Source organism: Onychostruthus taczanowskii, unplaced genomic scaffold (genome assembly GCF_017590055.1).
Source record: "Onychostruthus taczanowskii isolate IOZ18803 unplaced genomic scaffold, ASM1759005v1 scaffold2, whole genome shotgun sequence".
Lineage (NCBI taxonomy): Eukaryota > Metazoa > Chordata > Aves > Passeriformes > Passeridae > Onychostruthus > Onychostruthus taczanowskii.
This window is the reverse complement of record NW_024499239.1, coordinates 13218198-13290286: the sequence shown is the minus strand read 5'-3', so window position 1 is coordinate 13290286 and position 72089 is coordinate 13218198. Positions and strand designations below refer to the sequence as shown.

The window sequence follows — 72089 nt, the reverse complement described above, 5'->3', positions numbered from 1 at the left end:
TCAGCAATTAATTGTGGCTACTGAGGCTGGTCTGGTGCTCTCTGATTCCTCTGGACACAGCAGGTTCTGTTAATCCCTTTGTAAATCAGGCTGTTAGTTTGCTGTGATAAAATAGATGGAATAAGATTTCAATTTCTACATTTCCTGGTTATGAGGCAATTCTTAAAGGCTACTGAATGACATATGCTAAAGAAGACTTCTTCACATATACCAAGAATTTATTGTGTAGGAGTCTTGTGAAAGTAATGAAAAGAACAAGCACTCATTCCAGCTCTTTTTCTGTATTTTTGATATTATAGTTTCTACTTTTTTTTCTGAAAATAACATCTGGAGACTGAAGATTTAGCTGTTGCTCAGTGTTTCATCATCATGACAAGCGTCTGAATTAAACAAAATTGACTTAAGGAGAAGCATTGAAGCGAATTGCATGACAGAATTTGGCTTAGAAGCCTGACTGTCTAATGCTTAAATTGTGAGAAAGAGATTTTGGTATTGAAAAATCTTTTGTGTCTGGAAGTGTATCCTGAAAGTTTAAACTTGGAGAACTCTGCACACTGAAATGAGTTCTAGGAAAAGACAGAGGAAAAATGCACTGAATATAAGAACAGAATATTTTACTTTACTGTATCTGTGAGAACGAAGTTAAAGCATTGTGGAGAACAATTTGATGCCAACATCCTCTGAGACAAACCAGGAAAATGCTTGTGACCTGGTTTAGAGGCTCAGTGGAAGAGCTAGAGCAGTCACTTGGTGCTGTGACTGCTCTCTGCAGCTCTGCAGTTTCACGTCTGACAGCCCAGTGGCACATCTGCATCAGAGGGCCTCAGCCCAGCTGCTTTTACTGAACTGACAATTTGTGACTCCTTTCTCTCTCTTCATTTCTTGCCAATAGCTTAGCTGTGATCATCTTTTCTTCCTTGTGATTTCATCTTCATTTAAATTAGACAAAGGTGGGTAGTTCAAATCCCACTGGACCATGCAGAAACATTTTCTGGCACAGTTGGTAAGCTGGGGATTTTTAAGGGTATTTGTGGGATGCAATGTTTTCAGGTTTTGTTTAACTTTGTGTGGAACAGATTTTTTTTCTCTCAGGTGATGTGACTTGATGTGTCTGCAATGTCTTCAACACTACAGCCCCCCAATCAATCTTGGAGGCTCAAAGGATGTTTGTCAGCTCATAAAAAGACAATTGTAGGATACTACAGAGTTTTTGCTATAATCTTGAAAAACAAATGGTTCTCTCAACAGCAAAGCTTAAACATGCTTCAGAGGCTTTGTGTCTCATTGGACAGTATTGGTCCAGGAACAATATGGAAGGTCTGAACAGTCTTTCAGGCTGCTGGGGTATTTCTAGTTTTACCTAGAAGGATAGGCCATTCTCATTATCTGCATTAAGTTGTTTGATTTCATCTGTTCTCACAAAATGCAAAAATCTCCTGAGAGGTTCATCCCTTTTTAAGTAGAGTAGGTCAGAATGTTCCATACGAACTGATACAGGTTAAGGTAGATACTTACCCGAAAGTAATGTGTCCCAAATGGATCTTTTTACCTTCTGCTTTTCTAAAAAAGAAGGGAGGTTTATGATATAGAAGATTGTAAGGCAGAGAGTAGGAAGACTGAATTTCTTTATCTTTCTCATGTGAAAAATTGCTTTGGATGCTAGCATGCAAGTTCCCTGATATAAAAGCCTACAGAATATCCACAGGTCATCTCCTTCAAATATCTTCCACACCTCCAGAAAGGGAGAGTGCTTTCCCTGATGCTACCTGCTAATTGCAAGCAACATGCTTAATTAGAGGCATTATGGCCCTTCTCCAGGCTTGTCAGGCACCTTTAGCAGGAAAGGTACAAAGACAGAGACATTTTACCATATCCACAATTGAAATTCTGCGGTTCCACTGGTTGCAAACACTTTTTGTGCCTGCTGGGACCCGGCAACCTCTCTGAACCTGCTACTGCTGATCCTTTGTCACCCATTTTGAAGTGCTGAATTAATTTGGGATAGCTCAGTAAATCATCCAGAAATTTTTAATTTAGTTTCAAAACTTATTAACTCACTCTTTAGTAAGAGTCAGCCTTGAAAGGTGCCTGCCAAAGTGGAAGGGTGTAGCATTGAATGGGGCATTGCTGCAGGGTAGAGCACTGGCAATCCTGGTAAAACAGCACTGAGCTGGCACTGCTTGGGCTTGCAGAGGGTCAGGACTTGCCAGCTCAAGCCCAGCATCATGCTGATGTAGTCCTGCTGTGTTGTTGTCCCAGACAGCATCTCTGAACAGTTCTGCCCAGCATATATTATGTGTGTAGCTAAAACTTGTAGCTAAAACTCCCTCAGAAGTCTGACCACTATGTCCCATATACCCCATTTTGTGATGTGGATGTGCCCCATTAGAGGAACTCCCCGTGCCATTCTACAAAATGCTATCCTTAAAGCAGCTGTCTTCTGAGTCAAATTCTAGTGGACAGAACCCATTTGATCTATTTTTCTTCTTCATAGGTTATTATTTACAGTTTGCCCCTTTCATAAAAGTATCTTTTAATTTTTTGACTTTGAAAAAAAAGTCTATGAAAGAATTTGGTAGCACCATTTTTATTACCCTGTCCGATTTTATGAGAACAGTGCTATTTTATGTTTCCATTTGTTTTCCAGACTTCTTCATGTTCCAGTAATTAAAAGAAAAGGTTATATATCCAGCTGGCTTTATAAAGCAAACCCAATTTTTTTAATAGCAAAGTCATTAAAATCATGTGTAAGTATGAGATAGACTCAAAAATATTCTAAGTATTAGTAAGTGTTCATTCTGTGCATTTAGTATCATGATTTATTGTTACCTTTACAGTGTTTTAAAAGGGTCATGAAGATGACTTTCAGCAATACAAACCACATATCAAACTCTATCTTCATATTTTAATTAATATGCAATTCACATTCTTTCTAAGAAAACTTTTGGCTAACATTCCAGAGACTGGATTTGAAATTAATCTGACTTTTATGAGTTTTGAAACAAGGAAAAAATGAAATTGCCTGCTATGCAACTATTTTCTTAAATAGCCCTCAGAAACAGACGTATTAATAACCCAGGTTGCAATGTAAAGCAAAGGGACAGAATGTTTTCAAGGATCAGTGAAGCAAATATTAAGTTCTCTGTTCTTGTGCTGCCTCCAGGGTGCTATAGGGTCATTATAGCTAGTACAGAGTACCAAGTGCTGTGCTACAGAGGCCATCAGGAAGAAGATCTTGAGTTACCTTGGGTCAGATGTGAACTGCCAGGAAGAGGCAGCCCTGTAAGGTGCCCATTGCAGTGACAAGAGGAGAAATCACTGAAGGCATGTCTGGTTCTGTGTCCGTCGGTCGAGCCTTCTCAGGCAGCCAATAATCCATTGCCATGTCCCCTACAGAAAACAGAGAGGGTTTAGAGTTGTAACTTGTTGGTCAGCTTGTCTGTGGTGAGTTCTAAGAACAACTTTTTCAAACAAAATGAAAATTGTGTTAATTTTTTTGGAGAATAGCCTCATCATTCACCTAGATGCAAAATGACTTCTTCTTCTTCTTCTTCTTCTTCTTCTTCTTCTAATTATTATCATTATTATTATTATTGCATGTGAGGTACAAATTCATATATGCATCTATAATGCAAATCATATCTACCCTGACTTCTGCAATACAAAATAAACCTGTAGCAGTTCTTCTGAATGAATTCACCACACAGTTCCTTTCAAAATAATTTTTGTAATGATAATAAATCCTAGAATAGACATTGTTGTTCTTAGGAAAATTAATGTGAGAACCTGACCCGTTAAGAAACCAACAAATTTAAGGGAAAGTTTTAACTGTTGCTGTTTTACTTTAATTCATGTATTCTCTGACCTATTTTTTTGGTCCAGCTAGCTGAGTGCCAGCTCTTTTCTTGGGGCAATTCAATTTGAGACAATAGAGCATGATCATATTTTTGTCTTTTGGGCATGGGCCGGAGGTAGAGAAAGTTAAGTTTTGCCAAAATACATTGTTCCTCTCCTCATTGCTGCTTTTTCTTAGCCAAGTAATAGGATTTAGATTTTGGTAATTGCTCATGGGTAAGAGGCATAAAAATATTTTAATTAAACAATTAATCAAATTTTGGATGGCAGCTTTTCTCTCACCAAGGTTAATATCAGACTTTACAGTTTTCAAGGATTGGTGCTGACTTGGGAGAGAGAGCACTTCTTTGTGCCAGGCTACAGAGAGAGGAAGACAAGCTCAGGCAGTGATTCTGGGGGGAGCAGAGATGCCCTTGCCACAGGTTACCCACACACTGTGCACAGATTCACTGACTGTGGTGTTTGCAGTAAGGCTACTGGGACAAAATAAAGAACTGTGAGCTAGGAAATATTTGCATATTGGCTGCATATTCCTCTAGCTCAGCTCCCTGCAATATACCACAAGTGAAAGCATTGCATGCTGCAATATAGAAAAAGTACACCCTGCAATATAGCCTTCAGAGCCATCTCCTGGGAAAAAAATGAACATCTGCCAATGTATTAAATATTATTTTATAAACAAAAGAAAAAAAAAAAAAAAAGCAGCAGCAGCAAATAAAACTGATGAATTCTTAAAAAAAATAAAAATACAAGAACACAAGTTGGGATTTTGCAGTGTGGATTTTGATTCAGAAGCAAAGATCTCCATGATAATTGTGGAAGTAATTTATTAGCTCATAAATCATCTGGGATCTTCTGAAAATATCCATAGGAAATTTTACATTCTTTAATTAACTACCAGGGGATATTTGAAAGAGGGTGAAGCTGATACATTTTGTACACACACCCACACACATACTTGCATGCACACAACCCCTCTTTTAACTTGCAACAAATCCTAAAAATTAGCAAAAACTATAGAATGAGTAGAATTATCCAGAGAATTTGCATTCAGTTCTGAAATCAACAAACATGGGCTTTTTTTTTAGTCCAGACCCAAATTTCTGGTTTTTTATTTTTTTATTCTTTGCCCAAATAAAGCTTCTGTTTGGCTAACAACAAAACCAGCAACATTTCCTTGATATAGGTGACTGGTTTATTTTTTGTTCTTATCTCTGTGCTTCACTGCTTATTTTTCATCTTAAGTTTCAGTGATTTTTAAGGACACCTGAATATGTTTTCACCACTACTGCCAAACCTATCACATGTACAACTTTGTCATGACTTACCTGAGAAGGGTATGCCAAACATGTATGCAATTTTGTCATTAATGAGAAATTGCTGCAAAACTGTTGTTAGATATTATTCATGCAAAAAATACATGAAATGTCTGGTTTCATGCTATAGGTGACTTAACATCAGGTGACATATGTTTCTTGTATCTTGAAAGAAGTTTATGTGGTAAAATTTGCAGTAATTTTCTGACTGCATAGGCTTCAAGACTGAAGGCAATTCAATGCGTTACTTGGCTCAGCTGGTGCCTTCACCAGCAAATAATCCCATGACAGTGGCAGGACAACTCAAGACATAGGACACTCCTAAACAGAACTTAGAATTTACTCTTAGAATTAGCTCCTGCAGGATTGTAGCACGCAGTTTGTGGGAACTGGGAGTGGGGCTGTGGCCCAGCCCAATCCCCAAGGCACAGCTGTGAGCAGCAGGTGAGCAGCAGTGACAGCAGTGAGCCATGGAGTGCCCAGGGGCACTGAGCACCACCAAAGGGAGCAGAGGGCACACAGGGGCAGGGCATGAACATGAGGGGATAAAAGGTTGGGCTAAAGAACAAGAGGGGCAGACACCTGCAGCCTTCTGAAGTGATCTGATGTTTGTCTGTATGGGCAGACCCCTGAAGCCCTCTGAAGAGGAGTATGGTATCACTCTCTATGGGTTGAAGCCCTTTGATATTGTATGGTGACACTCTGTGTCGTGGCCTTCTTGACTGTGGCATGTGCTGTAATACAAGATGTGTGTATATAGGTTAAAATCCATTGTTTCCTGGGATTGTCTAAGAGAAGTTTTGATTTCCTGGTGTTTCTTGATACCTTCATAACCATTTCACCATTTTAGACAGTTTTAAAGAATGCTATACTTGTGTAAAAATGACCAGGAAGAGCCCAGAAGAACAAATTTGTTATGGCCTGGTTTTTATGGCAAGGGTTTAGTTATGGTTGCATCTCTTCTGAGATTGAAAGGTGAATATTTCAGTACTGTACTCCTTCAGAGGTGCTGGGTTTCACTGAGATGGACATATTCCTCTCCTTAGCTTTGAAATTATTTCAGAATCAGTGTCATTATGTTACAGTTAATAACATAAAAGAATGTCTTTCATCTCCAGAAGCAATTTACAGCTTACAATAAACTGGCACATAAACTCTTCAGAAAGATCACTTTGGGCATTACCTTCTGCCGCACCTTAGAAATCTATTTAATCATGAGTCAAAATGTTTTTCTGAGCAGACATTAGAGCCTGTGGTTCTTTGATTAAACTTATCATATCATAGAGTGAATGTTAGAATAGCTCCTTAATACAGGTGCAGCATACCAAAAATACAGGTTATGCACACTGTAATTTTGCGGGAAAGCTTTGATTTTTGTTAATCTGATAATACAAGAATAGCATATGAGGGGTTATTTTGCTTTTTGCTGGTATTAACATTGGAACCAAAGTTAAGCCTTAATACCAAGGCCAGCTGTTATCTTTTTCCTTACAGCTTTAAATGCAGTGTTTTTCTCATACATTTTAGGGAATGCTAATTTTTTTATTGATTATGGATTGCGTTAATTTATTTAATTCTCTGGCTCAATTCTTAAAAGAAGATGCACATGCGAGATACAGATGTCAATTACCATAAATCAAGTTCCTTAATGCAATTGCTATCTTGGGCAGGGCTGGGCAAGCAAGGCTGTTTTCTATGTCTGGTATTCATAACTAGACCTTTTAAGTATTTGGGGTTTATTGTTCACTTGCTTCATAGCAGATCAGTGAAAGCATCAAAGTAATTGAATACATTACGTAAAACATAATACAATTATTGATTTGGGAATATGTGTATGTTGTTGTTCTAAGAGGATTTCTGTAAGAACCCAAAAGCTAAGACTGAGAGTTTGGGTGGAGGTCACTGGGGTTTTTTCTTTTTCTTCTATTGCATCAAGTTCAGAATAAGTTTCAGGGGTTGGTAGTGCAGGATTTTGCAGAGCTAGTAATGATATACTTGAAAACAATTACTTCGAAATCACACTATTAAAAGTAAAAATAATAATAGGATTTATGAATGCAGTATTACTTGTTTTCTCTGTTTTGTCTTTCTAATCACACTCCACTAACTCTTTTTCTCTGCCAGCTCTATTATTGAAGTAGGCTTTCATTTCTGCAGATGATATTGAGTGTGCTCACATTTGGGACCTTTTTCGATTTTAATGTGACTGCAGGCAACTTTGAAGGACTGCTCCCTGTTGAAATCTCTGGCAATGCTCTCTCCATGACTGAAACTGTCAGACAGGCTTGCATTGCCTCCTTACCATTCTGTTATTACTCACACTGTTACTTCATATCATTTATTTATTATTGTTATTATGTCCTCCATACGTTTGTGGTGAGTTTCCAGTAATTTATTTTGCCCATGACTGACACAAGTGGCATGTCACTAGCAACACAACAATTTATTTAGAACTTTTTCTAAACACATTTTCTTCTCTATTCTTTCTTCTCAAATATTCCTGGGATCTTTCAGGCCCTTGAAGTTATTTCTGCAGCCATGGCCCTTAGGAGATGTGGGAGGACTGGGAGAACAGTGGGCAGTGGAGTCTTATTAACTGCAGAGCCCTGTCATAAATGTAAAATCTTTCTATAAACCATATTTCTTTTTCATGTTCTTCTTCCATTCCCACTTCATCTATCCTTTTATGTTTCTTTGCTTCCCGCTCTTTTTTTGCATTAATAAGTGGAGCACAGTTCTAGGAAATTTTTCTCTCCCCCCATCAAATAGATTTGGTTGTAATGCTGCTGAAAAGCACAAGCATTATTTAAGCCTGAAGAAAAGAAATGTCACACAACTTTTAACTTGAAGCCTATCAAATTTAATTTTGTCCTTGAAATGAAGAAGGGAATCTTTGCATTATTAAAGACTGGATTTTTTTTTTTTTAATAGAAACTTTCCTTTAAATAAAGGCTGTACCTAGAGAACTAACCATTTCCCAGTACTCTTGCTTCAATTCTTTACTCTTTGAAAGTACGAAGCCTCTGGAACTTATACTTCTGGAGGAACACAGGAGAGCTGAGACAGATGGAATACTGCACTCTGCATCCCTTGCTCATTGTATAGAAAGGAGATGTATTTTCTTCCTGCTGAATTTTTAGCATGCTGTTCTGGGTGAGCAATACCTTACAGTCAGCAGGCAGCTCTGACTGCCAAGGCTGGATTTGATCATGGCTAGTGAGACATTGGATCACTGAGATTCTACATCTGTGAAACAAGTTGGGGCCTCATTATCACAAGGCACATGGTACCCCTTCAAAATGCCTGCCTGACAGCACCCTGACTTCAACTTCATCTGTACAGAACATGCAATGGGAATGGCAGAGCACGGGAGGCAAGATGTGAGCATTAAAAAGAATTCTTTGTAGCTCTGGACATCTGTTCTCTAATAAATTGAAAAATTTGCCCTTATGCAAAAATGCACTGTAACAGTAACTTGAATCTTTTCAGCAGGCACAGTTTGAAAAGAACCAATTTCCTTATGGATGATTGCATTTTTTTTTTCTTTTTAATAGAGCTATATAAACAGCCTATTATGAATTATGTTGGCAAGTAGGCACATATTTAGAATTTCTGTCATGTGCTTTCAGAAATAAAAGGGCTGAGCTTTTTATTTTCTCTAGGTGTTCTTCTGTGCATTAAGAATGATGATATACTATTTGCTCAAGAAGACAAGGCTAAGATGATACTTGTTAAAAAGCAGAAACACTTAAGAAAAGTAACAGGAATAATATAGCAGGTCTTAGAAACACTTTCAGACAATCTCTCACATTTCTAGACCAGACCCATAATGATGCCATGCTACCACAGAGCCCATCATCCTTACACAGGTGAACAGTTGTCTCACAGAAGAAATACTGTGGCCTTGCAGAAATTCACCATCTATGCTTCAACTGCAATAGCATTGAATAAAGCTTTAGAAAATGCTTCCCAGTTACATAAGGCCACCTTGCACCAGAAGCCAGTTTTCCAGGGGGAAGGGCAAGGGTGTGCAAGGGACTTGGTGTAGGCTTAGGTTTTGCTCACGTTAGAATACACATCTTTAGGAAAAAAGATGTATATTGGGAACTCTATGTGTTTGACAAGCTGAGTTAACTTGCTGAGTTAGCAGCTGTTACCTGTTAACTTCATGGGGGTGGGGAAGGGAAAAGACCTCCAAATGGGCAAATTTAAAATGAGCATAAGCTGTTCAGCAGCAGGGAAGAAGTAATTTTACCCTGGTCCTAGGATGGTGGTAATTACACTGTTCTAAAACACGGTGTTTTGGGAACACAGATCACCCCTTGGATGGCTTTGGCCATTTAGTGCTGTGGTATTTCTGGCACTTAACCTTATTCTGAGTAATTTTTTCATGACACTCCTGGGTCTGCCTGCATGTTTGCAGAGAAAAGCTTCAAAAAGAGATTGGTAGGGGCTGAATTAGAACAGTCAGATGTCAGCAATTAAACTCCAGCATTATCACCATGTCTAGACACCAGGGACTCCTAGGGCACCTCAGAGCAGCTTCATCTCTTGATCTTTTCCACACTGAAGATATTTTTACCTATTAAACAGTATTAAGATTCTGATCTGGTTACCCAAGCTTTCCTTTGTACATGAGGATACTTAGGACTTCTTTACAAAACTAATGAAGAAGACTTAAACTGGCTTTTGTTCCTGTTCTTGAATCCAGGAACACTGACAATAATGGGGTAAATGTAACAGACAAGAGGAACCACACCAGTTGAGCTGGTATCTTTAATGAATTAAACTTGCCAATCAGAGAAAAATCTCTAAGTATAGATCAGTTTTATCAAAAAGGTGGCTGTTGAAGGTGACAGGAAAGCTGAGCCATGAACTGGAGGGAGCAGCTGACAGTACTCTACATGTACTGTATCATTGTGCAGCTGCCTGCATTTTACATGGAAAGATGCACTTCTTGGAAACCAGTAATATACAACTGTTCTAACTCTGAATGAGGCTTTTTTCCAAAGCTGATTGTGTTGTCCATGAGGTTCAGATAAAACTGCAGCTATGGGATAACCAGGACGACATGACGTTAGAGGATAAGACAATGTCCATTGACTGATGGCAGTTCCCACATCCAGGTCATCCTTCAGCTGAGAGGTACTGGCCAATTGTGTATGTCACTCCAAAATGGCAGCATTTTAGGGCAATCTTTTGGATTGTTCATTACACATATGTGGAAGGAGCAAACTACTGGTGATCGCACTCATTTTTGTTTATCAAATATGAGACTGTACTGGTCTGAGAAGATATTTTTACATCTCCAACTGTATTTAATAAAGGTGTCCTTTTAACTATCCTCTTCTACTTATCAATATCTTCCCTGTGAACACTATGTGCCTTGTAGTTACCAAGCCATAACTAAACTCAAGTATAGTTTTACTTGAAATTTGTAATAGTAGTACAGCTCCAGCCCATGAGAGCTGAAAATTAAACTGTGGCATGATCCAGCTAAGTGCTATGTGTCAACAGAATTGACAAGTTCATGTATCACAGCTCCTCAAAGAGCCTGTCAAAGTTGTGTGTCTGGCACCTTTAGAGATGAGCCTCTTAATCATTAGATGCACACTACACCCAAGTATTTATTTTAAATGTCTTGCTTAGCAGCTCCAAAAGTTAGCAAGGATGCCTCCTTCCCTAGGAAGCAAACTGTCGCTTCTGCATGTTTCTGTTTCACCAGTTGAATCCAATACAAACACCATCAGCTAATAGATGAAAGAGTCCCTGCATACTGCAGATTTTTGCTGTTCAGATTTGGATTCTGCCTTATAGGAACAACTTACTCATTTGTGAACTAAAGGGAAATTGCTGCAAAAAATTCAGAAAGCTGCTCCACAATGTCACAATGTAGAAGGTTGTTTGGGAGGGCAGAAGACAATCTGTGTTAATTTGTAGCTGGCAACAGATTGGGAAAAAGGCTGCAGGAGGAATATTCGACGCTGAAACAGAATGATCATAGACAGCAAATAGAACTTGTAAGTGGATGAAGTGAAAATGTCAGGTGTGTATTGTAAGAAAGGGTTCATCCTATCAAGAATTACATAGTGATTCATACTTTAGGCCCCTTAGGCTTTCCAAGTGAGCTGAAGTCCTCCTCCTCTAGGTGAAAGCTGAAATTTACACTTAGAAGATAAAACATTTATATGAAAGGTAAAAAAAATATTGTCTTTAGTAATTTTATGAACAGTATGTCTCTGAAACAATCTCTAAAATCTAAAAATTAATCTATACTTACATTTAGCATTCTCTTTGATTTACACAATTATTGGATTTGAGGTTATTCAGTGATGTCCCACTTGAAGAGGTATACCAACTCTTACTACATGAAGCAATTAAGTATCAAATGCAAAAGATTTCAAGAATCTTCATCTAACAGAAACTAAAAATTTCTCCTTGGTTTTATCTCACTAATATCTAGTCTTTCCTCATTACAAAGCTTAAAGAATATAAGAATTATATGCACTATTCTACTGAGTAAATGCTGACTTCAGAGAAAATGCCATGTTCAACTAAGCACTTAATTTGTATACTCATATTGTACTCTTTGGGATTACAGGTGTTTAAAGGTTGTTTGGCTTTTTCACGATAAAGTCACATCAGACATGACTCAGAGCCAGCTGATTACAAGCTTTAAGAATGTCAGCAAGCCCATTTCTGCACTGACCTTTTAGTTTCTGGTTTTCAGCTCTCTAGAGCCATCCTCCACAATTCCATATTTTGTCTACAATGCATGGGGGAGCCACAATCTCAGCCAGCAGAGAAGCTGCTGTGAGCTCTGTGAGGGCTCTTCAGAAGTGGCCAGGTGAGTGGAGCAGGCAGATGGCTGCTCTCCTCACCTCTAGCCAGGACTGCCATTTTCTACCTGCTTACACGGAGACAAGTTTCAGCTGGGATGTTAATGGGCTTATCACACTAACAATCTTACTAATTTAACAGTTTTCAAAACTTGACTCTTCTCTGTAAAATAAATTGTACATCTGCATTCATTCACCAAGTAATTTCCTCCTCCATCTCCCCATATGTCCTTATTCAACCGATCTGTGGAAGAAAAGGTATATAAGCCTCACTTAAACTAAAACCAAACTCCTATAACACAACAGGTTCCCCTTTTTTGAAAGCAGGGATTAAAAAATCAGTGTGTTCATTTATATTAGATGCTTTTTTTCATGTTTTATGATAATCTTGAACTCCAAGGAGAATAATACAGATGTCTATGCTACTAGTCTAAGACCTGGATACTACGACCCAATAAAACCAATGCAAACTGATCCTTCACTTTGCTCAGGGATGTGAAAAGGCAGCAATACATCAACAGCTTCAGCAAATGCTAACACAGAAGTGATCAAAATGTAACTAAGTAAAAATGAAAGAACTTAATAAAATGTCATTGTTTCTTCCAACATCTGAAATATTTCCCAACCTACACAAACATTAAATTATTAGCATTGAAGGTGTTCTGATAATGGGTGAGCCCCAATTAACAAGAGATGCCTCTGCCCAAATTAAGGTGCAAATGAGACCGTATTCGAAAGTCAAAAATGCAGTTAACAATCAACATGAGGCAGCAAGATGGAAGATTCTATGTAGACTTTATAGCACCTTCCAGATCTGAAGGGGCTTACAGGGAAGTCAGAGAGGACTTCTTTATCAGGAATTGTAGTGACAAGACAAGGAGTAAGGGGCACAAATTGGAAGAGGGGAAATTCAGGTTACCTATTAGGAAGAAATTGTTTAAGGGTGGTGCGATACTGAAACAGGATGCCCAGGAAGTTGTGGATGCTCCATCCCTGGCAGTGTTCAAGGCCAGGTTGGGCAGGGCCTAAAGTAACCTGGTCTAGTGGGAGGTGTCCCTGCCCATGGCAGGGGCAGTTGAACCTAGATTACTTTTAAGGTCCTTTCCAACCCTTAACATTCTATGATAAGACCATCAAAACATTTTTAGCCACAAACAGGGTGTGCTGCTTATACCCTTTTCCACTATACCCATGATGCTTTTCAAAGTCTGCTTCTACCAGTAGTATGACTGCACAAGTACATTCACTTTTATCATGGAGGCAACCAGCCCTAACTACCATTTCTAGTCTCTCCATTTTTTGGTAGATAACACAAACTGCCCCCACTTTGTATTATCTGCTTTCCTTTATATATCTGATTAATGATTGTAGCTATTCTCTCATTGATTCACTTCCCATTGAGAAAGCCAAAATAAGCTTTTTGTGGTTTTGTTTTGGGTTTTTTCTTTTGCATTGGAGCAATTTAGGTGGTTTTTCATGTGAAGATTAATTACAATTCTGAAAATAAGCTTGCTTTACATTATTAGGAAAGCATGAAAAAGCCTGAAGATTTTCTGTTTCTAATTTTCCTAATAAGATACTATATTGAATACTCCCTCTTTTACAGAGTCTAATAACCTGCTTTCCACATTTCATTTACAGAAATTCTTTCAATTTAAGATTCTTCATGAAAAATGCAGCAGATGAGAGTATCATTGCGTTTGTCAAGACTGCATCAGAGAACGTCTTAATTTATCATCTGAGCCAAAGCACTTGTTAGACAAAAAGCAAATGTAGCTATGTATATAGCAGTGAGTGAACTAAGCATGTTAGTTTATCAGAGTGATGATTTAAGAAATATTTTACATTAATGACCCTGTCTGTACCAAGGCTAGTCAGTTTATTAGCTACTACGAGAAAAGCTTTCTTCTCTCATCAAAACAGGGCCAACTATCAAGCTATGCAGAAGTATTACACATAGAATGAATTTTAAAGGTGGGTTTTAAGAAATACTAAACTGATCTTTGGATCCAAGCAAACCTATGAAAAGGGGGCAAGGGCTAAAAGCAATGGGAAAGCAGTTTCTAAGGGATAACTGATCCTACCCTAAGTCCCTATCATACCTTGTTCAGATAATAAATAATCTATGGACTGTTTGAATATCTTTCATGTATAATAATACATGAATTACATTTTCCCAGCACTATAATTTTAAAGATAAAAAGTAGGCTTAAATTATTTGCATGAGTACACGCATTTGTTACTATAAAAATACAGTATTGACACCTGATTAAACATACTGTAAGAGTATCTCAGTTTGAGCTACAGACTGTGAATTGCTCCTAGCACATGCCCTTACTGTCTGTAGTTCAGTTTTCTTGACTTCTTTTCTTGTACAAACCTCTGCAGTAGGACAGTGTTGTTAAGAGTTTGGGCTCTATTTTTACTTCTTGTGGGTAGTTCCATTCCAGCATTTGGAATGGAATAGGATCAAGTTGCTCTTTTTGACTTCTAGGTCCAAAACTCCATTTCTGCCACCAAAAGGTACCCTCCTGTATCAAATAACAACCCATAAAACAACAATTACAATGCTGTCAGTTGTCTAAGATGTATAGATACCTTATAAAATAGATTTAAAACAGATATTATGTACTTTTATATTTAGTTAAAATTATTTTCTTTGGTAATAAGCTCCATTTTTTCTGAGAGTCTATCCTTATGGTAGCTGTAAAGTTGGATACAAGCTACAAGCCACCTCTCCTGAAACCAGGAAAATCAAATAGCAATGAAAACTGAGTCATACACCTGTCAAAATGTTCCTGAAAGAATTCTTAAATGGTAACTACCCACAAGAAGTAAAAATAGAACCCAAACTCTAACAACACTGTCCTACTGCAAAGGTTTGCACAAGAAATTTGTAGAAACTAATCGAAGATTAGTTCAAACTGTCAGACCACTAGAGGCTGCAGTAAATCTGGCAAGCAGTAATTACACATATCTGAATGAGTTTATGAATTACTTAACACAGTATTTGAGTAAGGACAATGTTAAATCTGTATCATAATTCAGATACACTTAACTAAAACACCCGAAAGTGGCAAGTCTGAAGAAGGTAACCAATTAACCAAGCATATACAATCCAATTCCATTTTCTCCTTAAAGACTGATTTGTTGTATCAGTACTCAGTTATACAGAAGCATTTTTTGCCATTTAATACACATAGCTAAGTGGGTATAAGTGCTGGAAACAGGTACAACCCACAAGCACCACTCCGCAACTACAACTTCAAATTGGTCACAGCAGCAGAATGATACAAAATATTATCTTTTTTACACTGAGGTGTCAACAATCTAAGTGTAGAAAACCATAACTTCAGTATTTTCTTGGTAATGGAAGCTCATAAGTTTCAGATAATGAAACAGTAAAATCAATACAACATTCAGTGCAGTAGTATTTTAAAAACCCAACAAAAAAGTGCAACTTTGGGCTGCTGGGGAAAATACTATTTATTATACATTTAAATACAAATTTGAAATGTGTTGTGGACACATCTGCAGGGTTACAGGTAAAAAAAATGTACAAAGTTGTGTTCTGCATCTCTCAAGACTTACACTTCAAAAAAATTTCACAAAATACCAAGCAAAAGTTCATCTTTGTAACAACAGCAAAGGTAATAATGCATAATTTTTTTTTGCTTGGCATATTATCTTTGTTCCCTCCCTGCATTAAGTACCTACAGTTTGTAAACAGTCTTTAAAAGTGTTAATAGCTTTAAGGAATGTGTAATCACAGTTTATATGGATTCATCCCACAAAGAATTACAATGCTACACAGTAGTTTCGTGTTTCCATAACCCAGTTCTAATATTACCAGTACTGTCTGCAGTGAGCAAAGGTCCATCCTGTCCACTGCTTTTAAGTGGCCCATTCTGGATGGCTAAATTTAAGCCATAAGATTTTTGTTGGTTTTCAAGTTCGGCTGCTATTGGTTTCCTTAGAATATCTTTTTTGTTGTTGGTAGCTATTGTTTTCTCTGTATTCCTGCTACTTTTTGGAAGTGTACTGCAAGCATCACTGCTTTCTTGCTGGGACTGGTTATACTGACGTTCCCTGTATGCCAGATAGGCCCTTCGGCTCCTGGAGTGCCCTTCGCTGTTGCTCTGGCGACTTTTGGGTAAGCCATTTTGCACACTTCCTTCCACACTCGTGGGAACGTCGTAGGCATATTCCCTCAGCACTGCAAGCCTGCTGGCACGATGGCCCTTGCTCCTGTTCTTATGGTGCCGGCTTGGGTGTCCATTCGTCCGAAACTGTACCTCTAATGGCGCTACGTGCATTTTGATGTCATTATCTACTGAATGTTCAGTCAGACTGTTATCAAGTTGAGGACCTGTGTTCAATGGCAGAGAAGTAGAGTGACACTGAGCTGCTGCAGCTTGTAGGTTAGTTAGTTTACAACCTTGAGATGAATTTTTTAGGCTTGAGGCACTTTTATTTGTGCATGAGGATTCTGCGCTACTGTTGGTGCATTTTGGGGCCTCTCCGTTGGTTCCACTGGAACTGGAGGGTGGCACATTTACTTGCACTGAATATGTACTCCTTCCTGGGCAGCAAGTTGTTATCCAAGCACGCCTGACATCATCCCTGTTAATGCAATGGTGTACCATAAGAAAGGCACTGAGACATAAACATGTTGCCCCAAAAAAACAGCTGAAGATCAGGTCCATAGGATAATACAGGGAGATGGACAGAGCTCCAAAGATCCACAGCGTAACATACAAAACCAATGTAAGGCCCACTCCCAGAAGCTGTGCTGGAAAACTGTGCTCATTCTCCAAAGCAGATGTGGACACCAGAGACACTGACAAGGAATCCTGATGGGCCAGTTCCCCGTGCTCGTTGGTGGCCAGACGCTGCTGCTCCTCAACGGGTTCCTTCAGCTCGTATTTGCGTTCAGGGTGACGCTTTAGTTGTATGAATATGCTGAGGAAATACATACAGTTTATGAAAATTATAAAACTAGCAGGTCCATAAAATGCTCCTAAGCTAGGTTCCCAAGCCATCCAGCAACTGCAAAAGAAACAAATGAAAGAATAAATTAACATCTTGCACAAGTCAATTATGCTTTTTCAGTTCATTGACATGATCTTGCCTGTGCTATGTTTCCAGGAAGAATCAGAATTAATTGCAACAAGTACTCAGAGAAAAGCAAGCCAAAGAAGTCTTAGGACAAAGCCCTCACTTATAGGGTACTTACTAAGGTGCATTAGGTCTACTGCCATAATTTCGGATGTTTGCTGCAGCTGTTATTCCACAAACTATGACAGGGATCCCTCCACCAATAAGGTAGAACCTAAAAAATAAAACCAATTTATTAGCAGCTGCTTAAGTGCAAGGGATTTTTTAAAGTCACCATGAGGGAAATTAGAGCTTTCCAGGATTTGGGAAGCATGCAAGCTCTTTATGAAACTAAATAGGGTGAATCAGGCTTCAGCTTTGGCAGTATCAATTGTTTTCTATGTCTTCCTCACTGCAGTTTTTCTCCTCTTGTTGTATGCTGCCTCTCTCGCAAAGCTGCTCACTCCCACCTCCCACTCACAGACACTGAACAGAAGTATACAGTGTTAGAAGGAAGAAGCAAAAGCACTCAGTCAGAAGTTGTAAACTGCTGGAAAAGAATAAGGAAACTTAGAATGAAAATACTAAGTGGTATGTCCTGTGTTCCAGAGATGAACTTGCCTAATATTATATACATTGCTAGTTGAAATCTTTTGGGGGGGCAGGGGTTCAGTAGATAGCAGGTTGTTTTTGGTTTTTTTAAATTTTTAATGGATTCTCTAATTTTATAGTATATACTTCCTGCTTCCCTGTGGTGGTATTGATGAAAACTGTACGCTTTCAAGAAGAAAAATGGCCTATGTTGTTGGAATATCTCACTTTTCATTCTGATTTCTACAAATTCACATTGCATTCATTAGTGGCAGATCAATAAATAATGATCAGCAGTCAAATTAACAAGCACTCAGTCCTACAGCTTATATTAATCCAGTCCAAATTCAGATCAGAACACAAAAGTAAAAACTCCTACTGTGACATGCGGGTGAGTGTTTGTTTTTTATCAACATGAGACACCTATTATGGTGGTCCTGGACTTTTCCACTGCATTTCTGATAATTCACCAGAAATTACTCTTGTCTCGCTTGAGACACAAAACAACAGTCTAAAACAAATTATGACTTTCTTGGAAATCAAGATACATTGAATTTATTATTTACTTGATTGAATCCTACAAGACCAGATTCTGACACTGGTTTATTCTGTATCTTGATGCAGCAATCAGGAGCTGACCAGACAAAAAAAATCTCTGTACAAGTACTACATTATGGGTAGTTTTATTTTGAACCCAAGTTTAAAAGAAAACTGAAAAAAAAAATCCTTCTGTGGCCTTTCAATAAAAAAACATCACACACCTATCTGACTGAGGAAATTCCTGATCTGCAGGAAGTTGGACACTGAGAAAGTCTGAAAAATATAAAATCTGTTTGCTCCGTTCTTCTCTTGGATACTTGCCTCCAGAACTACTGCCACTGTCAGAGATGAGGTGTTCAGATCTGAAATGGCATGTTCATGTCTGTGCAGAGTTGAGCCTGTGAGGCTGGTAATTTTGCTGCAATGTTTTACAAAGCAGGAGCTCCATAATAAATAATAAGGGATTAAAAATACTTGTATGTAGTACTAAAAATGTTACTTGAAAATAATCAGAAGAGCACTTCTGTTTTTCTGTAGTGTCTGTACTTTCAAAATCAAGTTCTTTAAATATTTGCCTGTAACTAATCAAAGTTAATCAACTTCTGCCACCTTGTGGAGAATTTCACAGTAGCAGTTTTTAATTAATATCCAGAAGCCGAGGAGGCAACATGAACAAGGTGCATCAGTATTTTCCAGTAAGAATATTGCACATATGTGAATTTAAGAGAGAATTAGTTTGTCTCATTTCTGGGATTTCAGAAATGAAAATTCTAGGAGGAACATCACACAAAGAACACTATTTTCATTTGATAATAAGTGACACTCCTATTTTTCAAATAATTTGTAAATAATCTTTGGAGAATATATTTAACTGTATTTACTTAAATTGTAGTGTTAAATTCTGTTAACAGTTCTACACATTCTTTCTTCTGACAATTTAATAGGTTGTGTTGGTACCTAAAGTCCTAACTAAACCTTCAGTGGTGATGCTGGAACACTACTGATTTTTAATTTACCAATCAGCAACCCAGCGCTGCAGCTGTAATACACTAAGACCAACAGTCTTCCAGCTCATCCTTCTTAACATAACACTGAGGAACAACAAAATCTAAAGGAACTTTACAGACCAGGAGAGAACACAAGGGGAGTGACTTTTTACATCTTCAGGTCAGAATATAAATGTCTATAACTTGGAAAATATGAGCCACAGAAACAAACAACTCACCGCAGCATTGGCCTGGGTGGAGGAGGTGGCTCATCAGGATCTTGACACCTTTTTGCTTTTTTGGTTACCTGCTTGTAAATATTACGAGATGTCACTCCCAGCCACAGAACTGTTGCAAGAGTGGAATAATGGAGAATTATCCCAACCTTAAAACAAACAAAGACAACAACAACAAAAAAAAGAATTAACCCCCAAATATTTCCTTTCTACTAAGTTAATAGAGTAATCATTAAACTTGCAACTCACCATAAAACTGAAATTTTCAAAAGGTCAATTCAAGAGAAAAAATGCTCTTATTTTATATGACCACTCTAAGCATCAAGTCATTATAGTTTAAAACAAAAAAATATGTAATGCAGACCCATGCATGGAAACCATAATAGCAGGGGAAAAACAATTTCAGCATACATATCAATCATACACTTTAAGAAACTGTATTTTACAAAATACTTAATTTAAAATGTCCTGTGTTACAGACATTATTCAGATTGAAACAAGTAAGGGAACAGCAAACTTGTGATACTGTGATAAGTGTGGAGCAGATGGCAAAATACAGACAGCCAACACTCAACAGCAATTTTAACATAATGCAAAGATAAAGAAAGTGCATTAGATGTTTAACCTGTCCAAACATTAATGCAGTCTGCTTCACAATGGAATCTCCTTATCCTCTACTGCCTTATTCACAAGCCAACACTGCTGTGACAGCATGTGCACAAAGAAGAGGCAACACTTTAGATCCAATTAAACTGACTACAAGTGGGTTTTTTTCCTTTTTCAGTCACCAGTAAAAACACACAACTCTCAAACAGCCTAACTGTATCACAAGGTTTCTTCTCCAGGATTTCTGTCTCCAGGAAGATAAGAAAAAAGGTGTGTGTATGTGTGCACACACACAGGAGAAAGATCAGGGATATATTTTACTGCAACACTTTGAACCATCAATCTAATAACTCCAGTAAATTAAAACAAAAAGCATTATGGAATACTATAGTGAGGGACATGAACATTTTTGTAATCACTGAATGTAAAAAAAAAAAAATTAAAAATTTCACTAACATCACTAGCATTTTTTAAAAGCAGCAACTGTTGTTATACTGAAACACTGCAACTGAATTGAGATGGCCAAATTTTAGAAGGGCGAATCATTAAAAAGAAGGAGTCTCCTGAATTGAGATGGCCAAATTTTAGAAGGAGTCTCAATAAAGCGTGGACGCTTGAAACACTTTTCTTCCCTCCCCTTCATCATGAAATGATAAAATAATTTCATAGTAAGTCAGTCTCAAAACCAGAAATAACCAATAAAACTTACTTTCTGTGGTAGCATCTTGGGAAAAAAAAAACTGTTGCACATTTTACAAGGGCATGTAGTGATAGGAGGAATGACTTTAAAATGAAAGACTGTTGATTTAAATCAGATGTAAGAAAGTTAGTTTTTTACAATGAGGCTAGCAAAACACAGGCACAGGTTGCCCAGAGAGATATTAGATGCCCCATCTCTGGAAATATTGCAGGTCAGGTTGTTTGGGGCTCTGAGCAATCTTCTAGTTGAAGATGTCTGTCTTTACTGCAGGGGTGTTGGACTAGATGATTTAAAAGCAAAACACCAATTTTTTGTCTAGATTTTATATTTTGATGAATGCCTATACATCATTAGAGTTCTGTAAGTGGCAAGGGGAGTGTATTCATATACAGGAGCACAAAACCAGTAATCAAGTTTTACTTACCGCTTGGCAAATACTGGCATTCCTGGTCTGAGTTATGCCTCCAATAAACACCACACATGTCAGGAAAATATGAAAGCTCAAGTTAACTAACATATGCCAGCTTTTAACACTGATCCTGATCACACTGTTAAAAGAAACAAATTAGATAATATAAAACACAGCTATGTTACTGTTTTCAGAAACTAGCAAGATATTCTTGTGATCAACAACATATAATTTCTGTTAATGATTGCTTGACTACCACATACTTTACAATCAAAAATGATCTTAAATTAAAACATCCACCTATTACCAGCTTTATACATCTATTTCGGGTCTGAGTTAAAAATGTTAGGATTCAAGCTTTCACATCAACAGAAATGCAAAGGGCTGAACAGTTTGTTAAATTCTACCATTATTATTGAATGGCCTCTTTTTCATCATGAAGCAAAATGAAGAATTAAAGGAGAGACATGGTTATGACAGCTAAATGATCATGCTCAAGAAAGATGAAATAGCTACTTGCAAAACTGTTAGTTTTCATCAACAAATTTTATAGGCACAAAACACTTTCCTATATCATACTCTCTTAGTCCTAAGCGTGATCAAACTAATTTTCTTAGTCTAGATCATGCTCAAGAAAGATGAAATAGCTACTTGCAAAACTGTTAGTTTTCATCAACAAATTTTATAGGCACAAAACACTTTCCTATATCATACTCTTAGTCCTAAGCATGATCAAACTAATTTTCTTAGTCTGGAAATTTTGATTCCTACCTGTGATGGTATATGTAACTGACCATGATAATCAACAGGCACATCAGCAAAACCATGGCAGTGGCATAAATTACTGGATGCAGAAGGTCAGCTGGCTGTGTATATAATTCAGCTCCAGTCAAGTCCTGACAACAAAACCAAAAGTAACATTAGTCCACTGTATCTATTTTTTGAGGGTGAGGCAATCACAAAGGGAACACAAGAAGTAACAGACACCTTACAGATGAAATGTCTTCCTTCCTTTCCCACTGGTCCCAAAACAACTCTCCAATTACTTATTTGTTATTTCTGGGTTTCTTCTGCAATTATCCGCTAATCTGGCTGAACTTTATAAATGCAGTCACAATTCTTATAGAACAGCTCGACTTCATATATTCTTGAAGATACAGATAGGTCAGCCGCTTATAGAATCATACCATTTTCTTAATCTTAAAATACTTCTATGTACAGATGTGGAGTAACTGTGTGTTTCAGTTGTGATTATCTTTAACAGTCCAAAGAACATCAAAGACAGGATAATGTTAAAGGATCTGCATCTAGAATGGAATAATCCCATGCACATAAAAACAGAGGCTGGGCACTGGACTGATTAGAAAACAACCTGAGTTAGTGATAGACAAAAGCTGACCACAAATCAGCAATGTCACCTGTAGCCCAAGGCCATGCTTTGCTGTGTGAGTAATGACACAACAAGTGAGAGAGCTGATCCTTCCCTTCTGCTAGCACTGAGAGACCGCCCTGCAGAACTTGCAGTTTGAGGCTCCCCAGCACAAGAAAGACAGACATACAGGATGGAGCAAGTCTAACAGATCACCAGGATGATTAGCAGGCTGAAGCATACAGTGTCTGAGGCTGAAGAAAACGTCTTTTATCTTTAAGAAGAAAATGAAGAGGGGAGAAATCTAATTATTATATTAAACTACCTACTGGGATGGTAGAAAGAAGACTAAGTCAAACACTCTCAAACTCTTCCTGGAGCTGAGCCATCCACTAATGAAAGGAAACTGACAGTATCAGAAACACTAAAAATTCTGATTAGATACAGGAGAAAAATTCTGAAGTGGTCACATACTGCCCAGAGAGCCTGTGTCCCTGGAGATACTCAAAGCTTGACTGAATAAGATCTGGAGCAGTAAGATTTGACTTTAAAGGCAGTCAAACTTTGAGCAGGTTAACTGGACCAAATGGCATCAGATGTTCCTACCAGACTGTTATTCTATGATTACTGTTTGACCAGAATAGATAGTTGATAACTCTAAGAGAATTCAACAGCTATATAGCATCAACTAAATTTTCTGAATCCACCCAGATTTTCATTTACTCAGAAGAAGAAATAATTCTGTTTGGAAGCAGTTAAAATTAACTAGACTTCCAGGCACGGGGAGAGGACACAGACATGACATGACAACTCAAAAGAAACTGTAGTCCCCAGCACAAAATATAGTAAATTTACTTAACTATGATTAGTGAAAAAAAAATCTATGAAAAGTAATTTTTCAGAAAGGACAGGATACAGAAAAATCTCTCCCTTATAATTCTGAGTGAGTTACTCTTAAACTTCTGGAGTTGGCAAAGTTCAAAAGTGTCCTGAGGAAAAGGAGAAAAAACTTAGCATTAAGAAAGAACAGTAAAAGATTAGGAAGAAATTTCAGTCTGTTTTGAGAAAAAGCAGTGATATTTTTCAGCTTAAGATCAGTAATCTGATTTCATGGACAGGAAAAAAGTTTTTGATTTGAGGCTTACCATTAAGTTAGAGTCAACAGTCTCTTCACCATACCTTCAATTGTTCTTTCATCAGAATATAAATTTGTTATTCCTAACATAACTCAACAACCTCATTTCACATTAATTTAATCAGGTTGTCAGTTTGATTCTTATCTATTTGGTTTTCTTTGTCACCTGGCAAAGGATCATAAGAATTTATGCCTCAGGCAGCCAGTGTCATCCAATTTCAACACTACCCATGGCCTGGTTGTTATGCAGCTGGGGATCCCTGAGAACTCACTGCTGTTACAAGCACGAGCAAATGTTTTGTCATACCTGGCCCACGAGTACCAGGCAACAGAAACTATAGGATAATTCTGCTTGCTGCTTCCAGACTGGTATCAGGTAACAAGATCTCATGTATGTATTGGTGTGAATTTCAAGAATGAGAGCTACAAAATCGCAAGATTTACAATAATCTCCTAAAACGTGAGGAAACTCAGTATATGCCTTGCCTTGATAGCTGAGGTCTTGACCCAATAACCAATGGAATAAATCAATGGAATTATTTATCCCTTGCACTGACGTTTTTCATCAGACCTAGTAAAAAGAGTAAGGGAAGCTAATAATGTTATTTCTGAGCTAAACTGATCCTAAATTATTATTAAGTAAAAAAGAATGACAGCACAGTAACAGCAGAGATGGAATTAAGAATACTGGGGAGTTTATAGTTAATTAGAAGAACTCTTTGTTTCTTTTCAACCACTATAGATGGGTTTTTTTCCTCTGTTCAGTCTGTAATAATGAGTTTTCAGCCGAGCTTTCTGCTTATCTCTTTTATTATTAAACAGTGGTGAAGATAATCTCCAAATAAATACAAAGTTTTACAACTACATCTTCCTAAATCACTAGATCAGAAAACCAGGCAATCAGTGATGTGTTTCCTTATCAGAGGACTTCATGTTATGTTCTGAAATGTATGAAGAGGGTCAGTACACTACAAATTCCTTTCTTCTACACATATATGGACTAAAGTAAAGTAGATTAAAATAGAGTGAAATAGCTCTGGTTAAGTCATTCACCATCCAGCCAGGATGATGAACCACCATGTTCAGGTCCCTCCTGCCTCTGCTGTTTTACATATTTTATGTTAATGACAACTGCTGGATTAAACTTCTAAAACTGAATCCAAAAGAACTTCCTCTGAGCCTGAGACCAGAACCCAGACTTGCATAACATGATGGGAATTTAGAAATGACATGGGCTATTATGGCTTTTTTGGTTAATATATGAAAGGCATTATGAAAAGCTTTTTTAGCAGCATGTAGACATCCAGAGTTTCTGCAGTGTATTATCCGTGTGCAAATCTGTCAGCTGAGTGTTATTCTGGGCCCCTCCACCTACCCCCTCCTCTCCAGTCTCTACAGCCTAACATTTTGGTAAGTGGCTTAATATTTAAAGAATACCAGTTTTCAGTGAGTATACAACAAGAGCTAGCTACTGACAGAAAAGGAAGAAAGCTGCCCTTTCTCTAACTTGATTTCTGATTGTCAGCAGTTCCCTCTATAATTCACAAGACGATATTCATACAATCTTATCATGTGTTAATTCAGAACTAGTCTTTATAGAAGCAGATTGAGCATGCTTTTCATTTTTCTTCCTCCAGGTGACAGAAATGTGACCAATTTAAAGCATAATCTCTCTTTACATGCATATTATACATACAAATGAATTTTATTTCTGTTTTAACAAATGCTGCTAAATTTTAGGAAAGGATTATATATTTTTAAAATATCAAAGGAACATTACTTGTAAAAGTTTACTTGATTGCACAAGTTTAAAGTAATTTAAAGCAGTACCTTCAAAGGTAAATTGAAAAGTTGCTTTCTTTGAGCTCTTTTAAAAAGATTGGCATGTAAATCAATTTTATATAAGTTTAGTCTGATAATTTCCATTTAATTCTCTTCAGAGAAAGATTTTTTAAAATCTGAGTTGCTAAAGAAAAATATCAACTTCTAATCCACTAATCACCATAAAAGAGTGCTCTTTCTTCCATGCATGATTACATGAAAATATATATTTAATTCCACATGGAACATATTAACTGCCACAAACCCCATACCAAATTTACATTTAACAGTATTTCCTAAATCTTGTAATATTTTGCTCAGATTACTACCAGTCCATTTTATTTATGTATCACATTTTATAATTGAGCATCTGTAGATATTACTGATGAGCAAGGTAGCAGTCACTGTCTATAAAAAGGGAAGTTTCCCTGGCCAGACTCTAAAATTAAGAATTCTGAGAACAGACAAAGAAGAAATTCAGCTTCCCAAGTGAGGAGCACTAAAAGGAAGTATCTCTTCTATCACCATGCTTCAGAACTGGTTAACCATTTTACTGATACCAATATGCTTAGACTAGATTTTGGATACTGTTTTTCAGCAGTATTTCAAAAATATTTGTCATAGTTACTAAGTGTTTTGATATTTTTTCCACTTCCACTGATGTCTTCTGGTAACATACCTACATACTAGTAAATTAACAGTCAATCTGGAGGGAAATAACTGTCTTTGGTTATGGATCACAGAAAAAAAAGCTGGGAAACACTTCTGGTCAACTGAGAAAGTCAACAAATCTAATCTAACACAGAGAAGATAGTTTAAAATAAAGAGCAGTAACAGTTGAAGATAACCTGTCATTTGCAGACTGAAGTTCATGAATTTGATTAAGTAACTCATTTAAAGTCTTCCTATAATAGAGGACTTTGCATATGAAAATTATTTTTTTCCTAGTATATCCAGTTGTTCATTAATTATTCATTACCCTATTAATTACACTTGGATAGATTTCCAGTTAAACCTCATCTAACCTCAACGTTTACATTAATGAAAGCAAAAACTAAAGATGTATTTATTTTGCCTAGTTTTATGTGAAACGGGAATGCTCGTTTTCCTTAACACAAGGAAAAAACCAAACAGAATTGTATCTTGAAACATTTTTAAGTCCCAGAAAGAAACTAAATTCCTAAGTGTCATACCATTAAAACAGCATAGTTGCTGAGGGAGTAGCACTGCATGGTTGTAATATTTTCATCAGACAGAAGGATGCGACAGCCATCAGATTTCCATCCCCCTTGTCCGTTCAGGAGATCGAAGTCCCACTGAGCTGCAACAGCATCTGCTCCGTGCGCAATGCGCCGCAGTGTCACGTTGATAGGAACGTGGTGACTGGCTACAGTTAATCCATCTGTTACAAAGAAAATGTATTTGCACATAAATTTCTCAGCATGTAACTAACACATTAGATGCTAAAACTCTCTACTGGATACATACTAATCAAAATAAGGGAGTCAAAACTGTTTACTAAAGATAATAAAAAAATAATAAAAACAAACCTATCTTGGTAAGAATAACTGGAGTTACAACTGTACGACGTTTCCCATCGTCAGCCAAATTTGTTGAATTTCCTGTTGCTGGGAAAAGCTTTCCATTGCGAAATGCAATAAGCTGAAGCTTGTAGACAGATTCATCTGCTGGTCTGATTTCTCTTTTTTGTTTTTGGCTGAAAAGGGAAGCTGGCAACTGGATAGAGGCCTCTACAATTGTGTTCTAGAAACAAACAGATTTTTAAAGTTCAAAAGAGAAAATTATGTTCTTTACAGAGATTAAATTAGCAACTCCTCTATATGTACAGAGTCAGAGATGAATGCATTTAGCAGACTATGTATTGTGACCAACCTGTTTGACAGTGTTTCCAAGTAATCCAGGATAAAATAGCCTAATCAAGTTATTGAAGTCTTAAAACATTTTTTTAAAGAAAAAAAAAAAAAGTTAAAATTCTGCAGTTACCTTACTTGTTACAGAGAGTAAAGGTAAAGCTGGTACCAGTAAAGTATTATGACAGTTTTTCCAGACTAGGCTATCAGCAACTAGAGGCAGCAACCAACACAAGTAGAGAGAAATGCTGCAACTGTGCACTAGTACCATTCAAAACAAAAGCTGTCTACAAACAGGGTGGTTTTACTTGTATATAAATGATACTTGAGTGAGAAGCTTGCATATAATTTCACAGAATTACACAAGCATAAATTGTGATATACATCCTACAGTGACATTCAAGCAAAAATTAAGTGCTAAAAAACTGGTAAGTTGGGGAATAATAACTGAAAAAACCACTTTTATCCTTTTTCCCTTTAATTCTTCTCACAGTTATTATGGATTACACAGAAATGCTAATTTAACATTAGAAATTAGTAACAATAAACTTGCTTGCCAAATTATTAATTTATATTATTACAAAGTCAGTAGGGAAACAAAGAGCATCCCACCTTCAAAGCCAGGCTTGACAGTGTATTTGAAACATTGCACTTAAAGCTTAATTGTTTATCTAGATTTCCATCTGGGTCTCTTCTCCCATAATCACTGAGTCCTGTACGGTCTGATGTAGCCACTTTCTGAAATACGGTGCAAGTCATCCCAGTGAAACCAGCAGCCTTTATTACATAGGCCTCAAGAGCAATATTTGGAGAATACTGTGACAACAAAAATCAAACATGAAATGATTTTACACACCACAGATAGGATAATAAATAATCTGAAAGGGATTCTCTGTCTTCACAGAAAAACACATCCAGAAAACCATCTTGGTTTATCTGGCAGGTACAAATCTTTTCAGAGTATTGCTCTAATCCCTTCAGAAATAGCAGGCATTTCAGATAATGCCAGCATTTATTAGGAAAAATAAAAAGCTATTCAAATTGAAGAACAAGTAAAACCTCTTCTAAATAAATAAATAAATTAATGCTTACAGTAGAATAAACTTGAGCTCCATTTGCAAGCCGATACATCGCAATTTTCTGTAGACATTGTACAATTCTGGTGCAAGCCTTGGCTTCCCTTTGTGCCATCCACAGAACACGTTCATCAGCCAACATAATGTTACTTGCTATGTCCACCATGACATCGCCAAGCTAACATGGAAGAGAAGCAAGACTCTTTTATAGGTATGAAAACATTCAGCAGATAGGGTCATTACCAGATAATACAAAGTGCATCAGCAGCACAAAAAGCACAAAGAAAATCGTTGCTCCTATTTCAATCACCTCATCACGGTGAGATTGAAACACTTTGACTCAGACACTTACTCCGACTGAAGAAAAATGTAGTGCCAATAGAATGCGTCTGTTTATACAGTACTTAGGAAAAAACCCATTATAAATATTTTATTAAAAGGAAAGGGTGCAATACTCCATCTTCAACTGTACTAATTGCTTTAGAGGACCATTTACAGTCAACTTGGAAACCAAAACTATAAATCAACTATAATACAGTTTGCATGTATGATAGAAGATAAGAGTAAAAAAGGCAAAAATTAGCATACAACCCTTCTGTTTTTCCTTTTAGCAAGTCAAATTTTTTTTACTGCTTTCTTGTTTGCCTTCAAATTTGCATGACAGTTTTAGGTCACAGGTTTACATGAGAGGGACAGCAAATATCCATAGGTACCAGTGCAGCTTTCAAACCATCAATTACATTGTTTTAAGTTCACAGTCCTCACCCTGCCTTCTGTATGAAAAACAAATACAAACTATAAAGGGAACTTATTTAGGCCATTCTACCAAAAATAATGAGCAACATTGACAACACTGACCTATACCAGATTTTCACATTTAAGGAGCAGTGACAAATACTGGACCAAAAGCAAAGATGAGTATTACTTTTAGATAAATTGACCAAAATACAATTGACAGTGCCTAAATTTAGGGACTGGAATTTTCAGTTTGAAGAGACAAAGGGTAGGGTGAGGAAGGTATCTCCTTTACTATGCAGGCTTCCCAATTTTTTTTCCAGAATATTATTAATAAGGAGAGAACCCAGTCATTTCCTCTTCTTTTTTGAAATCTTTAAATATAAAGGCAAGAATTGGAATGAAAAAGTATTTGTTATTTTGAGAACTGGCTCTCTGAGGAACAGAATTCGCAATCAGTAAAAATTCTTGTATAACACAGAGCCTTAAGTAGCATTTGCAGGCTCTAGTCCTTTCATTAAATCTTCAACAACAAACTTAAATTAATTGAAAGCGTTTATCATGACTTATTACTATTTGAGAAATGGTAACAAATTTTACACATCAACAAACAATGATTTTAGAATAAACCAGCAGAATTTGCAGAATTAAAGTTGCTTCATGCTTTTAAAATATATTATACATTATTATTTCTCCTACTTGTTGAGGTAAGAACAAGTTTTTCCAGCTGTATTCTAAATTAAGAACTTTCTGAACAATTGTCTTGTTGCTTCTGATATGAAAGAGCTACTAAATTTATTGTACTAATCTTTCAGAATAGCCCCTTTAGCACAAACTAGGGAACGAATAAGAAGATGGTGTAAGTGAAATCAATATGAATAACAGAGTCAAGAACAAGTTCATAGAGTAAGAACCTGAGAAGAAATCAAGCTTTATTAATAGCTACTAAAATTTTTACGTGAAATTGTACCAATGTTCTTTAAATATACCAGCAAATCACAGGCTGGCTTCAAAACAAATCCACTGAGAAAAAAACCCATTGTCTAAGACGCAAATCCTCTAAGGAGTTCTGCAAAGGATGTAGAACCAGCATTTATGGTTTGCTAGGGGGCAGACAGGGAAAATTTGGCTTTTTTTTTATGCATGAGTTTAAACTCAAGGCATTGTGGTCTCCAACTTCCCAACATGCACTGTACAGTGAGATCAATATAACCTCTGTTCAGCAGTGAAACAGAGAGTTTCTACCCACTGGTGGGACTATTCAACTACTTGCATTTTTCTCCCCAACAATGAGCGTTCTCTAAGATTTTGTTTTAATGTCTTATGTTATATCCTGCAAGACAGAGGAGTACTGAAAACCTTAGAGATATGGCTCAATATTGAATAAAGACAGTCTGTCACGGTGGAAGGGGAGAAGATAAGTCTTGTTTTATTCATTATTGAGAGGATCTCTGAGGCTTTCATTATTTGTGTTTTTAGGTAAGAACATACCAATGAAAACCTGTGTGACCCACTCCATATTAAATAAAAACAGACTTACTGTACCTATCTCCCTGCTCCAGTGCTGACCAGAGGTGTTACTCACATTACAGGTCCAGTGAATGCTGGATCATCTCAGCGCGAATGCAAAGTCTGTGACCATGGGTCAGCAACTTCAGGGACCTACTAAACAAACAAAAACATGGAATAGAATCTGACAATCCACTAACTCAGTGTCTGCATCTAGTGTTGGGAAGATTTCACTGCTCAGAATACTTAAGGACAAACATTTTGGTTATCTTAAAAGTGATGGCAAATTATCCAGTTACCTCTTTATATTTTTCAGCAAATCTTCCAAATTTCTCTATCATTTCAGCCACAAAAATAACATCCATTTTATCAGAAAAATTTGCTGCTTCAACTGTGTAAGCCAAGAGCTGTCTTGCTGTTGCCACTGCATTAGTGAGGTTGAGCGGCATCTAAATAGAGAACAAACATGAGCATTTGAAAAAGGACAAGACAGAGACAACACTTCACCAATTAATAAACTGATCCAAAGAGGAGAGCAATCCCCAGAGGTACCACAGTGTTTTGAGTAGCTAAGGACAACCACCTTATCTGTAAGCAAAAACATTTCCTACAAGCCAGAGAACTACTGTTTGTACTGGCAGCCAGCAACTGGGTTTTGTGCTGTTGTCCTAGAAGGGAGAGAGGTATTACACCAAAAAAATAGGAGAAAAATCCCCCAAAACATTATTGGCAACTGCTTATTTTCATTTTCACCAAAGCCAAGGCATGACAACACAAAGCTCTTTAAATATAGCATTTTATAGCAAGAGAAGCCAAAACCAATTCAAACACACCACTGCCACATCATTCACTGTCAATTCTGTAATTATAGGAATCATTTGGAATGGCATACACCCACAAAAAAACAAGACAGATCTCACTATGACAAAGGTCATGATTTCACTCCTGAAACAAACCCCATGCTGGAAAATTCTTCACTAAATAATACACAACATCCACATGCCTGAGCCAGCAGGAACCAAAAATGGGAAATTTTACATAGTACACAGGAAAGCTGTGCTAATGTTATCAGCTCATGTTCAGATGCTGTTTATCCATGATAATCCAAACTACAGAGCTTCTCTGTCTGGTTTTTGGTTGTGGAGATATCTAGTCTGCCCTACTGAATTTGAAAAGTGCCACCTAAGCACAACTAGATATTTGTCCTTGCCAGTCTTAGCACTTGTACATAAATTTTAAAGTGAGTAATGGAAGTTAAGTTTTTGTCAATATGCTAAAAATTATGCATTTAAAGTGCAAATAGAGTTCAAAGTCATAATACATACTGAACAAAGTCAACTTTAAATTTAGACATTCTTTATGATTTCTTTGAACTTTTTCTTTAATCATGAATTTCTTGTCACCTAAAACTGTACTTGTTCAATACACAAACAAGAACAACAGAAAATGAATGCTCTTGTAGAATCTTATAAAAGTTTCATTTTATTTTACATGTGAACCTTTACTTGATTTAAAATGTTTGGCGAAGTTCTGATGTTCAAAACAGCTCAACTACCTTTATTCAAAGGCTATAAGCATGCTTGTAATATGATTACATTTAACATTAGTCTCAGAGACAAGAAACTTCTGGGCAGAATTTTGCTAAAAATTCCAGGCCTACTATACATAAAAAGAAGGCAACTTTTGTAAGTAAAAACAACTCCCAAACCCAAAACATTCCCCCTCTCCCTTTAAAAAAAATTCAGCATAGAATACCTGTGTACATTTATTTTTGAGTAGATAGTAGGAGGTTATCTACTTCACATATGAAAATTATTCTTCTGTTTTTCTGAAGATACCAATCTGATCGTTACACTTTAAACCTCCTAACACAATGCTGGCAACATTTTTCCACAACCTGAAAAATGTTGGCTAACCAAAAGCAGTTGTAACAACCTTAAGTTATCTTGAGCATATGGGCTATGGTAAATAGGCAGGAATGGCATTGAGTTGTCACAGACCTAGCAGAAAAATGTGAATTTTTCTGGTGAGAAAAAAGCAAACCAGCAGCAGTGAAGCTCTATTTAAACTAACACGCAACCTTTCTGTGTCCCAGAAAAGGACAAAGTGATCCCCAGCATCATCTCTCTTCTGTTAACCAGTCAATAAGAAAGAACATTTGAGCCCTCAAACATGTTTCATATGACCAAGCCATGGCATGCACCTCTACTGCTAGGAATATAAAGGAGTGAAGCAGAATAGTTATGTCAACCTCTAAGTTTTTCTTGGGCCAGAACAGGCATTCCCTTTTTTTCCTTCTCACCCCTGCCATCTTGGCTAGCACTCAGGGGTCCTCAGGAAACCAGAGAAGGAGAACAAAAAGCTGTGTCAGCATTATTAAGTACCTGAACATAGAGGGAGCAAGTCAGCCCATCTTACACAACACACAGTACAAATCTTTTGCCTAAAACTGGAGTTAGCCCAATCAACTGGACATCAAGATCTCATTGTGTGTATTACTACTATAATGAAAAGAGCTGTTCTCATTACAGATTAAGCCTGCCTTGTTTCTTTATAGCATGTGGGCAGAACAAGGCATCCAGCTGACAAAAATAATCATGACAAGCCATTCTCTTATGCTTTAGATAAATACAAAGAATAAAATCTTCCTTGCACTTTCAATCCAGGGGCACTCAAAACAGACACTAAACCAAGCTTTTAACCTAAACCTACAAGTCTCAGTATTGTACTCAGAGGCACGTGTCCATTATAACCTATCTAAACCACCAGTATTTCCAGCTTAGAGAAGATAGTGTCTTCTGAGTTTTTATTTTCATTAATTAGATTTTCATAATTTGGTTTTACAGAAATGCACAGATTACCTGATTGAACATATAAAGAACTCGAGTCACATCATTCGCATACTGGCACCTGGAGTAGTCCTCGTCTGCCCAGTACCCTCCCCTGTCGCATCTGCGCCAGGCTCTTCTCTCATCTTGTGAGTTGCCAGGATATATCCCACTGCCAGCAGAATAACGTGTACACAGCAGGTATGCTGTGATGCCTGCCAATGTTCTGGGCCACCTGGGGAGTCAAAAGGAAAAAAACCCCTCACATTTAGACAAATTTACATGACAAGTAAATAAAAGGATTAAGCACTACAACATGAAATAAAGAGACACTCAAAACTAAGCATCTCTACACTATTTAAAGGGCCACCTTGGCTCATCTTCAGCATTTTCAAGCTGTTCATATTTCTGTCTATTAACAAAATGAGTTCTAATGCTAGCATGCTTTTTTGAACTCTTTCATGAGGTTTCAGGTGGAGAGAAGAAGGTGCTTATAAAACAGCTAAAAATACTTTACAATTTTTTGATAAAAAACCTTGCCTACTTTGTGAAAAATTCCCTGTTAACACTATAAAAACAAGTTGACACTTGCTTTCTACTTGTCCTCTACACATGCATCAATACGACTTTCAAACAATTGCATTCATATTCGTACCAAACTGCAGATATGAACAGATTACATTTTCAGTATTCAAGAAAACTAGTAGCAGTAGTACAACCACTCTGACCAGTTTTGCAAACAAAATACCAAATAGAATTTAATGGGAAAAAATTTCTTAATGTCAAGAAAGGAGAAAAGAATTTCTTTTACTCAAGGTACATGAAACTATGACATTCTTAAGAGAACTCCTAACATTCTCTCCACTTTCTCCTCTAATTTTCCTGCATATTTTATCTGTACAAACAAACACAGATAACAACAAAAACCCCAGAAAACAAATTGAAATACATATGTAATACACTGATCATTCATTAGAGGAGAACTGATCCAAGGACAAAAATAAGAATAGAAGAAAACCATGCCTGAATTAAGGTGCAATGCTGAGCAGACAGTAGGGACAAGGAATGGCAGCCAGTCTTCCTGCCCCTGCTTGTGGCTCTCTACCCTGCTATATGCATAAGAGCTATTTTATCATTCAGAGCACTAATTCTTAAATTTTAGAAGTAAAAAATACATACCTAAATTGCAGAATGCTTAGTATCTCAAATTTAACAATCCAACATGTAAGGTTTAACTAAAACTGAGAGCAAGTGAGCTTCACTGATTTATCCCAGGCTTTGTGTAGTCTCATTATGTCAAGGTCCTTTAAGAGTCTTTAGAGCTAACATAGTTTTTCTAAATTGTACGTATTTCAAAGGGCCTTATACAAAGCAGTTGAGTCCAAAAACTGGAACTGGTCAAACAAAAAATTTTGGTGGATTACACTGTGATTTTAAAGTTTGCTTTTATGTCTGGACTGCATTACAGTAAATGGTCATTTATTCACTACTATCATCTAAATTAAGAAATGCTAAGGACATATTGATATTTGGAAAAAAAAATCTCTGTTTGCAGGAGGATTAAGTAAACACGTTGAAGGATGCTCCATTTCCAGGAAATTAAAAATTTAAGTAATATTACCAACACAAAGAAACTGAAGAAGTCAGCACCATTTTCCCTCCTTATTCATCAGTTAAGTAACTCCTCTTATTGAAGATACTAGAACTTATCACAATTCTTCTTTCTAGAAGATAATTAGCTCCAGAGATGGACGAAGGCAAAAAGCTACACTTCTCAATTATATTAAGTGATAGAAGATATTAACCTCTGAGGGTGCACTAGAAGTCTTCTCTATCTTAAATTCTCATTTATTCTTCATTAATTCCAACAGAACAATTGTGACATGTTCAGTAATGGAAGAGAGACACTTAGTTCCAGCCATTTTGACTATTACTTAAGTTTGGGCAAGAAGTAGCAAATGCATAGTTGCTGGTGGCATCCCAGTATTACACAGGTCATTGCAACAACTATAAAAGAATTCTAAGTTGGTCAGAGGACTAATGGAAAAGACTAGATGATAAATACAACAAACTAAACTAAGAAACAAGGACTTAAATTTAACTACCTTTTGTAACAGCTTTGACATTACAGATCAGCTCTCCATATTGTAGTGACATAATTTCATTAAGAAATGGAGATTGTTATTATGGCCATTACTAGAGTATTTGAATACTAGAAGAGACAGAACATTATTTGGGTATCCAGCAGAGCTTCATCCAGCCCAGCAAATATTCATTCACACATACTCAGAGCCTCGGCAGCCACTTCAAGTAATTAAGAGAAGTGTCACCATCAACCAATACCAGAAAGGAAAACTTACACCAGATTTGGTGACAATGTAGTTAAGAAAGAAGAAAAAAAATTAAAAATAATTAGCACAGATTTTAAATGCCTGGAATCATGTTGAGGTATTTCAGAGAATGTAAATTAATTAAAAGAACAGATGTAGATTCTGCAATGGTAACATAAGGATTTGAACATATTTTTAACTGCAAAGAAGAAGACAGAAGAAAGGACAAATCTCTCAGAAAAAAAATTACAACAGTATTGTTGTGAATTGCCACAATTCCAGTAGTAACCTTAGTGCAATGTTACACGCACCTCAGCAAGCTAACAAAATACCAGACTGGATCATGTCTGGCCAACTCTGATCATGGAGAGAGCAAGTCATGCATCTGCTGGGAAAGGAGGGAGGGAGGGAGGGATACAATACATGTACACTTATCCAAGTCTCTAAAATGTCAGTAGCGACAAATTGAAATAAACTCTGATTCAACACAGACTGGAAAAACAAGTACAAAGACGAAATAGTTCTGTGCTTCCAATTTTCATGTATTTATAATAAGCCTTCAGAGAATCAAGCCAAAAAGAAAACAGGCAGATGAGGACAACTAATAAATCAGCTGGCACAGCTGTTATGAGACATGCAGGCCCACAAATACCTTGCATAATACACTCAAACCTCCACTTCTAGAATGCAAAGTCAGGTTTCCAGAAACACTGCCACTGGAGTATCAAAACATAATTTCCAAAACCATTTATCAATGCTGAAATTTTTATATTAAGTTTTGACATCAAAGATGCCACTTTGAAAGGGTATTTGTCTCTGTCTTTACAGTTTTCTAGAAGTTGTATACTTCCAAAGCATTTTCAGTAGAAGTGTGGTCAGCTCAGTTTTCACTGAATGTATCATGTTACAGACTGAGTGTCACATGGCCTTGGAATAATTTAAATTCTGTGGTCCTGACAGACATTTTATGACACAACCTCCAACACAAATATTTTAACTGAAATACGGCACATGCCATTCCTTTTCTCACTATTCACATCTAGCGCTAAAGTAGTAGAAAAAGACAAAACAGAGTTTCTCTTTGGTTTCTCAGACTAGGACTCAAATCTAAAACAGGTTTTTCAGGAGAACTTTAATTACTATGCTTTTAAACAAGTATTATTTCTAAGCTATATATATCTTCTATAGCCATCAAACAGAAAAAAAAGTGAGAACACTACTTCAAAGGTTATTAGATTATCACAAGGTTATTTGCCTTTTTTCCCCGCTTCTTATCTCCACTTTCCCTACTTTTATTACCCCTCTCTTTCATTATTGTCCTTTCATTCTCCCTGAGTTCACTTTGCATTCATGTCCCTACACAGCATTTTATCATCTTTTGCTATGATCTTCTCAAAAGAATACAAGCAATGCCAGGTAGCCTTATAGTCTATGCTACCTTTAGAACAAACTTAGATACCTGCCGAAACATTTTATTGTTAAGACTAATACATTATTTGCATAATGATTTAGAAAGCTTTCTACTAAAACCAGACATAGAAGGGGCAATTAAAACTCAACAGCTCTGAGCCATAATCTCACATCAGAAAAACAATACAAATGCACAGTGCCATGGAGAGAAGCACCTTCAAGCAACAGCGTCCCTTGCCTCTTTCCTCTCCCACACACAAAACCCCTTGCACAGGCACAAGTTTCTTTGCAGCCCAGTAGTGAATGAGAGAGGGGAACTAATTTTAACTACATTTCCCTTATTCCATAGTTTTACTAAATGAATGTTAAGCTGTAACATCCTCAGTCATGAACTGTTTCTTCCCAATACCTGTATGACATGAGCTAAAGAAGCATTCCCCAGTTTCCATGAAGCTAGAGAGGACATCCTTCCTGCAGAGCTCAAAAGGTGATTAATGGCATGAAATTCTTACCATGCGAACAAAGCCTATGTAAGTTTATATTCTTAATTTCTTGTGAGTCTAAGCTTGAGTATCTTTCACAGTTTACCCAACTGCTAGCAGAAAGTGCAAATTTGGGTTGCATTAACACTCTTATTTCATTACTCTGTATAATTAGGTGCTCAAAATTTATCACATATACATGAGTGCAGACAGCTGTGGCGGGAAAGATGGTTCATTTACATTCAAGCACTTTAATTTCATTTCAGGGGGAAAGAAAAAGGCAGACCATGAGATTATAAAAGAATCCTTTCTTTCATACATGTTAATTCTATTTTGAAAGCACTAATTTCTTTAAATGAACAGTAACTTTCAGTTACTGTTTTTATATATATACATATGAGTTTTTATATCATAATTTCATTAGCTTACAGTTAGTCCAGTCTTTTTTATGACATCTTAGTAAATCTCTAAGTTCAGCATGATAATTACTGTTTTAAACTATATTATGCCCAATGAGTGACACTCTTCAAAAACATCATTCTTATATTTAAGTAAGAATTCTATCAACTACCAGCATAAAATTATGCTAAGTACAACAGTTAAAGGATTTACTGAAGTGGAAGTATTTTAACATGCAAACTCTATTTTCAATTTAATCATTGATTGTAAAATACGCAGGGAGATTATCTGAGTAAGGCTAAGAATATTTAAATTAAAGAAAAGAGACTCCAGGATAAAGTTTTTGCCTAACCTTTACAAACTATGCTGAATTAATACCAAGCCAAAGACACTGAAGACAAACACCCTCTTTTGTTACCCTTTGCTATCCCATCTCTGCAGGGATAAAAAAATCTAGATGCCAGTTTTGAAACGCCATCCAAGGTAAAATGACTAACCAGTTCCAACTAAAAAAACCTATAAAATCAAATACACCTAGGATCATTTACAGCCATCTGCTCAGAACCATTTTCTCACTAGTCAAAGCTTTATTTCCATATGCTCTCAAAGGTGAAAAATTACTCTTTATTATTACTCTACCCTAGCTACAAAAGGAAGTCAGTCATATTAAACCCAGACACAGTGAACTTTTTGATAAGCTGAACATTTCCTGAAATCTTATTTCTTTCTACTGAATTCCAGAGGGGGTAAATCCTATTACACTGAACAGTCACTGAACAGCACAGGTTAATTTAATGGAAAACACTTTGAAATAAGCCTTTACCATCTGTTTTCACCTCTAATGGCAAATCAAAGAAGAACAATTCACACTAGTATCATAAAAAAATGCATAAGTGATTCAAATAGATGTGTTCTTTGATGAATACAACCTGCATCTGACTTTCTTCACCTTTTACCTAAATCAGGAAGTTCTCCTCTTCTAATATAATGCTTACCCCTGCAGTTGAAACCACCATATTGTAAAAAAGAGAACATGCACAAAGTTACTTAAATAATTCCTTACAATGTGGAAGTGAAGTACTTCAGTAATTCTAAATTGCCACTGTGCAGCAAGTGATCTTAACACTAATTCCCTTACTAAAAGTTCCTCATACTCAACCCTTTTCAAACTGTCCAAGTGATGTACATAAAGGAGATCAGCTTGGAAATAATGCTCTCAGCCAGGACTTTAAGTGAATTTTTGCTACAACTGGAGGTCTTCTGCAGTTGAAAGCTTGTTTTTCCCTCTCCCCAAAAACTATCTCCCTGCAACACGGTTGAACTTACTTTCCACTTCTTAATATAAAAGATACATGGTCTTAGATCAGCTATATACAAAGAGCAAGACTTTAAAAACTCTAATGCACACAGGGAAAGGAAAAGTTTCTAACTGTAAACAAAAGACCAAGCAGAAGATCAACACAGCCAAGCAGCATAAGAAAAGTGAAATGAGTGGATAAAAGCAGTTTATACAACATTAAGAAATCCTATGCACCATAGTGAACACAATGCTATTGCAGACACTAATTCTCAGTAGGAACAACTGCAGGGAGGTAAAACACAGAGTAGTCATAAAGGGAATTACCTTACATATAGAGAATCTATACAGAAGCTATCTGTTACAGCTGGCACCTCCAGGAGTAACGGGTTGTTAGTGACCAGCAGCAGAAAGATCAGAAAAGGGAAAACAGGTGAAGAGGTAAGAACAAAAGATAAAATACTCTGCAACACTCAACAGAATGAAATATCACAGCTAGCACTACAGTCCCAACAATCAGCAAAAGAAAGCAGCACTATTCTTATTGTTTACTCTAATAATCACAGGGGGGAAAAAGATCCAAAATATGTTGCATATTTCTTAAATAACTGCATATTTTGTCATATAGGAGCAGAAGGCTTTTAAAAAGAGAATGATAACCTGGCAGAAATCCCCCTGTCAGTATGTGGCCTAACTTTATCTTAGAGGTAATCTACAGAACTTTGACTATTTAAATAATTTCATTTATATATTTCAAGTATCATAGGTTAGTTTCAATATCTTTCAAGGATGTGTTACCAGGCTCAGAGTTTAACACTTCATAGGATAATTTCTCACACTTCTGTCAACACACAGTAATTTAGAACAGATAAAAATCTATTACACACCATTTACAAGCAAACATCCACATAGGCGCCTCTAATGCTTAAAGTTAGAAGCAAAATTAAGGGGACTTTTTTTTACTCTGAAAAAAACCTGAGGTTACTAACCTGAAATCCCCTTTATTGTTCACAACCCTCTCTGGAGGGCAGTACTGCGCAGAACTTTCTAACACCACAATGTCTACTGTCCTTGTGTTATTCCCCCGTCTGGTTTGTACATGACAACCCCAGTTTCCCGTGGAGCCAGCCTGAATGTTTGAGATTGTCAGTGCACTGGAAAGATAAAATAAAGGAATAAATCAAAACAGTCTTGCAACAACATTTATATAAGCTTTTACAAAAAAATGAATTAAGTACAGAAAGACAATGGAAGAAAAATCAAATTACATACAGCCACGAGTGATCTTATAAAACCAGAGCTATTTACATCTCAAAGTACTGTAATTAACAGAGAAGTATTTACTATTCTTTGGGCTTTTAATTTTGCCAAGGTAGGAAACAAAGAACAGCCATAGGAAAAAGTCCCCAGACTTCAGAAAGAAGAGAGAAGTCCAAATTCCTCAAGTGTTATCACTGCTATTCAAGACAAAATGTTTAGTTGTTTAGAAAGGCCAAACTAAAATAAATTCCGAAATGCATAATTTGTTATAAACATTGATGCTCTAATTTACTAATACAATTACAAGATATATAACCACTAGGCAGATGCTGAATAAGTCAACAATCTGCTGCAGGCAGAATAAATTATACTTATAGATCTCTGCTGGAGAACAATATTAACAACTGTGGTGTGCTAAAAAGGAAGAGTAAAGAATCCATGAGCAATTCAGTTAAATGCCTTGTTTTCAACATTTTTGTAATTTTACAATTCCGTGAAAACAAATGTATCCTACCACAAACATATTTTAAATTAACACATTGGGTGAAACTTGCAGAAAATTAAAATCCAATTGCAACTTCCTTTAATTAATCCTATTTTAAGCATGTAGGTTTGACCTACCAAATCTCTAGACCTCCTTTCTCCAACTTTATTGTTAATAGGAGATGTGTGAAGATTACTTCCCTACTAGGAATGTTTCTGTGTACATGTTCACTCAGTGAGGATAAGAGAGACTGCTTATGGTAATAGTCACTAAATCAGAGCAGAAAGTAAGAAGCAGGAAATAAATTTTCTCACTATGGATTCACCTTGCAATCAATGAGCAGTTATGAATCATATTTTTTTCAACAAAAATACCCTGGGACTCATCAGTTTCCACTATCTTCCCATCCTGATACCACAAGACTTGCATGTCTTGATCAATATATGAAGCCATACATTGGAAGGGTAGACTGTCTCCTTCAAAGACCACCTGACGATGAGATGGAGTCATATAGAAAGATGGTAATTCAAGCGGCGGTTCTAGAATTCAAGACATAAAACCACAATTAACAGCAACAATCTGTTATAGATGTAATTTTCAAAAGAGGAGAAAGATATATAAATAACTGATACTCATTTAGTATATCAATATAAAGTTGCATCTGGCAAGAGGCATACAAAAACTACATTTATTGCATCGAATATTGAAAAATACAGATTATCATATTCTTTTTCAAAATGTGCATTCCTTTAATGTAATATATTTCAAGACCCTTTTGCTAGCCCATATCTAAAAGAGTGGAAAATACAATTTTAAGGAAAAATATAATTACACATTTTAGTTCTTCCTGTTTTTTACTTGGACTTCAAAATCACAGTAACATATGAGTTTTTATTTTTACAGTTGGAATAATTCCAATATAAAAAAAGAAGTTATGCAAGTTGGTCATGGTTTTGTCACAAAAAGAATGCTAATCAAGATTAGTATCACCATGCAGGAAAGCAACCCATAAAATTTAAGATTTTTTTTTTAACTTCAGAAATTTGGGGTTAGAATAATTGACATATCTGAAACCACATAGCTAGACCTAGGAAAGAAATTATCAGTTTCTGATTCCTCTTGTGACATTTAGGTAAAGATCTCTGAAAAATACAGATTAGCAGGAAAAAGCAGTTTATCGAGAGAGTTATTTATCCTTTGTTTCTACAAACTAACATCCACCACCATCAGCTTACTTATTAGTTATTGTCAAAAGCAAGCAAAAATGAACCACAACTCAAGATCAACCTTTCAAAAGGCTTCACTATTACCACTGTCATTTAACCGTTGAATTTTAGGAAAATGAAATAAAGCAAAAAAGTCTGCTCACTAATATTAACAGAACATGGAATGCATTAGAAAACGAGTATCAGTTGCCTGGAGTGCTTACCACAGGTGAGAAGCTCCTGTTTAACACCAGTCACTGTCTGTGACTGAAGCGACTTGGGATAGGCACATTTAGTCTCACGTACAGTTATGTTTCTTTCCTTTAACCACTGATGCATCCACAGTATGTTGCAATCACAAAGAAGATAATCAGTCTGAAATTCTCTGCAACAAAACACAGGTATTTACAGTGACAAACTGCAGAATTCTAAGGTCTGAAATCTTGACTTTAACAGTTGTGCCACGCCTCTCATTGTCACAGACACAAAGGTGACAAGCAAAGTCTTGGAGTTGCCTACCTCTGCCTACTGGAAGTTAATCCTCTGCAAACTGTACTCTGAAAACAAAGGGACATAGTCCCTCAGAAAAGGAATCCTTTCCATAAATATGAGGAATATCTAATACCAGTACCTGAAAATAATTCTAGTAATTTCTTTCATGGAAAGTGTACATTCTACTCCAAGTGAGCAATAAGACGGAATTGCTTAAATGTGCACCATCATAACCCAAGAAGACACTTCACTGCTTCACGTAGCTATCAAATGCTTTAGCAGTAAATTAACAGAAATAAAAATAGCTCCACAACTATTTCTCTTTTTAGAAGAGCTATTCACACAATTTTATTCTGCTTTACATGAAAATCATAAGGCTTTTAATTGACTCAGTCTTCTCTATATAAGTCAGTACTTTCTAGTAAAAAGGCATACTAAATCCATCACAGATGTTTTCTGAAGTCAGATAAATTAAGGGATTAATTAATTCTATCTGTTCAGAAATTAATATTTTATCTGTTTAAAAACAGGTAAAAATGTAGCAAAACATAACATATGGCTATGTCTACACTGGTTTTTACCTCTAGCAAAACCACTTTCTTTTTGCATATGTCTAGAGGATAACAGAAACAGAAACATGCAGAACACTACAAACACTAAATCAAGATTCCTATGAAACCCCATTTGGTGTTTGTTCACATCAATTCCTCCTGATAACCACTATTTTAATAACAACCATTATATCCAGGTTCTCTGGTCACATCTGTGGTGTTGTTGGACAGCAACCTTTATGCAGACAACTAAAATATCAGGAATAACACATTATGAACAATTAAAGGGATGGAGGAGGGAAAGAAACATTCTCCTTTATAAATATAAACAAGAAATTAACTCAGTGTCAAACTAAAAACTAAAGCTTTTGATTAAGTCCCAGTGGAGTGAGCCAACTGTCCTGAGTACCAGGGAAAAGCATAAGCAAATCATCAGCACTTTCTTTCTTACACAAGATTACAACTCATGAAACCAAGAGAGAGCAAAGGAACATGAAGCTGAGATTTACCCACTGTTACATGTAACAAAACTATACTGCTAATCAAGGACTAATATCTTGCTTAAAAGTATTTGCAACAGAGGTGTAAAATGCTATTTATTTATTATAAATTAATAAATGATACACATAGAATAAAACTTTTGGAAGCCCAGATGAGAAAATGGCTTTGTTTTTTCAGAATAATGTAGGACTAGATGCAGCAAGTACTTACAGAGACTTTAGTGAACCAAGATGATCAAATGTTCCCTGTGTAAGTGTAGAAAACAGATTTCCAGAAAGATTCCTGAGAAATAAAAGCATCATGATTTGAACTCATCTTCAGACAAGTGACATGTGAAATAAAAAAAAACTTATCTTCAATACAACTCTGTGCTTAAAAGTTACAAGGTACAATTATGACACTGTAATAGACCATAAGAATAATAATCAGGTCTCAATAGCCTAGCAAAAATCTCCACATAAACTGTTCTCTAATACTCCTGGTTTAGGTAAAGAATTTTAAGATTGGAAAAAAAAGTAAATGCAGAGACTTTACTTTTATTTAGAGCAACAACTGGCAGATATTGAGCACAGATTTCAAGAAGTGTAAAATTAATTTTGTTGCTCACAGCGAACTGATGTCTTCCTATTAGCACGCTCTAAAAAGCATGTTCAATCTATCAGTATGCTTTTAAAAATATTAACCATACCACTTTCTATATATCAGTTAAAGCACTGTGTGTAAGAAACTAACAACCAGGGAAAATAAATATTTCATAATCTTACATGTTATCCTTTTAAAGTAAATGAAGGACTACAAAACATGCAAGACTGCCAGCAAAACAGACTGACAGCAATGCCACTGTATAAGGCGTGGATACTGAAAGAGTCTACAAGGCTGAAGTATTTTTTAAAGAAAATATTTTGTACAGTCTCCTTGTCTCCATCCCAGCTACACATTTCAAGAAACTGGAAAACAGTTGCAAGGCCAACAAATCACTGAATAGCGTGGTTTGGGTTGGCCCCAGCACTGTTTTTAAGCTTGCTACTGAGTCACAAACCACAGCCATAGGCACTGGCTGTCTTTCAAAGAGCACACTTAAATAAACTAATCCCCTTGAAACAAAGAAGGTTAACTTACACAAGGCTAAAACTTAAGTGTATTTATATAAGACAAATTATACTTACAATCTAATAAGGTTTACAAGTCCTCTAAATATATCTGCATTCAGGCAGCCTATTCGGTTATTAGTTAAGTCTCTATAAATAGAAAAAAGGAAAAATTGGAACAAGCTGGTTTATTTCCAAACAACATACAGTCTGCTAACAGAAGCATTTGAACAAAAATTCACGAGTAACAGATTGCACCACATGCATATTTGGCCTTTCTCAGGAAAACCCACAAGGTACTGCTATATGGGTGTCTACACATGCACACAGACGACTTAATCCATCTCTTAACTAATTATAGTTTGTCCATATACAATTCAACAAGTCTAGACTTAACACTAAGTCCCCTTAAAAAGGCTTGGCTTACATCCCTACCTAGCAAATTTTCCTATTTATGCAGTGTTTATATATGTGTCTGTATAAATATACACATACAGAGAGACTACATCACTTAATTTTTAACACGTCAGAGACCTATACCAGTGCATTTATTATATATAAGTAAGACCATTTCTATAAATATACTTCAATAAATACTTAAAAGTTATATATTTTTCAGTATGGGTCTTCAATCAAATTACCAAAAATTCTTAAAGTAATAAAAATTAAGCTTGCAAGTAATAATGATCCAGAATTGGTCCTTCAGTTTTACTTTTAAGGTTTTCAGAAGTGCAGTTACCAATATACTTTCCTCTAAAGTGAGCCAGATCATCTGATCAGTTACAAATTAACACATATACTCTAAAAATTTAAGAAAGAAACAGGACAGGGGAGGTAGTACCACAAATCACTAAGACTAAAAAGCTGTAACAATATTACAAATTCTGAAGTGTTTTAAAAAAAGAAAAAAAACCAATAATGCTGAGTTTTTGTTTTTCAAGTTTGATCTGGTACAGAACTTTTGCAGCCAAAGCATAAATCTCCCAAAAATATGTTAATGGGAATGTTGGCACAACCTTAAATAAAGCAGCATTAATAGTGCTGTAACCTCAGTGTAGTATTAATAGCAAGGGACTCTATGTTCCACTGTGACCTTTGAAAAATAAAAATCACAAGTTTAACATTCAACAAAACAAGACTTGATGGAATCAAGGCTCTGAACAAACATTCACCCAGCGAGGTTTCAAGCCACTCAAGTACAAAAAAAAAGGAATAATACAAGCAACTGTCAGAACAAGAGAGGCTGCCAAGCCACAAGCAGTGGATATTCTTCAGTCATAAGGCTGAAAGCAGACATGCGTCTGATATAAGAAACATGTATGTTTACAAAAATTCAGAATTTTAGAAGCATATAATCTACTTAGGGAGGAGGAAAACAGAAATATATATAGCTTATTTAGCAAGTTTGTAAAAGCAGAAAAAACAATTTGTAACAGAACACACAGGAGTGTATCTTGTTAGGTAGAAACCACTCGTAACAGAACAGTAAGAACATAGTTGCTAGGTGAAGGCCATAAAGGTAAGCTATATATTGTGAAAACTCAGCAAAGCAAGATTCAAGTATTGTAGAAAACCAATAAAGCAGAACCTTTCACTTAAGGAGCCAGCAAAAATCAGGCTCCTGGTTTTGGCCAGGACAAACTGACCAGAGAGTTAGCCAAACCTCCTCTGCGCCTGCCCAGAAATGAGGTCAAAAAGCAGCACCTGAGGAAGGCCTCTTACTTCACCCAAGAAGGCCCCTGCCCACGACCACCACAAGGCACCACAGAAGACTAATTATAGTATGAAGCTCAAAGAGGCGGAGAATGGGCAGGGAATGGGTGGGCAGGGAGATATGAGCTTGTGGGATCAATTTGTAGCTGAACTGGAACCTGTCTCACCAGGTACACAGGTATGGTGAAAATATCCCCCATGCATCCCAGCTAGAAATAAAACATACCTGCTTTACAATTTTAATTGCAAAGTCCTTATGCTGCAACACATGTATATATTAGACAGCATATATATATATTTTTTTTCAACTTTTAATATATAATAACTTTTCTATCTAAACTTCCAGAAGTTAAGACTTAGTTTCTCTGAGAAGTTTTTTATTTGTTTTGTTTAAACTGACTAGCTAGATATACTACTTACAGTCTTTTCAAAGATGAAAGCCCCAGAAAAGCTCCTGGATCTATGGTACTAATAAGATTGTTCTTAAGATCCCTGTGGAGAAAAATTAAGACAAAGCATTTACCATAAAATACACTTTAAAACAGAGATATTTGTAAAGATACATGTAACTTGTCTCAATTTGCTTGAGAATCTCAAAAAAAAAAAAACCCACCCAAACCAAACCGTCCCCTCCTCCCCACAAAGAGCCCAAAAACAACCAAACCACCCCACCAAAAAACTCAGAACAAAACATGAAACAAAAAAACCCAACACCACATTTTTACTTTCTCAAACATAGCATCTTTCAAAATTGGAAAAAATCTATATTTTAGCTACAAGGGGGAACAGAAACAGCACATGTATTCCATTAAACATTCTGTCAGCTCGTATCAGGTGAAATAATATAGCTTCAAAGGTACTTTGCCACAGCATGAACAGTTTACAGCTATGCAGGGTGAGACACCTGTTTATTACACAGCATGGTACTGTCTAGCACATGTTGTCTTCTATAGCCAATTTTCAATACTTCAGTAGTGCCCAACATCTACCAAAAAAAGCAAAACATGATCTTAAAAATACACTGAAGACCCAACACTGAAATTTTCCGCTTGTGTTGCTGGCACAATAGCAAAGCCCTCTTTGAAAATCCCAAATACAGCTGCTGAAAAAATATTTAGAAGTTTGCTCTGAAATTAAGTTTCCAGAGACTGTAATGAGAAACATAAAGTAATGATTAAATTAAACTGTTTTATTAATTGTACAAGTGATATAGGAGTTTTAACTCCTAACTTGAGATATTCTGCAGATACAGCTTAATTTCAAAGGTCACAGAAAGCAGCTGATAGCACCTATACAGTTTTGAACAAGTTTTATCACCGCATGAATGCTAAAATTAATTCCACCTCCCTAGTCACACTAGATTTTTACTACTGTCTGAAACTTCACAGGCACTTATTACTATATGTAAAGTTTCTCTCTCCTTGCTCATATCCAAACATTCTAAATTTGAAAAGAAAAGTAGTATTTTCATTCAAAAGCAGTGATTAAATTCATAAGAGTAGAAAATATCTACATCTACTACAACATTAATAATTCTGCTTGAACGAGAACAGTAGAAGAGGATTACATCTACCATCACACAGATATACATGAGTAAAAACAGAATTCATCCCAAGATTTCACAACAGCATTTCCTGCAGACAGATTAACAAATCATGGTACAACAGACAGTGTCATGGTACACAGATCACACTTGAACGCTTTACCTAAACATTTGAAATACTTGAAATACGTTAAATTCACCTTGCAGTAAATTAATTTTCATATACACACTTCTCTTAACTTTATTTTCTTCCCTTGCTATGGCGGCAGGAACTGCCAAGTACTTCCAGTGCAGTGGTACCAGGAGCCTGAAGAACTGGCCCTTTCAGACATATAAACACCCTGGTATACCAGACCATGGCAAATCTGAGACTAATAAAAGGTATTCATCACTCATTTACCATCAATCTTTGAAGTAGGGAAGAAAAATTACACTTACTGTTCATATTTCAAATTTTTACTTAAAATCACGTAACTCCCACTTAAAACCTCACTGTTGAAACCACTGAGGGAGAAAAACCTTCACAACATGCCTTGGAAATCCTTCACAACATGCCTTGGAAATCCACTAGTCTAGACTATCAGGGATCTTTGCTTTCACTCCATAAATTCCAAGAGTACTCCCTGATACATCTCTTTCATAAATCCGTTGGAATGGATTCATATCAATGAACGTCCAATGTATTAAGACTTTTCTCAACCTGCAGCTACAACAGATGGGGAGTCTCTGTTTGGTTGGTGTTTTTGCCCTTCACAGTGGCAGTCCTTGGGTAGGCACTAGCTGTACGTAAATCTACCAAAAAGTATTTGCAGAGGAAATCTGTGAAACAAAAGAGATACCAAAAGATCTCAAAATTAACAGTGCTGACATGTCTAGCAGCTCTTCAGAAACAGTGAAAGATGTTAATGCAACATAGGCTTGAGCCTATTCAAGCAGGATTGCAGCACATAGGACAGTCTTTAAATGAAGAAATTACAGCTGTGGTTAAACCAACAGACTTGTATTTCTCACATAAAAGGGAGGTGAGGGAGACAACCTTACCAGAAAGTTGTGTTTAGCTTAATGTTTTTGCTGATTTTAACACCAATGAATACACTTATATTAACTATATTTTAGCTTTAGCAAGAGGAAATTAATCATTTCAGATGTTGATTTTTCTTTGGCAGAGCTCAACCAACAAGATACATCTAGAGATACATATTTGTCCAAATGGAAGAAAATGTCTCCAAAAGAAATGCAAAAAATTGAGTTAGTGTAATATAAAAGATGTTACCCTAACTTTATCTTCCACCATGAAGAATCCTTCTAAAAACCAAAACAAGGAAAACAAATAAAAAAACCCCGAATAAAAAAACCATGCCCCCCACCCCCCAAAACACAACCAACCACAAAAAGCCAAACAAAAATTCTCTACCCCCACAACAACTCAAATCACTAGCCAGGCAGGAGAGCAATCTTACACTGAGAATCTCTGAAAAGATTCTTAATTTTCTCCTAAATCTAAAAACACTGTAAATAAGGGTACTCCATATTCATCAGTGAAGGCCACTAACAGATGTTAGGATAGTAGAAAAACGTAGGTTTCAAGAGATGTATTGAGGTCAGCCATGTACACCAAATTCTGGCTCAAATTACAACTAAATCAGATCAACTGCCCCACTGTTACATCCAATAAAGGCCCGAAAACCTCACAAGATGCAGATTTCACCATCACACAACTCTGTTTAATCACTCTCATGACAGAAGTTTCTGTTGTGCCAAATTGGAACAGCCCTTTATCAAAGCCAATAAGTCAACAAATAGCAACTTAACAACAAAATTTTTTTTATGCCTTATGTTCTTGTTGAGCTGTAAAAAGTATCTTAATAAAAGATTACTTCTATTTAAAGACGGTTTGCTATGCAAAAAACCCTTTTCATTTTATTACAGTTTGTAATGAAACATTTCAGTAGCCAGTTATCTATGATTTAAAAGTGCATGTATACATACTTGAAAATTTACTGCTTTCTGTCTCAGCACAATGAAGACTCTTAATTATTAATAAAGCATCCTGCAGTCACACACTATGCCTATACAAACATACTGACATGTGTACATTATTAAGTTTTCTTACCTACCACTGGATAAATTATCTTTACTTCCTTAACACTACTTGAAAGTAAATGTTAGACAGCAAACATATTAGCTACCATAAACTCTTCCTATTTGAAATGCTTTTTCAAGAGGGAAATGAAGAAAGAGCACAAAGTAAGAAATTACAGAAATAGTAATTTCTGTAATAGTAACAGTTATACACTACACACATTACAGAGAGCCTATCCTTTCTTTGGCTCTCTGTGGTGTACATTTTTTGTGGGCAAATCAAATAAATGCTTATGACCGAGTTTTTAAATTTCCCAGTACCACCCAATGGGTCAGGCTGACAGGGACTACAGTGGGTCATTTGATGCAACCTCCTTGCCACATGCATCATCCCAGAGCACATGGAACAGGATTGCATCCTGATGGTTCTTGAGTATCTCCAGCATGAGAGACTCCGGGGAAAGCAGTTCTATCTCCTGTCACCTGCACAGTAAAGATGTTCTTCCTCATGTGCAGGTGGAACTTCCATGATCAGTTTCTGACTGTTGCATCTTGTCCTGTTGCTTGGCACCACTGAGCAGAGCCTGGCTCCATCCTCCTGCCACCCTCCCTTCAGGTACTGACAGACATTGATGAACTCCCCTCCCAGTTGTTTCTTCTCAAGGCTGAACAGGCCCAGCTCCCTCAGCCTGTCCTCGTAGCAGAGATGTTCCAGTCCCTTCATTTTTGTCCCTCTCCTTTGGACCTGCTCCAGGAGCTCCATGTCTCTCTTGTACTGAGGAGCCCAGAACTGGATACAGAACTCCAGATGAGCTTCACCAGGGCTGAGTAGAGGGGCAGGATCACCTCTCTCAACCTGCTGTCAGTGCTCTCCCTAATGCACCCCAGAGTACCATTAGTCCTCCCGGCCACAAGGGCACTGCTGATTCATGGACATCTTGTTGTCCACCAGGAGCCCAGGTCTTTCTCTGCAGAGCTGCTTTGCAGCAGGTCAGTGCCAGCCTGTGCTGGTGCTTGGGGCTACTCTTCCCCTGCTGCAAGATCCTTTGCACTTGCCTTTGTTGAATTTCAAATTAATATGAAAACATAATGGAGATGAAAATACTTAGCATCTTTTTATACAGCATCTTTTTATAATATGTCTTATTACCACCTAAGACATTTGTTAAAGTTTTTGACCTGATTACTCTGATTTGCATACTTTTTTCCTGTAAGAATAGATGTAGACATAGCATAGTCATTTTCTACTCTTATTAACATACATTTCACTTTCCAGTAAAATTAAACTTCTATTTTGGTAAATTTATCACCCTCTTTACAAAATAAGGCATTAGCAAATTCACATTACCATAAATTAATACATCTGTAAATATTATTATTTATTAAAACTATGACTTATTATGTCTACCTGGGGCCACCATTTTTAATGCACTTCCTCATTGTTTTATTTGTTGCTTGTATGCCCCAAAACTATATCCCTTTCAATAGTAACATAAAAGAATTATCTGATGCAGATGAGGTCAAGCGATAACAAGTTTGAGTAAAATGATAACCTAAAATGCAACAAGTTGCCAGTTACAAACACCACGTCCCCCAAATTTACTAGAAAAATTAATACAATGACAGAAACTATTTAAAAATATCTACATTTTCATTAAAATTTTCAAGAACTGAACAGGACAAAAAAGGTTAATATGTTAACAGATGAATTAGAAAGTTGTCAGTATTGATTAAAATTAAATCAATTATTATGCAGATACATGTTCCTGACATATTCCTCTGATTTACTGTTCTAAAGGCTTTATTTAAATATATCACAGAATCACTAGGTTGGAAGAGACCTTCAAGATCACCAAGTCCAGCCCAGCCCTAACATGTCAATTAAACCATGGCACCAAGTGCCACATCCAGTCTTTTTTTAACCACATCCCAGGATGATGACTCCACCACCCCCCAGGCAGGCCATTCCAGTACTTTATCACTCTTTTTGTAAAAAAAACTTTTTTCTAATATCCAACCTAAACTTGATGCAGTTTGAGACTGTGTCCTTTGGTTCTGTCAGTTGCTGCTAGGAGAAAGAGACCAACCCCCACCCACCATTCAGGGAGTTGCAGAGAGTGATAAGGTCACCCCTGAGTCTCCTTTTCTCCAGGCTAAACACCCCCAGCTCCCTCAGTCGTTCCTCACAGGGTTTGTGTTCCCAGTCCCTTTCCAGCCTCGTTGCCTCCTCTGGACGCGCTCAAGCGTCTCAACGTCCTTCCCAAACTGAGGGCCCAGAACTGGACACAGCTCTCACGGTGTGGCCTCACCAGTGCAAAATACAGGGGAAGAATGATCTCCCTGCTCCTGCTGGCCACACTATTCCTGATACAGGCCAGGATGCCCTTGGCCTTCTTGGCCACCAGGGCTCACTGCTGGCTCACATCAACACATACATAATCTCTACCTGAAAACCACTACAGTGAAATGGCAAATGTTTTTCCTATCAAGTGTAACATCACAAGGAATGAACAAACATGCATACAGACTCTCTCCCCTAGTAAGCAGTAAAGTGACAATCATACTGTCTGAATTAACTATTTAAATACTGAGAATTTATTTCTGTTATCTTCATTGCATCTCTTAAATTAAATGTGATGAAAGGAACTTATCTACAAAGCACTAAACACTCATAAGGAAACAAGGGGAAGTATGCGTAGTAAGACAAAATAAAAATAAGCAAAAAATGTCAAAAAATGCAACTTTCAAGGCAAGAAAGTTTTCACAATGAACATCAGGAAAATAATTTTTAACTACTTAACATAATGTCAATGTTTAAAATAGTTACTGTGACTTTCACCTGTTTTTCCTTTTACAATTGATTATCTATTTAAGTCTGAAAAACTATTTTCATTACAATAGTAGTTTCTGTCCAAGGTCATAAAACATTTAAAGAGGAAAAATTTACTGTGGTTAAATAACCATGGCTTTTAAACAAGTCTTGCATGTACAAAAGGAAAAAAAAAGAAAATATTATCATGAATATTTAGTGTAGCACACTTGTTATCCCTCCATTTATAATGAAGACACCAGGCCATTATTAATCTTTTGTTGATGCATTAACTTCTACAATAGTGCACAATAAAGAATGTTCTCATTCTGATGAGACTACCACACCCTCTAAAACACTGCTGTCCCAGCTCACTTTAAATGCTCAAAACTTGATGCCAGCCTTGCTGCTTTCTTTTCCTTCTCATGACAGAAGACATTAAAATAACCTAAAAAACCCTTACAAATGACAGGGGTTGAATGGAAGAAAGCTGCATTCTTGTGATTTTAAAGAAAATTAGGATTTGGATTCATGAAGAAAACTTAAATCATTATCTCAAACTAACTAGAGTTTCAAGTATTTCCTGTCTGAAAACTGTAATGAGTTTCAACAAATAACAACCATCAGCAGATGCCTTTATTACCTAATCAAATGCCATCACTGCTGATAACCTTGCTTCTTTGGCACAGCAACTTACTTCTACAATAAAGCTCATCTGCCAGTGAAAAGACGCTTTCTTCTGGTACGTGGGAGAAGGAATGGTAGAAGTGTTTGAATTTATTTAGGCCAGGTGACTGGGACTGGAGTTTTAGAGGAAGAATGAAATACTTTTAATTCCCTGAAGCCAAAAGTCATTTGGAACTCTTCCTAGATGCTGTGAGATGATTATGAAACTGGCTACTTTCCCAGTCAAATGGCCTAGAAAAATCCTTATCTCTGAAGTTTATGCTTGCTCCCAGGTAGATCAACCTGCCAATCCAGACCTTCTACCAGCTGGAAAAAGGCTGACTGTAAGAAAAGCTACAATGTTGCTTCTTATCTCATAGGCAATGTATCATCTGTAAGGAAAGTGAAAACAGGAAGCAAAAGATATCCAAGGAGTTACTCCCATCAGATTCACTCCCATCCCCCTGTACCTCTGGCATATACCAAAGCTGTGAAGTAAGCAGTAAAACTCTCAAAGTAACTGTCAAGAACAAATCTTTAATAAATCCAGTCTCTCTTAGGGGCTCTAATACATATGCTTCTCCTGCAAATATAGTTTGCAACTGTTCAATAAACGGTTTGACACTTAAGAAATTAAATAAGTAATTTTCTTTACAACATAGTGTTTGCATAATGAAAAAACCAACAAAGCAAATCCAGCTATCATAGCATTCTAGTAAAATTCCCACTGAAACTGGCCTTTCACCTGCAGGTGAGACTATCCCTTTTTTGCTATTACGTGCCATTCATACTATTGTATAATTAATTCACTCATATTAAGAGAACACAGCTCTGTTAACTCCGAACAGCTATGTTAACTCTTCAATCACAAAAAAATACATCAAAATAAAGAACAGATCCCTTATTTAAGACATTCTGTTCTGAAAATTATTACTGAAACAAACAGTATATCACTTGAATTTAAAGTGAAAATAGTTTTCCAAGAAATACTTACAATCTTTCAAGAAGGTGTAATCCAGAGAAGGAACCATTCTTCAACTCTGTTATTTTATTGTTACTCAAAATCCTGTAAACAAAACCAATCAAGAACAAATATTATAAGTCTAGTAAAATTTTTTTTGCTACAGCTTACACTTTTTTTGTAACTCTTTTGTTTAACAGCCTGTGTATCACACTGCAATGCCTAGCTCATTGTCTTGAGGTGTATATAACAGTACTGCTTAAATATTATGAAGGAGAAAAATAAGTTTTTTTATGTCATCTGTTTTAAGTACCATGCAAGCTTACACATATAACATCTGAAAGGAAGTACACCCAACTAGGATCAAGCTAATAAGACCCAGAAGTGGTGCAGTAGAAATTAAGCATTAAAGAACAAACCAGTACATTACACGTTCTTGTCTTTTGTGCCCATTTTCATTTTCCAAACCAAGCAGCATGTTCCCTGCTCCCCACTTCCTCTGCTCCCCTTTTAAGCCACACACACATGCATGCACTTCTCCCAGACTGTACTACCTTTCCCAGCCATCATTCACACACTCATCCTATTCCTCAATGCAATCTTCTTAAAACATCTGCAAATAAGCTCAGCAAGCACTCATCTAAGAGCCTTTCTTCTCCTAAAGCACAACACAACCACAAATTCCTTCTTCCTTTGAAATAACTGGATCAGGCCTACCTTGCCAAGCACCCTATCCTCCAATGACAGCCATCTGCACAGATCACAGCAGATGCTGATTATCCTCAAGGTAGGAAATTCTTTGTATGGCTGATATTTCCTTACTTAGAAGGACCTGCTTTCTAAACAACCACATAGCTCTCTGTTGGACTAAAAACCAAACCAAAACAAAATAGCCTATTTTCCTTTTGAATCATGCCAAATTTTGGCATCTGCAATACTCCTTACAAAAGGGTTCACAGTACAACTCTCCAACCCATAAAAAATACTTCATTTCACTTGTTTTGAAAAACACCTCCTACCAGCTTTATTTAATATTCCCCACTTCTAAAAAGTGAAACACACAGTAATCAATCCACTTACCCTCTTTTTACTATGTGCAATTATGTACAAAACTAGATGTCTTTTTTCTATTTGTAAAATACATGTTGTACTTAATGATTCTTTACACAAAAGCCATTTGTGCCACCTTAATAATTTCTACATTCTTTCCAGCTTTATTACACTAAAAAAATTGTGAGGTAAGACCACCAGACCTGAAATAGTATGCAACACACAGACAAGTCACAAATCTACATACCAGAATAATGATGTTCTGTTCTACAATTTCCCTAGCAATTCCTAACATATAATCTGCCTTTATCACTTGTGCTAAGAATCTAAGATTTCTAGTCAGCTCAATGTCCATCATCTTATATAAGACAGCAGTGGTTTTGTCCCCAATAAATGTTTCAATTTTTTACAGTGTGCTGCTGCTGCCTTTTTATTGCCCAATTACTTTCACAAACTTCTTCCAAAATTCTTCACTTTATCCTCATCCTTATTACATCAATCAACTCACTCAACTATGTCAACCCCTTACTCACACTGTTTTACAGGTCATTAGGAAATAAGTTGTGCATTACAGTTCTCTATGACTCCACTCCACTGAGAAGAATTTATTTCCACACCCTCTTCTTATCCTTTAGCAAGTCAGCTGCTCATCTGATGTTCCTCCATTTAAGACTGACGTACTTTTTTCATCAAATGCCTTTGGCAAGGGACAGACACACCTTTTAGAAAAGCATGTTTCATTATAACAGCTGGATCAACCTTGTAAATGTTTTGCTGACTCTGAAGAACTCCAAAGGACTGTGGGGAAGAGCTTCTCATTTCAGAAATATAAATTTTCCACGGTAACCTTTATCTTTATCCAGGTATCCAATATATTTATTATAAGTTCTACTGATTTTTCAACACAAACATCAGACTTGGAACCATGTGAGTGGTGATGAACTCTTAAAAATGAGCATTTGCTATCCTCCAGTCCTCAAAAATAATGTTCATTCTAAGCAAGACTTCAGAAATTTCATTCCCAAGTTCTTCTAAAAGCTCTTCAGTCACACAACCTTGTCCTGGAAATTATTCACCATCAGATTGTTCCACAACTTCTACTACAGTCACTTCAATTTCAGACAGATCCTCTATCAAATTCATCCTTCATATCCAACACGTCCCCACACTTCTTCACTTACACCAATTACATCTTCAGGCTGGATAACTACTTCTGCACTTAAAGGTGCCACACTATGAGATTTCTTTCCAGTCCACTACATCTTTCAGATGTCCTTTGAAACAGCTATAAACCAACACACACACACATCCCCCTCTTTCCTCCAGTGCATAAAATTTACTACATAATGACAAGGATTAATACTTCAAAACACACAATGAATAAGATAAAACTAAAATACAGATAAAACTGAAATACAGATAATAAGATAAAACCTAGAATTTCCGTAGCAATCTACGAAAACAGCATCATTTTGATACAATTCCCTATTACACTACATAATTTTCTTCTCCAGGTTTCTCAAAGATTACCTCAAGTCTCTGTAGTTTGGACAAACACAGAGCAGGCATTTTTTATCAAAAATTCTGGCTCTGACTCAATCTCTCTCTCTCATCTCACACACACAATATCAAGACAGCTGAACAAACTGAAAATCCTTTCATTTCCAGCCTGATGGTAAGAAGGTTTGAAAATTCTTGAAGTTAACCTTAAATCATTCAACAAAGGTAACATGTTCTGATGCTAAAATGAAGAGATTCCATTCCTTCTTCTAATCTTCCCACCGTACCATGTATTTCTGCAGCTCATCTCAACACATCCTTGGTGCCCATTGCCCCACAAGATGCAAATGTTAAATTACACATTTATCTAGGGCAACTCCCAGGAGATTCATTTATATGTCAAATACACAAGTGTGATCAACCTAGTATCCTACACAGTCAGATAATACCAGGTAAAGACTGATCACAGGAAGGGTGGAAAGGAAGAAGGGGAAAAAATACTTAAAAGTATACTGAAAAATTGCTATTGTATTGCTATAAGACCTGTAACATCTACTAGAGTGTCAGTCAAGAGCATTTGCTCTTGTGAAAACAGTTCTGTAGTCCAATACATTGAGCTACCTCACAGGAAGAAACTAAGGAAAATTTTCCCTTGCCTGCAGCTGTTCATCATAAACAAGATGAACAAAAGAAACAGTGCTGGTTTTAAAAACACATGTAAAAACCAAGGAAGCCCAGGTACTCTTAAAAAATGTACGTGTATTTCAGCGACTCTTTCCATCAAGAATGGCACAACATTTAACACAAAACCACTAGGTACATTTGCAAAAGTGCAAGTTTGGTGGTAATAATAACAATCATCATCTACAAATTGGAATGCCCACAAAACTAATAAAATTTAACCTGAAGCATTAAAACTACACATCATAAAGTCTTTGAAATTACTTCCCCTTCTACTCAAAGAGAAAAAGGTTTCAACATAAATAATAAGTATTATTTGTAAAAACGGAAGGTACTGGATACATTCACAAGTAAACCAAATAAAGTACAGCTCTACTTCAACATCCTTCCTGATCTCAGAAATGTATGCATAAAGAAAAATAGTAATAATATATAAAGAAGCAAATGAAGGAGCTTATAAGAATCATTAATAGTTAATGCAAACTGAACATAAGGCATAACAGCAGCAGCAAGAAAAAAAATGCATACCAACTCCAGACTTCAGGAGAAATTAAGGGAAAAAAACCCATGATGTTCACAAGCAAACATTGATCTAAGTCAACACAAGCAAGCAAATTACAATCCTTGGTAGCACAGAAATTAACTTGTATTTTAGTTACAATTTACTTAATCTAAAGATTTATTGATATGCCTGTGTTTTTTCCAGAAAAATAAGTTGTTCACAATGGAACTGGAACCACTTCAAAAGTAGCTATAACTGACTGAACTAAATCTAAACTAAATAAAAATAACAGTTCTATAAGAAAAAAAAAAGTTTTCTGACATTGCCTATAAAATAACAGGCCTAACGTAGATGCTTTTGAATATCTGGGTACAAGGTAAATTTCTCTCTTGAGTGTGATTTACAAATTACAGTCAGACTGACTAAGTATTTTCTCTGCAGAGGCTGTTAGTTGTTCAACCATAAAGTTTAGTACAATAAATGATAGATTTTACAACACTCCATATAACTTAAAACACTTCATCATCCAAAAACGTTGTGTAATCTTAAAAAAAATGCAGTTTAAAACTTGCTATTAATATACAGTCTATACATTATTTGAAGTATTAAGAGATGTGGCACAAGAAGACAAAACGTAATAAAGCATCCACCTCGAAGTAGATGTTTTATAGTCACTTTCACAGTTTCTGTGCACTAATGTACAATGAAATGATGGACTATCATGTATCACTTAGGCAGAGGATATTATTTGTGATCAATAATAATTCCAAGTTACTAGTTTAAGACTATAATTTTTCCAAAGAGGCAAGTAATTCTGAAATATGCTAACTTTTCCATCATTAAGAAGTCTAAAGAGAAAAAAGTAGAGAGCTACCATTGAGATGAGAGATGCACTCATCCTCATCTTATTCAACTCTTTAACAAATGACTTTGAAACATAAATGAAGATTCATTTACTGAAGATTCACAAAGGGGTTTCCACAGCCCAGCATCACTGTTGCTCCATATTTCCTTATGAGCTCCATATGACATTTTTATTTTCTTTTCTTTTAAATAATCAACAACACCTGATTGGAACAAACACATTCTGCTTGTCCAACACTTATACATGAGAAAATAAAATGTGAAACTAATGCAGGCAATGATAGTTCCTGTGTTAAAAAAACATGGTCATGGGAATTAACACCAAAAAAACCTGGAAGAACAAGCAGCTGAAAAGTAGGTTCTAGAAAGAATTATGGACATCTCAAGTCACCTTACAAGACACCATTTCCCTCATCCTCTGAGCCAAAGATCTGAGAGACCAAGAGGTAATCTGAAACAATGTACCTCAAGAAAAGAAATGTACCAAACCCCTCAAACCCCCTCAACTCTCCCCAGCTTTTCATCTATTCCAAGAACATTGCTGAAATGTTTCTTTGTTGAATATAGCTTGGATCAAAAGCCCATTTTCCATTTTGCTCCATAAACTGGCAGACAACTTTGGCAAAACTGCAAAGAAACTCAACTCTGACTATTAACCTACTGGCGAAACCTTTAGCAGTAGATGCTCAGCATGAAAAACATAAATGCAGTTAAACCCAAAGTCTGTTATTCATACTATGAGGAATTTTAGCAATAGGTACCAAAGATGATGTACTAACTTTCCTTTCTCATACAGAGGGGGAACAAAATCACAGCCGGATCCATTTTTATCATTAGAATGCACTAAGTAGAAAAAGTTTTGTTCTGTGAAACCATTTTGGCTTGTCAGCTATAAAACAACTATCACTACACAGCAGTCAACTAGACAGTAATTTAAAATGCATCTCCTAACATCGCACATGAATCCTAATCCTAAAAGGATATTATTAAAACACACACACATCCATTAACACTATCACCGAATAGTCAAAATGGCCACCAAGAAGCCGGTATGAAGCCTGGGCAACAGTGTAACTGTTAGATGAACACTGAAGGTGCTTCCAAAACACATTAAAAGACACAAATGGAAAGCCAGGAAATAGACAATAAATCAGATCAATTCATGGTGACTGCATACTCTAAGAACTGGGAAAGTGGCCACCAGCAAGAGTCAGATTAAAATAGCCATCTGCAAACAACCAAGAAAAATGCTTTCTGCTGGAAGTCATGAAAATGGAAAAAGACATTTCTCAGAGTTTATCTTGGACAAACTGTGATTTAACAAGGATATAAACCCAGTATTTTTCAACAGTTAGTATTTCGCCTTCTAATGAATTACTGGTGTCAAAGCAAAAGAAACCTTGAAACCTAGATGGAATAGAACACAAACAGTACTTGCTTAAAAGTAACTCTGAAATGAAAGCACTCCATAAGCTTTATACAGAGAAAGATCTATTAATAATTCCAAAACTCTAACAAAAGGAGACAGTATTTTCCAATTCAACAAAAAACATTATAATTAAGGAAGCTTAGCAATGAAACATTTGCAATACAGATGTTTGCAACAGATAAAATATTTCCTGCAATATTTCATTATTATGCATATTAAATGATATTAAAATTGTAAACTAAACCTCTCAGAAGTAATGAAATCACGGAATTAAAACTGTGTCTACTTATACTGCTCCATTTTTAACTGGTAATATGCTGAATTTATATAATCTAATGAGGAAACTTTATTTTTCCTACATAATCCCCGGATCATTCAAGCAGTGATGCTCACTATGCAGTGCTATTAAAGAATTTTTTCTTGATATTCAGTATGCAACGACACACTTTATTTATTGCTTTCCATTAAAAACAAACTGTTCTTAAGGACAGAAATTATTTTTAGTGAAATACAGTGCCAATCACTGGAGCAACACAGCAACTTTTCTATGCAAAAGCACCAAATAAAAATCACCTTAGAGAAGGACAGAACAGAGGGGCAAAACAGAATGTGAGAATGAGCAGCAGCATTGCTGAAAATCATACTAATTTCAAAATGAATTCTTGTGAAATTACAAATTTACCAACCAAATTTTGATTTTTTTCTTATACTTATGCCAGGTTGAAAAGCCTACCAAGAAGAAAATTCAGAGGACACAGCTACACCCTATTTCTTCCAACACTAACTCTGTGTTGCCATTTCTAAAGCAAATACAAAGCACTGGAAGTCTAACCCTTGTGACCACTTCATTCTAGGAAGCTTCCTCCAAGTTCTCTCCCCACCGGTTAGATCTGTAGCATCTGCATTATTTTAAGATAACCATGATCAACTTTTTCTGTAATAACTGTCTTGGTTTACTAACTTCTGCTCCCTCCTGATTTTCCCACTTAGCCAACGGCTGTATACTTTTTAGGATTACCACTGATTTACAGTTCAGTGCAAGTTTACCTGACCCCCAAAAAATCCATACATACATGCAAGAAAGTAACTTGCTTCACACAAGACACCACACATGGATGCCCTGCCAGCCACTTCTAACTTTAGCTGCTATGGCCAATAAATTAATAAATTCTGTGTCATATCACAGTAGTACTAATTAGATCATAGACTGTCACACCCAGTCTCACATGTATTGACATTTCCTACCAGGTGTACCTGCTCTCTATGAAAGTGCTTTGTCTAGACACGTTAACAAGCACTTCCTGTCAGCCGCTGGCACACAAAGATACATTTACAAAAATTTATATCCTAATCCTACAGAAGTAAACAGATTTTGGATAGCTTAGCTCCCTGAACTGACCAGGCACAGAGCCAGACAAATGCAGTCAGGGAGGGGAGGGAAAAAACCCACAAACATCTGCACAGCAACAGACTGGGAGGCGAAGGTCTGAACACACCAGCTCCAGTTTAGGCTACGGTTTTACCGACAGCTGGATGCCGATGCAACATTCCCCACACAGAGTGGGAGATCTTCTCTCCTCAGCCCTTGCATCTCATCACCCTGTGTCAGAAGCAGGAGAGAAGGTTGAAGAGGATCTGCAGCACACAGCCATAAATCAGTCACTGCAACCCACAGAAACAGCAATGAGCCAATCAGCACACAAATTAATTTGAGAATTGCTTAAAATTCCTGTTAACACCAGGGTCTGTTATCCCAAAACAACAGTCCGAGTATTGGAATAAGTTGTCTGGAACGACTGGCAGGACGCTTTTAGAAACCCGAGAGTAAATTGCAAAAACTCTGTCTGATACTCAGTTTCAAGGTAAACATACTCTGTAACAACATGAGAAGCTAATAAGCAGCTCTTGTATCCGACAGAAACAGCTCAGGTGGAAACAGCACATCATGCGGACTGCACCAGAACTTTCCTGGACTGTGTTTTATACCACTACCATTCCTCATATGACCCATATTTTCTTACTGGCATAGAGATGTCAAACATGTCTAGTGGTTTTGGGAATAGCTGCTGAATTTCCAACAATGTTGCTGATCTCGCATCAAGCCAGTTTACTCAGCCTTCAGTACCTTATTTGCTCTGCCTTCATTATCTCTTAAGTTTTCCGGTTTCCCACCTCCATAACTGACACATCCATTCAGAGAAACCCACACTTCCATCCAAACTCCCAGCAAGAGCCTCCACTTCTTAATCCAATCTTTCTGCATTTACTCACTCTAGACTCTAACCTCCCTGCCCCCACCTCAAAGCACCTTTCCCTAGATTGAAGTGACGTAGCAGAGGGCACAGACTGTACTTTTAAACAAAACACCTAAAGACAGCACAGCCCTCAGCCTCCCGGAGTCTGGATGAATCCTAGAACACATTGTCCATTGCAGAATGAACTGTGGAATTAAGCTGCCTATCTCTTAAACGTCTTTAATCAGTCTGCATCCTTTATGTTGGGGTGTCTTCCCTCCCTCCAAAAAGGTTTTGGTCTGTCTTACCAAAAAGGTCAAGTTCCTACTCCAGAAGTGAAAACTCTGCAGCCCAGCCAAAACTGGCTGACCAGCTTGGATCACACACAACCAAAGCAGGTAGTCTGCTCCCTGGGGACCCAGAAGCTCTGCATTGCAATGCCCTGGCATCTGCCTGGCCCTGGCATCTGCCTGGAGAGCTGTGGGACAGAGCTGCCCCCACCACTGGACATGGCCTACGGCAGTGCACAAGGATCAGCCACAACACAGCGATCCAAGTAAACAGGCATTAGTACTGGATATGATCTCTAGCACTCTACAGCAACAATGCATTGCAGTTTTCACTGCTAAACACCCAAACAGTGAATACAAGGGGGAAATTAAATTCTCAGCTGTTTACTATTTAATATATTAGACAATTTTTTAAAAATAAATTTAGAATTCATTATTTATCTAACTACAGAAAGCAAAACTCACAAAAACATACTTTATGTGACTGACATTCTTAAACATTTATTATCACTGATGAAAATAAATGCTCAACTGTTTTTAATCTTCATGGATTAAAAAAATAGAAAAAAATGCATTTAAACTGAACAGATTCAAAAATTTTAGACTGCAATGGTGAAGATAAACTATATAAGGTAGTAATGACAAATCCATGAACATGCAACATATCTGGCCCATGCAAAGTACATATGGGAACCATTAAATTCTGAAAGATCTAAACTTGCAGCTCCATAGTTGTTTTAAATTACAAAAATAACCTCTGAAACATGAGCAAAATGCAAGCATAGAGACATAAAAAGTTATTCGTTCTTCATCACTGGAACACAAATTCTAGTTCAATTATTTTACTCTTGGCATTAAATAAAAACAAAAAACTCAGTATTTTGCAGTTCTGAAGCAAACCCAGAAATACTACTGATCAAAAAAAGACAACAAAATAAGACAGTATTAATTTGTGAAGATTCAAATCTGTCCTCTTGAGGCTAGAAACAGCCTCATAACACATTCAACATTTAATAGTCACTTTGGGGCTAATTGAAGGGCTAATGAACACATGAAGAGCATTGCTTAAATGGGCATCTACTTAAGAACAAAGGTATTGGGCAATTTTACATTAATATGGTAGCTATGAGAATTTAAAAAAAACTTCAATTTGCTCTCCAGAGCTATGCAGAACTTAGCTCTGTCCTTCTTTATTTTCAACTCAACAGGAACCAATGCATAGCTCTGATGCAAAACCTGAGCCCCAGGCTTGTAACAACTGTCACAGTTGTATCTGTGGTACAGAAGCCATATTTCTAATTATCTCATGTATTTAATCAAAAGTAAAATAATCTCATTGAGAAAGGCACATAAAAGAATTTAAAAATTTTTATACAGAAGAGTATTTTTTTATTAAAAAGAAATATGAATCATTAATCAATATAATAATTGAATACAAGATTGCATGAAGACTATTGCCAGTTAAAAAACCACCATGTATGTTAAAGTCATTACTGCAGCACTTCATGAAATAGGAAAACACTATTCAATCTAGACAGTGTATCCCAGTGGACACATATAAATAAACTATGCAACATAATGCCTTCCAAAGCTGAATAATTTTTCAGAGAGAACTAAGTTTGCAATTTAGAAGAAAACACTGTTCATATTGTGACATCAGAATTTTCTTGCAATACTCAAATAAGAGAATACTACACATACTCAATGTCCTACAACAAGCTCACAGCAACAAGTCCATGTTGGAAAAGTACATACAGAAAAGGACAAAACTGGTCATCTTCTCAGCAAGGTAAAAGACACAAAATCTGATAGCAGTGTAGAACACGAGTCTATCAGCAAATTACACACCAAGGATTTTTAGGAGTCAGATGTCACTGACAAAGAGGCATGCACATGTACTTGTGAATCAGTACATTGTGGCTCCAGTTCTCAAGTACTATCTCTATACTGCCTTGTGTTCATAAGTAAGATGCATTTAGCACAGCCTGTGTATCCACTGGTCAAAGAAAATTTTAAGTTTTAACGGGGTTTATTAGTTCCTTGGTACCTTCAAAAATGTTATCGCTGCCCAAATTATTAGTACTGGGCACTTTAGCAGACCAAAATTGAGTATTCAAAAAAAAAAAAAACAAACAAAACAAACCACAAACCCCAAACTCAAATCAATAGCTATCTAGAGTACCGTCAAGTTAGTAAATAAAAATGTACTTCAAAGGGACAAACTTCCACAGAAGACATTTACATTACATGATTCAGACACAATGTAATCACACATTGCAATACAAATGGCTTCTTGCAATATCAGTGACATTTTGCTTTGAAACTTTTGAAATTTAAATTTGTGTCATAAATAGAAAAATTGCACAGATATTTGGAAGTCCAAGTAAGTATGCATATGAGCTTCTTAATGGATGTAGTTTAATGTGATTTTATTTAAGAGCTGGATGACAACTAACATTTTAAGATATTTCCTAACAGCAATCCTGTTAAGAGTACCTTTGAAAAGCTCTGAACATTAGGCAAATGCTCTGGCTTGTAAATCCTAACACTTCAAGTGCAAACACTGATGCTCCTATGAGGATATGTGCTTAAGCAAAGCTGTTTGCAGAGCAGTAAGCCTCCTGATCCAGAAATGCAACTCTTTACTGAGTACATACGCTTTTCCTTTGTTTATTTAGATTCCTGTTCTAATAACACATGTAACAGGTAAATAATATTCACAACAAATAATAAATTTCACAGGCTCATCTTCAGTGGACTTACACATTCTCTCCCAAAAAAACAAAGTAATGGCTTATAGCCAATAAGTTCAAACAAGTATCCACCACCATCATTTGAATTTGCAGCAAGAAACACAACAGCAACAGACATTTTACCTCAGGCTTCTATTACAAGAGTACAGTGCATTCCTCACTTGAATTTGCAACATGGCAATGGCTTTAGTATCTACTGAAATAAAGAGCATGGCAGACAAACCAGCTACATTCATCCTGTTTTGGTATATTCAATCCAAAAGCATCTCATCTGTCTGCTTAACCTACAAACATCAAAGCAATCGATGGTGTTCATGTACATACACCCTTCAATTGCATCCAAATCAGTTATTATATAATGCTAAGAAAAAAGTCTCTTCCTTAGCTATAAATGAACTTGAATTCACCTTGGAATCTGACCCAAGTGCCCCATAAAGCAACAGCTAGTTCTACCTGGATTGTAAAGGAAAACCAATTTACAGTACTGCCAGAAATCCTACACATTATTTACTCTCCCATAAACACCGTTCCATACTTTAATAGTCCTCTTCCCGTGTCTGCCTTTCTTCCTCAGTCATGAAACAACCATGTCCGCTTTTCTTCCTTAGTCATGAAACAAACTTACTTTGTCTCTCACAGTTGAAATTAAATTTGGATTTTTTTTTTTTTCTGAATTGTAACTGAAGAGTCTCATCATACTGACCTAAATTACTGGGACAATGACATGTTTTGTGGCAAACACAAATTAACTGACCTTGCCCAACCTGTATCATCATTAACCACTAACTACAATGGTGTGCAAGAATGCAGGAACCTGGCCAGCATCCTCAGATGCTACTCGCTTATCCTAATTTCCACTATTTCTCACTTATATTCTCACTTTCTAGAGACTACTGTCCTCAAAAGTATTTCACAGGGAAAAAAGAAATGTTAAATGCTAAAGGCACAGTAGCTAATCTGCTGAAAATCTAAGAACCTGCCTTGTGATAAGGAAGAAATCAGTATTTCAAAATTGCATATAATCACTTCATTTGCATCATTCCCAACTCATTCAAAAAAACAAGAAGTTACATAAAGCTATGTAGGTCATTGTATTTAAAACTGGTTTGTGCAAATAGAGTCAACACAAAAGAAAATTAACTGAATTAAAATGCAGCTGATATACACAAAAGTGATCTATTTTCAGCTACATATCTCTGCAATGATCCAATAATCCAAAAAGATCTAATAGAAGTAGTACTTATCTTAATAGATGAATCCCACCAGAATCAAGATAACTCAGGGCAGTTTGACTCTAATCAGAAAACTGTTCACCAAGCGCTGCAATTTTAAGTATCAGCTTGAAGAAAAAACCATCATTTTTGGCAAAAGATTAGGTAACAATCCAGGCACTACTAATCAACATGTTAGTGAAGTGGCATTTGGTGACAAACCCCACACATCACCAACACTTTCAATCTAGGTTAACATGGATTTGGTAATATAAAAACAAAAACACGACAAAACAAAACCTCTGAGAGAATGGAAAGCCATGCCTCAAGAGTCAAGAAACATGCAAGATTCTGAACCTGAACACAACAGCTAGGTTTGGAAAAGGAGGTAATTGGTTTTATAATCCTTGCTTTATATTTAAGCAAAATTTTGAAGTGTATGTTCATTAAATTGTATCAACACAGTTATGATATTTCCTACAAACAACAATGAAAAAATGACATTGTTTCTTGCTACTAAAAAGTTCAAATCAGAAACATATTTTAGAAGTTGTTATGAACTTCAAAGGCTGGTTAATTGAAAGCTACTAATTAGTGTATGAAGATATGCTCTAGATATTGAAGGAGTATGAAAATCAAGATGAAAGATGAACCATTCTTCCAAATTCTTCTGTCACTACAATGATGAACAAAGATCCACTCACAGCAAGTCTGCTGCATTTGGTATCTGCTTGTCTTTCACAGCAATCATAGCTGTGATTCAAGTTTTTTGAACCAAAAGAACCCCACAGTGAAATTCAGCATATCAACCATACTAACATCTACTTATATTAAAATTTTTATGGATAATACCATACTCACAACATTTAATGAACTGCAAAGCATTTGAGGCTAACAAAGACTAAAAGAGATTGGCTGATCAAACTATTGTCACTTCTACTTTTTGCCTTGTTTCCTACTTCAGAAACTTCAAGTAGGAACCTCTATAATCATTTCTCACAAGTAATTTAGAAATATTGTCTGAACCTTTGCAGACTTTCAAGTAAGAACAACTACTTGAGCCTTATTTAGCTGCCTTTTTTTTGCCTTCCCTTTTCTCAGAGGTCCAGGTCCATGCATCTGCTGGGTTCACACCTCACTGAGGCTTCTGGAAGAACACCATTCCTTGGTGTTTCAGTGCTGTCAGTGTTCACAAAAGCAGCAGATTGTTGTTGTCATGACAGCACACTCCGTACTTTTTAAATGTCAGGTTACTGGTAGATCTTTCAAACCCGCAATTTCCAGTTAAGTAGATAAATATGTTAAACTAGACCCCATATTTCGGTTCCTTTTCACTGACTTTCTTGCACACTACTTGGTTGCACTTGAGTCTTCCCACGGCAGCACACACACAACAAGCCTCTCTAAAGAAAGGGCAAGGTTTCACTTTTGGGACCACCCAAGGATGAGATCCAGTGCTGAGCGATCTTACCCAAGCTAGAGGGACTGGACCAGCTGAGATCTGGAGATCTCCCTTCCAGTTCAAACCATTCTATGAACTTCTTTGCTAGAGTCATGTCCCAGGAAGGAAAACAACTTGCAAAGCCTCTCCTTACACGTGCACACTTACGTCTAAAGTAAGTGGCAACATATTTTTTACTTTGGATTAAGTTGCATATCCTGTTTGAAACTTGTTATTCAAATGGATAAGCAGGAATTGCCTCCGCACAAAAACAGCCCGCCTGCCGAGGGATGAAGGAGGGAGAGCTGGGGATGCTGTTCCGCGGGGTGAGCGCCACGGCACGGTGCCTCCCCACCGGTGAGTTACGGGACACTTCGCCCCCTTCAAAAATGACCACCCCGGGAAACTACCGGAAAACATGGAAAGTACATCCGCTCCCGGGGCTTTCTCCAGTAGCAGAGGGGGACCTACGCTCCCACTCCCCCCCAGCTCACCCCACTTTACCTCAGACCGGGGCTCCCTCTCCCCCTGCGCCCCGTCCACGTCGCACCGAGGCTGCCCACCCCCCACGCGGGGACGGTACTCACAGGGTGACCGTCCGGTTGGGCAGCGCCTCGGCAGGCAGGACCTGAGCGAGCTCCAGGTTGCTACAAACCACCTTCACCTCCGCCGGGCCGCCGGCCGCCGCTTTGCCGGCGCTCTTGGGACGCCCGTCGTACTTGCAGCCCGGAGGCAGCGCGGCTCCGCCGCCGCCCAGCACCGCCAGCAGCCGCCGGGCCGCGGCCCCACTGCGCATGCGCCGCGGTGGCAGCCGTGGGCCCGCGCATGCGCGGCGGTGGGTGGGGGCCGCTGCCGGGGGCGCATGGCCGGGGGAGTCTGTGTGGTGGTGGTGCCCTCATGGGCAGAGGCTGTGCGCTCTCGCTTGCTGCAGCCCTGTGGGGCCCTGTGACTCCCCGTGAGGCCTATCCTCCTCCCTAAAGCTTTGGTTTCGCTCTCCTCTGCTTCCATGACTTGGCTCTTGCCCTCCTGCTCCAGTTCCTTAGTCTTAAAAGGAGGACTGTTGCTGTTTATGTATTGTGAAGGAAAGGTAATCCCCTGCCTAGGTGCTGATGGCTTCAAAATTCAAAACGCCAAGTAAATTGTACTTAAAAACATTTTTCCTCAAATTGGCCCTGTAGATGAGGTAACCAGTTATTCCCACGTGATAGCCAAAAGTTATTTGAGTATCATTTATCTCAACTATAAAAAAAATCCCAAACAGACACACAAAATCCCACCTACCTGCGATGTGTGTTTTCATGGCACACTTGAAACTCCTTTCTGGAGTGTAATTAGGTCATGCTCTCACATTTCGCTGGAGTCAGGACAGCCAGGCGCGAACGCTTTTGTGCCAATGACAGCTGAAATTCTCAGTATGTTCTTTGCCTGTGGTAGGCGTGAGGATAATAAAATAACTGTTATCTAACAATCAAATTACAAGAAGTGGCAGGACCTACTTTAAAAATTGTAAGACAGGTTTTGCAGAACCCAAAGGAAGTTCTGATAACTAACCAAGAACTCACAGTGCCCCATCTTTGAGAAGAGACCTGGCAAAGGACACCCTGCAAACTACCTGCTATTACACAGAAACGTCATTTTAGATATTGTCAGTAACAGCTGCCAAAATGAGTCTTACAAAATCTCTAACCTAAGATGTCCTTGAATAATGCTGAACACTCAGACTGTAACTCAGTTTTAAATGTAACCTAACAAAAGATTCTGGCAAACCGTTGGAATTGTAGACTGGAGCAAAAGGAACAAGATTACAGTAAAAACTTCACAATCACCCTTTACTCCTAGATTCTGTGTCCTCTTTCAAGTGAAGATGAAACGTGTTCTAAGTACTGGAATTGTTGACCAAAGTGCAAAGAAGACACTGGTCCCTGAGCTTTAATATGATGTTTGTGTGCCACTGAGTCACTCAACAGGACCAACCTGATCTGGGTGAGATGTGAGGCCACTGTTACACTCGAACTAAATTAGGTCAGACACAAAATGCAAAGTTGACAATGCTTTTTTGCTCTTATGCTACAGTTATACTAACTGTAAGAGAAGAGAGGTCTAAATTCACCAGTGTACAGGTAATTATTTCATTTTGGGCTCTGTTTTAAACAAATTCAAATTGTACTGTTAATTTGCGTTGGATAAGTGCTTTTCATCATAGAAGTTTGTAATTTCTGATCTGGCACCAGGAGTTGTAAAGATGGATTAACTAAATCAAACCATGGCCCAAGATATGTTTTCCCTTAGAAGTAGTGCTGGGTTAGACAGTTATTCCTTTGACTACCTTCTTCCCAGAATTTTTACCTACATCAATAACATGACCCAATTCTTTGCATAGCCACATGAAAAGTTTGTGCTGGGTGGTGGATCAGCATGGAGATAAGGCATAAAACTGCCTTTTCTGGCACTGGGAGCAGTAAATGCCAGTTTAGACTATTAATCCAATCAGAATTTTGGTTTGGCATCGCCACATTTGCAGCATAGCTAATAAAGAGATTGCACTTCAGTGCTACTGAAAGAAACATTCTCGTGCTTTTCTCAAGCTACTTGCTTCTCAACCTTGTGTTTGTGGCAATGTATGTTTTGATCAGTTGTATCAGTGAGATGATCCTTGTGGTCACATAATCTAAAGATGATGATGATGGAAATGGTGAACTGTTGCTTCTGGGGTCTGTGATCACAGCCCATCGTAATTTTCCATTCTCCTAAATTCCTGGAGAGACAAATTTCTCGTTACTGCTTTTCATCTTATTGTCATGTCCAATTCCTTTCTAATGTACAGATTTGTGTGTTACTTTTCCTTGATGTTTCTGAACTATTTGTTCCGTTCTTTCATCTCTGCTGAAACCACTCCTACCAAGAAATCTTGCTGTGGATGCCAGTTGCAAAACTATGATTTCTCTGTTTAAACTGCTACTGTGGAAACCTACAAGTCTTGCTCTCTGTTAATTTTTCTTCTTAGTTTGAGTGCTTCTTCAGTGAATCTAATTCCACTGTTCCTCACCTGTTTTCAAAAATCTTGAAGGCCTCAAGCACAAGTCTCTTCTTGAAGGCTTATGCTAGTCCCTTCATCTTTCCTCTTTCATGCAAATTACTGCAACTTCTATTCTGTGCCAAATATTTGAAAATGTTTTTTCTTACATTTACTCAGGAAAACCCTTAATCCAAAACATGTGTCCCACAGGAGTCACTTAACAAATTTCATGTGAGGGTTTGGGGTTTTTTGAACTGCAGTATACCTAGGTCAAGTTCATTAGGGAACTACTTTTATTGTAGTTGTTTTGGTCTAAGGATATAAGA

The 72089-nt window shown here is 37.0% G+C and overlaps 1 protein-coding gene across 1 annotated transcript; it reads right to left on the bottom strand.

Moving 5' to 3' along the window:
- Positions 1–15478: 15478 nt before the first annotated feature.
- On the bottom strand, positions 15479–69511 carry ADGRA3 (adhesion G protein-coupled receptor A3). The gene is made up of 19 exons (XM_041402974.1): positions 69335–69511; positions 54826–54897; positions 47152–47223; positions 45097–45168; positions 44141–44212; positions 42611–42771; positions 41507–41720; positions 40427–40591; positions 33553–33754; positions 30991–31140; positions 28464–28625; positions 27984–28187; positions 27051–27264; positions 26694–26902; positions 21947–22071; positions 21191–21314; positions 19464–19609; positions 17247–17342; positions 15479–17059 (listed from the first exon to the last, which is right to left on the bottom strand). The coding sequence occupies exons 6-19, from the start codon at positions 42723–42725 to the stop codon at positions 15817–15819; spliced, it is 3369 nt and encodes a 1122-aa protein (XP_041258908.1). The 5' UTR covers positions 42726–42771; positions 44141–44212; positions 45097–45168; positions 47152–47223; positions 54826–54897; positions 69335–69511; the 3' UTR covers positions 15479–15816.
- Positions 69512–72089: the final 2578 nt, after the last annotated feature.

Bases quoted from the DNA above. Each gene is read 5' to 3' on its own strand.
- ADGRA3 (XM_041402974.1), bottom strand. From the start codon at position 42,725: ATGCATCAGTGGTTAAAGGAAAGAAACATAACTGTACGTGAGACTAAA. The intron at 26,903-27,050 runs GTTTGTTTTTAT...TCTTTGTAACAG, and splicing joins AGTTATTCTTACCAAGATAG to ATGGATTAACTGTAGCCAGT. The intron at 17,060-17,246 runs GTAAGTACCCTA...TTTCTTTTGCAG, and splicing joins AGTAGACCTAATGCACCTTA to TTGCTGGATGGCTTGGGAAC.